Source organism: Wolffia australiana, chromosome 13, assembly GCF_029677425.1.
Source record: "Wolffia australiana isolate 7733 chromosome 13, ASM2967742v1".
Lineage (NCBI taxonomy): Eukaryota > Viridiplantae > Streptophyta > Magnoliopsida > Alismatales > Araceae > Wolffia > Wolffia australiana.
Genome location: NC_135847.1, coordinates 6,667,132 through 6,739,220, shown reverse-complemented (window position 1 = coordinate 6,739,220; position 72,089 = coordinate 6,667,132). Strand labels below are relative to the sequence as shown.

The following is a 72,089-nucleotide window of genomic DNA, read 5'->3' as shown; positions in this document are numbered from 1 at the left end:
AATTTATTGTTTGTAAATTTAATTCAATATATAAAAACCCTAAATATAAAATTTCATCCATAAATTCGACCATCTTGAACTCCAATTTCAAAATCCCTTTCTTGATTACTAAATTCCCAATTTTAATTCATAAAAACTATCTTAAAATTTTATAATAATTGGGAAACTAATAATCCGAATCAATCTGATCTTATAATTGAAATGATTACATCTTGAGCTTTTTGATCAAAATATTTAAAATAAAAATAATATTTTACTTGATTTTGATTAATTAAAAAAATTATTAAGCGTAATTAAGGTTTATTAATTATAAAATTATTCATCCTTGAATTAATTCATTAGAAATTGGATAAAATTCTTGCTTGCTACCTCCCTGTGGTTCGACCCCTAGCTTGCTCTATATTCTATATTTAGTGATTAAGGGTATTTATAAATTTTATTATATAAGTCTAAACGTCAAATCAACGACATATTTACACGCATTTTTAGGCTTATCACATACCTAGCCATAAGTACACTCCCTTTTCATCTTCCTAGGCATACAAACCAAGGAGAGGGAAATCCCACGTTGCTGAAAAGGTCAATGCTCACATTGTCACATCCCAAGGGGTATGTTTGTTTTTTCTTATTTTTTCTTATTTATTTATTTTCTTATTTCTTATTTCAGGCTGAGGACGAACCCATAATATTCATTTAAAGATTTTCCAGCCAATGAGAGATCGACACCCAATTGCATGTTTCGAAATTGGTAAAATTAAATAAATAAAAATTTATCCAATAGCTTAGATTGGTCAATTTTTTTTATTAATAACTTTTGATCCTGAAGTCAGATTGAGGTGATTTTTTTTGGATTTTCTCATCTCAACCTCCTCTTTCTACCTGTAAGGTTGGATAATTCAGATAAATCCGAGAGTTCTGACTAAAAACTAATTACTAATTGGGGGTAAAATGGTAATTTTACCATTTAACCTAAGTATAAAAGCCGAATTTTGAGTTGAGGAGCTCATTCTTGAGAGGGATATTTTAGAACTGCAAGATAAAGAGGAGAACCAGCCTGGATCAAGCCTATTTGGTACTTTGTATGTTATATATTTGAATTTTTAGTGTAATTTGGATGATTTGTTAGTGAATCTCTTCATCGTTCTTCTTGATCTTGGTCTGAATTTCAAAATTGCTAGGCTTGAGCGGAATGTACAAGTCCTTACTAGGATCAAGAGGAGTTAGCATTGAGCTGATCTAACTAGTCCAATTGCAAAATAAGAACAACAAAAAGTATAAATAAATTTTAAATTCTAGGAAGATTAGGGTGTGTTTATGAGATAGTAGTTAGATAATTTGGTTTCGAAATACCTCAAAAAATCAACACCAAATCTCCTCCTTAACCCCTCTATTTGACTCCCTTGATCCTTTTTATTGGAACAAAGAAGTAAATTTAAAGATCTCTAATTCTTCTAATCCTCCCATATCTTCTACCCTCCTTTCTCAATTTTTAATCTAACTAGGGTAATTTGATCTTCATTTAAAATTAAATTACCTCTAACTAGGGTGAAAATATTCAAGTAGATCACTGATAAGCCAAAAATAGGGGTAAATTTTATGCAATTTTAAACCCTTGTCGTTGTCAATTTTACCTTATACAATAAAATTTATAAAAACTCTACTTAAGATGTGTAGTGATAAGTACGAGTGTCGTCCAAGGGAAGCTAGTAAGGAATCTAATTGATGTTCTTCTTGAATAATTTGAACCTAATTGGGGTTAATTTAATCTTCAATAGAGATTAAATCACCCTAATTAGACGAGAAATTTGGAAAGGGGGGTAGAAGAGATGAGAGGAGTAGATGAAATAAGGGGCTCTAAGTTGAATTAATTGATCCAATTGAAAGGATCAAAGAATTCAATTAGAGAGATTAAGAAGAAAATTTAGAAGTGTTTTGGTTGGTTCTTTAGGTGTGACAATTCAGTAATAACTACTCTATTAGACAATGAAATGGAAATTTTAATATCCTAGAATGTTAACCCTTTTATAAGTTTTTTATAGTTTTCTTTTAGATGCACTTGGAATAGCTAAGAAATCTCTCAATTTCTCCTCTAAATCTTTGTCAGGGTTTGTACATTCCGCTCAAGCGAGCGATTTAGAAGTTCAGACAGGGATCAAGAAGAAAGATTATGAAATTCAACAAACAACATCCAAAATACACCAAAAGTTCAAATACAAAGAAGGAAAAAATACCAAATAGGTTGATCCAAGCTGGAACTCCTCTCTGTCTTACACCTGTGAAAGAGTACCATCAAGAATAACCCCCTCCTCTAGGTAAAATGGAAACAATTACCATTTTACCCCTAATGAGTAATTAAATTTTATCTATCAATGCAGGCTTGATCTCAATAATCCAACCATAAAAATAAAAGGAGGGAATCAAGATGAGCAAATCCATAAAAAAATCATCTCAATCGGACTTTTGGATTGAAAGTTATGAATAAATGAATTTAAACCAATATTAGCCATTGGATTAAATCATTTATTTAATTTTTTTCTTCTTCTAACCGCTCGCTGAGGTGTCATTTTTTCATTGGTGGCGACATTTCAACTTCTTCAGGCGGGTGTCTTCTCGTTGCACCACGTACCCCCTGGCGAAAAATAAATATAGACAAAAAAAGGTAAAACAAATTAGGCGTATAAATAGAACATGCACGTGGCGCAAGCCTTTCTCGCCGCACGAGCGAATCCGCAAGCGCCACGTCACCGCCAGTGCGTGCGCGTTGTAGGCGTTGCGCGGGCGATGAACTTACCTCCTGGCACCGACCCCTCCTCAAGCGCCGTCAGATTCTCATCCGACGGCCACGATGACGCCATGTCGACACGCAAGAGACTCTTTGGCCTTTTTGCGGCAAAGCCCATTATAAAATGCGAAATTACGGATGGACGCCGCCCAGAAATATTTGTGTATATGCCCTTTCCGCATTCTCTCTCCTCCTGTTTTTTTCCTAAAATATTAAAACAAATATTAAATCATTCGCAATAAAACCCTAGAAAATTTTAAATCACATCTTTACGCTTGCAACCACGACCGAGAGCTGTTTTGAGGGTATCATTGCAACAAAATTTTACAAAAAACCCTTCAAAGTTTGAAAATTATCTAAATACTCATTTGTTTCCTTATAAATATATCTTTTTTCTTAGAAAAAATGCATTTCCTCTTCAAATAAATCTCAGAAAAATCCTAAAAAATCCTAAAAAATCCTAGAAAATTCACTGATTCATCCCCGTACTGATAAATCTCGAAATTAAATATTAAACTTGCCATTTTCATTCAAAAATAGCTATTTCAAGCTCAAATAAATCCCTTAAAATTCATAGAATTAACAGAAAATTAGGGAAAAATCAGAAATCACTTGAAAACAGTATTTTCATGTAAATAGATGATAATAACCCCATTTTAAGCTCTTTAAATGCATAAAATTGTGCTAATAGCATGAAATAAAGACCGAATTTTGGGTGTTATCAATCACTAATTGAATTCCTTACTAGCTTCCCTTGGACGATACCTATACTTATCATTATACATCGTAAGTTAAGGTTTTATAATTTTGTTGTATAAGCTAAAATCAATGACAAGGAATTTTAATTGGTTAATTCACCCCAATATTTGGCTTACTTGTGTTCTTCATCCAAAGATGGCCTAGAAATGACATAAAGTCACCTTCAATCATCTAGGAGGGTCCCTTATAGGATGTTGATGGTGTGGGCCACGTCAAGGTCATCCTCAAAAGATTTTATCATCAACAAGAAGCCTTCCCATTACAAAAGTTTTCTACTTTGTTAGTAGGAACAATGGCCCGGGTGGGCAAGTGTGTTTATACCCTTGGTTGTTGGATCGTTCTTATGGGAGGAAATTTCAGCCTCTTACTCTCGCTTAATCAGTTCTCATGAATCTTTCTCAAGGGTCATTGTTCTTATCTAGACACAGCTAAATCATTTACATCAAATGCATGGGCCCCATTATCCTCATTAGCTGCCACTAATCCATAACGATATCAAAGGAATAAAAGAAAAGTGTATGTAAAGTGACAAAGGCAAATTGTGTGTTAAATTTTAATGTGTTGTTGTAAATGAATTTGCCTACAATCAAATAAATTTGATAAAATATAGAAACTTACTTAGGTGTATAGTATGAGTAAGGTCGTCTCTGCAGGGACTGGCCTTTAGGTATATACTCAATAAATGAGTTGTTAGTTAATAAAATATAGTAATAATACTAAAGATTATAAGAATAAGAAGAGATGAGTAATTAATAAGTAGAGGGGATATTAGATAGGATGGCTAGATATCACCTTCCGATCTTCTTTAAGAAGATCGCACGGACAAGATCATATCCGTCTTTTCAAATAAGCCCAAAAAAATGCGGTCTTCAGGCCGGGTTGGCTCAAAGCCCGATCGTACTTCTTATTTTCTTTAGATTGCGGCCCAACATATTCTGGTTTTGTGGCCCAGCCCTCTACGGTTTAAAAGTAAAGTGAGATCTAAATCCCATATGGAAGATTTTAACGAAACGAATCGCTATGTAAATTTTGGTACATGTTTTCTACTGAATTGAAATGCCTTACCTCATATGCGCGCGATTGGACTTCTCAATGGGCCTCTTCTGTGGGCCTGTTCTCCTTGAGGCCGGCTGGGTGTGCTACCGGGCGCAGGCTTTGTCAGCTTGTGGGCTGGCTTGAGCCCTGAGCTTGCTGGCCTGCGGCTGGCTTGGGCTCCATGCGCCTGGTCAGCTCCTTAGCCGGCCCAATAACCCCACTTTTTATTTTTATTTACTTTCTTATCATTCTTCTTTCTTTCTCCCTTCAATAATTATTTCTTTTTCTTCGACTTCTTCTCTACCGAAAACATAAAATGAAATACTAGATAGAGCATTAAAAATTAAAATGTCTTAAATATATTTTTGCTGAGAAATTCTTGAGTGTGTTAACCATGCATAAAAAATGACATTGAAATGGAATTTTTTATCGTTTGCTCTATTTAGTGCATGAAATGCAATATCTCATCGGCAGCTATGATGATGATATCAATGGGCAAATTGTCATCATCATAACTCAAACTCAAGCAGCATAAGATGCTCATGGCGGGTTTTGGATGACAGACACTGATGACGGAGTAGTGGATTATTCAGCATTCAAGAAAATTATAACATCATCCTTTATTGGTAGCCAGGGATGATATCAACGACCCAATTGTCATCATCATCAATCAAACTCAATCAGTTGACAACGCCGATGACGGGTTATGGATGACGACACCAATGACGGGTTTTGGATGACGACGCCAATGACGGGTTTTGGATGACTACACCGATGATAGGTTTTGGATGACAACGCTGATGACGGGGTTTGGATGACTACGCCGAGGACAGGTTTTGGATGATGACACCAATGACTGGTTTTGGATAATGATGCAGATGACAGGTTTTGGATGACAACACCAATGATAGGTTTTGGATGACAGCGCCGTTTACGGGTTTTTGGATGACTACGCCGAGGACAGGTTTTGGATGACGACGCCGACAGGTTTTGGATGACGATGCCGATGACGGGTTTTGGATTCTTCAGCATTCAAGAATGACCATGATTCTGGGCCCCACTGAAATGAAGAGTTGGCCAAATGGGTATGCCTCCCAAGACAATACATGTCTGATTCCCTGAATCCATCCCATCTTGAATTGTTGAGCTTGTGATCCCATCAGTAGGGAAGGTAGACTAGGCAGACCACGGATGAATTGAAACGAAAAGATGAAGAAGCATTGATTGATTGATTGATTGGATGGGCCGTAGATTTCCTCTTTGCCCAGAAGAGGAAACCGACGAATTCGACCGAAATTTGCATCGAAATTGCATGATTCAATGATTCTATCCAGGTGGGGTAGCCGCTTTGGGGGTTGGCAGAGGAGACAGGGCACTGCCCGGGTGGCATGGAGAGGGCAGCGATGATGTCGAGCTCCTTCTCCAAGGATTTTTTCGCCAAAAGGGTCTTCTTGCGCAGGCGAAGATCTTGGGTTCAGCCAGTTGGGGACGCCTCCCTTTCAATTCCTTCCCATTTCGGAGGCGCCCTTCGACCCTTCTTCCGTCTCCTCGGATCCCCTATTAATATCGCCTCCCCTTGCTTGTCCTCTGTTTCCAGCAAGCCTTCTGCTCTGATGGCCGACAAGGAAGCGTTTTCTTCGGATGTCGTCGCCATGGACGCTGTCCAGAGGCGTCTCATGTTCGAGGACGAGTGGGTTTTCGTTGCTCCCCTCGCTCGACCCATCTTCTTTGATTTTAGTTGTTCTTCTGTGGGTTCAGCCGTTGTTTGGATGCCCAGTCGTTCTGGTTCAAATCTTTGGTGATCTCCCTCTGTCAAGTGGTTTTTGCTTTTTTTTTTGTTGTTCAGACATTGGGGAAGGAGAATGTGAGGGGCTGAATCAACCCCAAGAGAAATAATTTCTAGTGATTGCCTTCTTCAGATGTCTGCGTTTTATGTTTATTGCATAAACTGGAGGAAACGTCGGTTTCCGAGGCTTCCGTTAAATTTTTTCCTTTGATGATCCTTTTGGGATAAGGTTTTTCATTTCGTGATCCAACTGGGTAAAGTTTCTCTTTCGTATCTCAGCAAGAACTTTCAAAACAATTGAAGTTTTGGGTTCGGCGTTTTTACCTGATTCATCCTCACTTCTGATCGAATGCCACATTGTCTCAATTATTCGGATGTTTTCTTTTCTCCACTTTTTATAATAGTTTGGATGTCTCATACGGGACATGATGATAGCCAGATCTTTTATATCCTCGAACAATCAAGTTTTTTTCTGTTTATGGAAAGAACACACATAAACTAATCTTTCTTTCTGATGAACGACGTTACCCCAGATTATTATATTTGATAGTAACTATAACACATAGTGCAGGTGTATCCTGGTGGATGAAAACGATAATGTTGTTGGACATAATACGAAATACAACTGTAAGGATAGTTTTGGTTTTTAAATCTATTTGTTTCCATCCGAAAAAATCAAATTACGTTCTCTAGCATACCTCTTCAAAAATATTATTCTCTCACTGTTCTACAGGTCATTTGATGGAGACCATCAATGCTGGAAATGCGCTTCACAGGGCCTTCAGCGTTTTCTTGTTCAACTCAAAATACGAGCTCCTTCTCCAGGTGATTTCAAATGAAGAAAATTTCATCATTTTGAGAATTTATTTTTTATCCTGTTCAGATATTGGTTTAAAATTTGTAGAATATCTATCTTAAATATATATATATATATATTGGAGAAAATTATATGCAGACTTGGTTTTTTAAAATTAAGAGAAGTGTATATGAGCTAACACCAAGACTTTTTTATTGGAGAAAAGTTATCGCTGACTATAATAAACACTATAATTTCTTTAAAAAACACATTAACGTGGTATTTTTCAGGACTGATATATGTATATTGGCTAACATTATGACTTTCTGAGAATAATATTACGCAACGTTTATCGGAGAAAGTTTATGTTGGATGTAATAAACTCAATAAACTTATTTTTTTCAAGATAAAGAAAAGCGTAGCTGAGCTAACACCATGACTTTTATCTTTACAACGCAGCAAAGATCTGAAACCAAGGTGACGTTTCCCCTGGTGTGGACTAACACCTGCTGTAGCCACCCTCTTTACCGTGAATCTGAGCTTATTGAGGAGGACTTTCTGGGTACTTACTTTCAGTCCCCCTAGATTTTTTTTTTTGCGTGCATCAAGTAATCTTTAAAAGTTTTGAATTAAATACAGAATAAAACAAATAAAATTCATTTGGGTTTGTCACTGATTTTGGGTGATCTTCCTCCCTCTTTTCATTAAAAAAAGCCAAATAAAATATGAGGAAATTTTGGACCAATATCTTTATCCTTGGCTAAAAAATCCTCATTGATGATCTCAATCAGGGGTCAGAAATGCTGCTCAGAGGAAGCTGCTGGACGAACTGGGTATTCCAGCTGAACAAGTCCCGATTGACCAGTTTACTCCAGTTGGGCGCATGCTGTACAAGGCACCCTCTGATGGAAAATGGGGGGAACACGAGCGTAAGTTCTTACAATTGATCTTATCTTTTTTTTATCTTCAAGTTTTTTAAATAATTCGATCCTTCATTTAGGCTATTGGCTCAAGTTTATCTATAAATCACAACCTTAACTCTGCAATTTACGCATGCTCTTGAGGCAATGGCATGTTCAGTAAATTATATTCCTTAGTTTTACCATTATTTTAATTAGTCCTTCATTTGGGTTGTTGACTGGGATTGAACTCTAACAACCTATGACTCTGCAATTTGCACATATTCTGAGGTCATGGTGTGTGACAGTGGAATAGCTGATCTTAATGTGTTAGTTAGCACATCTATTCCATAGTTGTACCCATTTTTTAATCATAAAGTTCTTCATTTGCTTTTTTGATTTGTGTCTAACTGTATCAACCTCAAGTCAGCAGTTAACAAATATTTTTGAGTTTGTTTGTGCCTTGTGCAGTGGATTATCTGCTCTTCATGGTGCGCGACGTGGAGGTCAACGCCAACCCGGATGAGGTAGCTGATGTCATGTATGTTGACCGAGAGAAACTGAAGGATCTGCTGCAGAAGGCTGACTCCGGAGAAGGGGGGATTAAGCTTTCCCCTTGGTTCAGGCTGGTGGTTGACCACTTCCTGTTTAAGTGGTGGGACCACGTAGAGAAAGGCACCCTTAGAGAGATGGTTGACATGGGGACCATCCACAAGCTGACATCCTAAACTCAAAGTGATGGTTTGCCAGAGTTTGGGACCCATATCATCTTATTCTGAAACTTATCTTGACCCACCTTCCCTTTTTGTTAGTGCTTCCTCAAATAATATGGGCCCTTTTTTCTCATCTCTCTGTTAATTTTCTGAGTGTTTGAATGAGAGTGGTAGAGGATTCATGACTGTGGAGAGTAAAAAGCTCAGATATATGAGACTATATTTTTTGACTGAGAAAAAAAACTTAGCCATCACAGATGATCAATCTCATTTACTTTGTCTTTTTCTAAGAACCCCCGCCGAACAACATTTCCTCTCTGCTTCGTCATGATTGAGCTTGCTCTTTTCTGGACTATATCTTGACTTTGGGATGTTTGAATGAGATTTTAACAGGAGAAGAATAACTATGGTTCTGGGAAGGAAGAAAACACTTTTAGGCTCCAAGACACATAATTGAAAGCTGGGGAGCCAGCGATACTGGGGTAGCTTTCCAGTTTGTCGTTTCTTCTTTATTTTTCTTAATTGGTTTTGTTCTTGTTAGGTACTTAGACATCCATATATCCTGAGACTGAGAGCTTTTACTGTATCAACGCATCCATAGAGGGCCATTATAGTTGAAAGCAATGCACTAGGAGTACACCATAGAGGGCAGCACCACCAATTTGATAGAGCAAAAATAGGTGTATTAACGGCGCTGTTATTACTTTCACTTCTATCAAATAATATTTATGAATTTGTAATCATACTCAAAGGTGTATAGCACGAGTAAGGTCGTCTCCTCAAGGATTGGCTGTCAGTGTAGTTAGCTAATGAGTTAGAGAGTAGGGGTAAGAGTTTCTAAGATATCAATACTAATAGGAAATGCTATTATTATTGTTATGTGAAATCCAGATAGGAAAATGTGAAGATACCTCAAAAATTCTTTAAGGAAATATTAAGAGATAATTAAGGGGATGAGAATTAGCAAGAAACAAGGAAGATAGAGAGTGTACTTGAAGAAGATCAAGAGCACCCTAGGTGTTTGTAGAAATGATTGTTAGAAAAAGCAATCTTATATATGTTTTTCTAAGTAGAATTTCCCTTGTAGATTTTATCAGAAGATGAAATTTTTTATTGTGATAGTTTATGTATATTAAAGAATTAAGGTAATTTTTATAGAATTTTCAGAAGTCAATCTCTGGTATAAAATTCGGAGTAAATTTTCGTAGAAGAATGTAAGTATGACATATTCGATGAAATGCCTGAAAGAAGAAAGTAGTTTTATGATGCTTTTATGAGAAACGTGAAAAACTCCTTTTGTATTTTATATCTAAAAATTCAATACAATGAGATTAGTAATTTTTTAGAGTTTATAGGTATTTTAAAAGATTTTTGAATTGGATGTTAAATATCGAGAAACATTGATTAAATTTGCATATGAATCAATGCATATCAGCTGTTGGAGGAAATACTTACAAAAAAATTTTACTGAAATCAAACAAACTTTGGGTTGTTGTGTTTTGTATTAAGCTCCTAAATCAATTTAAAATCATAAAGAGATTCAAGTATTTCTATCTTAAGTTCAATGACTTCCTAGAATGATCGCCCGTTTGGGATCGCCGATGGCTTCACATCCTCTTCCGGCCGAATCTTCTTTCAATTAAATCACTCTCTCACAGAACTCTCTTCGTATCACAGCCCTGTCACCACCGTTGACCGAGAGAATCGAGAGAAAATGAAAGGAGAAAGGAGGATCTTCCCTCGTTTTATATTTCAACATTCAAATTCTAATTCTCTGAGAAAGATTTTTTTTTTTTGAAAATATATGTGGTGGTCACCCGAACTAATAGGTAACCACCCAACAAGTACATGACTTAAGCTCTAAGGCTCTTACTCGGTGAGAAAGATGACGCTTGGGACCGGAAAATTTGGGTTTAGTAGGATGGGAATGCTCCAAAGATCTTCCTCGTTGATATGGGACTATTCCCTGGAGTTTTCTGGCGGCGACTGGGGCAGAGATTCACCTGCTCTTTGTCAGAATCAGGTTGCCGGTGACAGAGATGGCGACCAGAGGTAAAAGAAGACACCCTTGCCCCTGAGCTGTTAGATGCATGTTTGGAGGGTTCAATGGCTATAATTAAATTGTATATGTGGGCCCTCTTATGTTCCGGGGGTCCACACCCCAGTCAGCCAAGTCCAGTTAGCTTTTATTGACATCTGGCCCTTCTTCACTCGTCCCCATCAGCACTCGCGACTGAGTCATCACCTAAAATATAGCGAAAGAGATATATAAATAAAAAAAAGGCATTTAACTTGACCGTTCGATCTTCTCACTAAAAATGGACAGTCAAGATTAAATCCAATTTTTTATAAACTCGCTTGGCAATGGGCTTCAGGGTCGTTCGGCCACAAGCCGGCTCTCCTCTTATGCTTCTTTGTTTGTTATTGATATGGCCCACGGGTAGTATTCCATTGGCCCTAGGCCCGTAATATACTGCTCTGAAAAGGCAAGTGAAGTTATCCCATATGGAAGAAAATATAACGATTTGATTGTATAAAAACTTAAAAATTCTATATCATTCAAATTTAAAGAAAGAGAAATAGGACTTCTGGTGCATGCCCTCGTGAGGACTGACACTTGTTACCTCTCTTACTTCATGCTTGTCATGTTAATGTGTGGTTGTGGCTGCAGCCCTTGGCATTAGGGTTGTCGGTGTGACTTGGGCTGCAGCTGTGGCTTTTTGCAATCAATCCTTGTATGCGGATGCGGCTTTTCAAGACCAACATAATTTTTTTTATTTCTTATTTATTTAATAAAAAATTGTACTTATCATATCATATTCATTCTCATAATAATGTTGAATTCATAAGAAGTATAAAAGTTTATTTGATATATGAATTGATGCATAAAATGGAATTTATTCATCATATATCATGGAATGGTATACTGGTTTAATCATATAGACATCATATACCCTTCAAACTGTTAAATTGCATGTATAAAATTGAATATGTCAGGCAGCTATAGTTGAAAGCAATGCACTAGGAGTACACCATATTTCCTGTTTTGAATCTTCTGCAGAATATACCTGTTGATGTTATGATCTCTGGGGAAGAATAATTTCAAGGGACACACTTTTGTATAATGGGAAGAAAGAGTTGAGATGATCTGATGCAAACCTTGGTTTAGGCCCTGAGTAGATCAATGATATCTCTTGGAGGCAGGTATATCTCTTGGAGTAACTACCTCAAGAAGTGAAGTGGAGATGATAGGGGGGATGGGGAACATAGAGAGGGAGACAAGACTTAGACATTCATTAGAGGAGAGACAGGGACTTCCACTTCTTGATAAATATCTGCGCCCCACCTGGAGAAGGGGATTCCCTCTTTTAGGGAAATACATGAAGGCAAAATGACAAATGCACCTTATTCAGATAACATGATGAAACTATCCTAGATATGATGGGGATTATATCATGATCCACTAGATTGAAGGGAAGAATTGTTGTCAAAAGGCTAGTGATTAAGGATATTATACCCAAAGAGACGTCAAATCCCTAACCAAAGTATTTATTTTGGATACCAAAAACACATTCATCTGTGGCAATTTTCTTTGCTTACTTAGAGTCCTAGAGATTTGGGAGAATTGATATACTCAAAATATGGATGTTTTTACTGGTTAGTCGTGTGAGAATTTGAGCTATGCAACAATATTTTTTAGCCTCACAGCCTTAGGGCGAGTAAGGTGTCGATCCACAGGGAGTAGGTAAATCAATATTAATTCTTTTCCAAGTCAGTTTAGCTTATAAGATAACTGTATCAATCAAAGCAATTGAAGAAAACTACCCAAACACGTGGCGGGCGCGCGTGCAAGCGTTTCTGCCCGCGGCCTCAGCAATGTGCAGACGCGCCTGCAGGAGCGCCTGCGTGCTGCAAGAGCGCACGCAGCTACGCTGCGCGTGGCCTGGTTGCGCGTAGTTGAGGCTGCGCGCTGCTAGGCAGCACGCCGCGGTTGCTGTGTGCTGCTCGGCCGCGCGCAGGCGCTTCTACGCGCAGCAGTCGCTACGCGCTGCTCGGCTACGCGCGGGCGCTGCTGCTGCGCAGCCGGTGCTGCGCGTAGCTGCAGCTGCACGCCACTTGCGCTGTTGGCAGCCTTGGCCGCTCGCGGTTTAGGCTGCTGGCGGCCTGGGCTGCTGGCGACCGAGGCTGTGGCCTTGGTCGATGGTGGCCCTGGCTACTAGCGGCTTATGCTGCTAACGGCCTTGGCTGCAACCTTGGCTGCAGGTTGCTTTACTGCCTGCGGCTGTGGTTGCGCTTGGCTTGGGCGTGTTCACAACCTAGGTGATTCTGATGATGTAATTGTGAACAAGTTGCAGTGGAAATCAGAGGATTTCAAGAGGGATGAGCAGAAAGAAACGATTCAAACGAACTTTAAACTCAAAATCAAACTAGCAGAAGAAACAATATCAGTTGGAATCGTTGGAAGAACACTGGAATGTTTCTTCCAACCCAACTTTGATTGTCTATAGGGAGAGGAGTACACAGTACTGAAACTTGAGAAATCGTTCCGTCCACGTGTCACGTCCTTGCGGCGAGGCGGAGGTCTTCAATCCCAAGCTAATCTTCAGCTCGTTCCTTCTCTCCAACTCCAAAGCTCATCAGCTCCTGGAGGGTGCAGAAATCCTTCTTCTCCAAGCCCTAGTTCCCTTAGAGAAAATTCTGAACAACCTAAAATCAACTCTCTAGAGAGTATTTATAGGTTTCTCTGAAGTCATGCCCAGGGGTATTTTCATAATTTTTGCTTCTTTGAATTTTTGCCCGCTCCTCTTGATCCTCGTCTCTTTCCTTGATCTTCTTAACCTGTCTCTGAATGTTTACTAACCATAAAACGTTAAATATGTTCCACTTGATTCAAAGGATCAAGTGGGGTTAGTGTTTTCATAAAATGATGCATATACATGATATTAGCATGAATTAACATTATAATTTTGATGAATGAAAACTAAAAAGTTTAATTATTTGATGACATATTTGAGAGTCATCAAGAATCCCTTATTATGTGATTGAAAAAAATGAAGATTGGCCATTTATTTAATTTTTATGTCAATGGATTAAATAAATAAAAACATTTTAGGATACACATCTGACTGGGAAAGCCTACATTCAGTTTTATGTCTATAGATCAGATATTTTTAGTTTGAAGTGGAGATCATAATAGGTCAATAAAAGGCCAACATTCAGATGACAGAGCCCATACATTAAAGGATCGAGCTAATAGATTCATCAGTGACCTAACTTATTATTATGCAACTCGAAATACTATGGTTGTAACCGGCAATGGTTTCTTCCTTTTGAGGAAGACTTGAATTTTGTTCATTATCCATATTTCCTTAGTCATTATCCATTATCTGTTAACAAATAATGATAATGGATGACACCATTTCTATTTGATATATGTTATTGTATCTATAATCTGTCAGCTTTCATAAAATATTGTGTTATTAAGGTTTCAATATCTGATATTATGGTGAACTCATGCCGGCAAGGCTCTTAGCCGTGAACTCGTGGTGGTGGTGTCCGACTTGCAGTGGCAACGGCGGAGGACTCAGGGTGGTGAGACTCTTAGATTGGAACTTGTGGCAGTAATGACAGCGAATACACAGTAGGGAATATACTACAGTAGTGGCAGTAATGGCACTATTAGTGTTATTAATATTAAATAACAATAATAACACTAATATTTTTTGAAATAACACTAATATTAAATAACACTAATAACACTAATATTAAATAACACATATTTTTTGAAATAAAACTAATAGCAGCACTAGCGACAGCGGCAAAGGGCAACTTGTGAGGGGAGAACAGGCAGCGAGCTAAGGCAGCCGTGACGTTGGTTGAGAAACATGAATTTTCAGCTACATTGTAATACAATGATGAATGATGAAGCATTTCCTGTCTAGTTCAATGCTGATGAATAATAAAATGATGTCATACGCGTTTAATATTAGTGTTATTTCAAACCAGTTTATATTGATTTGAAGACGAAAAGCCTTACTTTGTGTTCATTCAAACATTTTCTTTGAAAATGTATATTTTTTTTATATTAAAATTATCGTGATATCACCTTGTCTTTATAAATAGTTTTCAGCTATATCCATGTGTTATATCCCTACTTATTAACCACATAATATTTTTAGCATTCACTGTTCACTTGACTGTTCGTATGTCGACGACGCATTATGCCAAATGGTGGACGACTTAGAAGAGGAGTAAGTTGGAGGAGACACGGAAGGTGAGCTTTTGCAAGTCTAAAGGCGTTCGAAAAGGTCCCCAATACTTAAATATTTTTCACTGGTTGGGGATTATATTTATGAGTATGAAATTTGTCATGCCAAGAATGCAACAAAGATTGTCCAAGTGAAGCGTCCATTGGATGGTGACACTTCAGACTTGTCCACCCTAAAGATAATGATGTGCTGAAGGGCACTGCTAGCACACAAAATTGTTTCGAGGAGGTCTCTGATGATGAGACATCAGGACTCTTCGGGTAAGGTGACCCTTGGGGGGTTGATGAATTGAGGAAATAAAGGACGCCTTTAGTCACCTTGTTTCATGCACCAATTTGCCATGGTGTTGGGTGAACTCCAATTCTTATAAGGAGGACACCATTAGAGCACGCTACATCAAGCTGCGGATGCAGAAACCATTTCACAAGATGAAGGTGGAGATCAAGCGGATGTTATAAAATGTTGACTGGGCATCAATAAAAACTGATGGGTTGACGACAGAGAACAGTTATTGCCTATTTGGCATAACTGTTCATAAATAGATGCGTGTTGGTAGTGCATGGAGCATGTCCTTTCAATATGTCTCCTATGTCTATGGTTGTGAGCCTCCTAGAGGTATTGGAAAAATTCAACTTGAACACAAAGGTGAACACTAAATAGTGCCCTTATTTATCACGTAAAAGTTAGTGGATAAAACAATTATTATAATGTTTCACTACCAGAGCATCTGTTCCATGTGTCACACACATATTGAACCTCATCTTTCAGTCTGCACTTAAGAGTTTTGGTATCAATTTTCTGCGGCACCCGTAGTGGAGATGGAGAGTGGTGTGACAAGGATGACAGTTTTTTATAATAGTTATTCTAAGTTGCAGGATGGGCTAGACAATGAAGACTCATCATGTCGAAAAATTGATTCTTTGGTCAAGGCATGACAAAGGTCAGGATATTTTTTCCAGCCATTCTTTGAACTGCAACAAGAAAAATGTGTTATGCAAACCTTCGTAGGACACACAAATAGAAGCCAAAGTTACCTGTACTCTATTGCCTGATGCGGTGGAATAGCACTAAGATATGCTTGAGGAAGCTAGGGAAATGAGATGTATTCAATGCAGATGCTGCCTTCTTCACATCAGGAGGGAAGCAGACAAATATCTCTTGAGATGAGTGGGAGCTACTCAAGGAGTTTTGCCTTGTTATTTATTAGGTCTATTTTATTACACAACTGATCTTGTGAGCCAGTCAAGAAAGAAAGTTGGAAAATTCCGCCAACAATTCAACAAGAATATCACAGCATATAGATGAGGTCATGATGTAGGTTTCTCATGCCATATTATTCAATGGGAGGCGGTTAAGTCATGGTGGTTACATCGGAATGATTGTTCGCAGCAGGTTGTGTTATTCTCAATTATGAGTGATCCTATATAGAGATTGATGGAAATATACGTGGTCGGCAAGCCAATCACACATTCCACATCTCGTTCCGTGTTCATTAATAGAACATATTCATTATAGTGCACTTGAGATGGTTATAATGAAGTCCATGAATACATGATCGGTCTTAGTGAATTATGATCAGATCATAATACGGAGATCACTAGTCTTTAAGCATGTGTATAACATTCATATTCAACGAATACGCGAGAAGGACGTTGAAGTATCCGGATAAAATAACACTATCTAGCCTCACTCATATGATGAGTATGGCCGGTCCCATAGCCATTAGTGTGGCGACACTAAGAATAGATAGTGGGTGCTCTTTAGTGGAAAGAGTTCACCAAATTGATACGTACGAATCCCTGAATGGTATTATACTGAACTGTCATTCAGGTAGATTCACGTCACGGTTGTGTAAGTGGTCCTTAGACCTGAGACACCAAAGACGTCTTGTGGACGGACGGTTGTACTTTGGCTATGGCCAACAAGTCTCTAGTCGTGGGATTCTAAACGGTCTTAGTTCGGGTGCATCAAGAAGTACACGAAGGCGATTGAGTAGTCAAGATGGGATCGTCCACCCTCGGTATAAGAAGTGAAAGCTCAAGGAAGATGATGCAACGAAGTCCTTGGCGAAGGAAGTGAAATATCGGAGAAGAGTTCTCCGATGATTTCCAAATGCATCAGTACTAACTCGGATGACCGATTAGGGTTTGACAGTTGACCAAACCCTAAGTCGTCCAAGAAGCGTCAAGTGGGTGAGGGATTATACATACACGGTAACCGATGATGAACATGTTCCATGAGTGAGTCGATACACACTCCTTTGTATCTTCTAGGACACGAGGTGTAGCTTAGCACCCCACGTGTCGTAGTTTCGACCTATCGATTGGGTTAAATCGATCCGACATTAATTAATCTATATGATGATGTAGTTAATTAATTTGGAAGGCAAATAAAGGTTATTGGGCCGCTGGAGTTGTTAACTAGACTGATACATGGGCCTAGAGGGTCACACGCAAATGGTCTTTTGGATGTTGGAAGATATACTTAAGTTTTGGGAGTTTTTATGAAAAATACCCACTTAGTATAAATAGGGGAAGGCCCTGAACGAAATTCACCCAGGCCAGAATTGTTCAGGGGCCTTTCCCCTTCTTCTCCACTCTCCCCACACCCCCTCTCCATCCCTGATGTGATCAGGACGACGTAACGACGCCGACGAAGAAAGAACGGGGTTCGTCAACGAGAAGGAGGAGATCCGACGTGCCGAGGGCCGCGTGGATACGTCTAGAGGCTGCACGCTTGAGCAGCTCGAGTCGTCTCGCTCCGGGATCGAAGAAATCACGAATGAGATTCGTGCAAAGGTATATTGTTTCAATGTTTTTGTTGATGTCGTTCGATTCGCAAAAGATTTCCGCTGCGCATCATTTTGTTCTGTTCATCCAGATCTAGGCCTATAGAACCCAACAGTATCAAGGTGTTTTAGTGGATGACAACGCGCCAAGAAGAGGATAAGATTAGTTTTGTTCAAGCCAAAATATGTTATCCCATCTGTATTGGAGACTCACTAGAATATTGGATGTGCACGACGTTGGGATGTATCCTTTACTTTTAAAAATGTCAAACAACATATGTTGGCTTTTTGGTGCACATATTTTTTATTCAAACATCAAAAATGTATTCTTGTTGGAAAAATGGTGATGAACTCGCTCGATGGTGTTAAATACTTTTATTATAAATTGATTTCACACAATATAATTTATGTTACCTCAATTAGTATAGGGCTTAAGGATCGAACATCAAGGAGCATAGGTACAAGATTAGATTACTTTTAAATTTTGAAAGAGGGGTGTAACCTATAGATTTAAGCATGGGATTTACAATAGGATGAGAGAAAAGACAATCTGAAATGATGATATGGTCATTGGATTCATTTTTTAATATAAATATAGATATAAGCCAGAGAAATGGGATGACTAGTGGGTGATTTTAGTGGTGAGAATGAGCACCTAGAGAGAGCAAGTAGAGGGAAGAAATGAAATGTTCTGGGTGTCGAACACATCTAACTATCCTTGGAAGGTTTTAAAATAGGGAAAATTAATATCAAAACTTACACAGAAACTCCATAGTGATGCCCCTCCGAGACCGGGTGATGGGAAGCTTGCTCTAACGATGGTCCTCACCAGAAGACACTTCCACAAAGCTCCTGAGCATCAACCAATGCTGGAATGGGAATTGATCTTCTCGAGTTCATTCAGGTAACTTGCTGCTAAGAGGAGAAAAAAAAGCACAAAGAGAGAGAGAGAGAAAGTAATTTCCATTTATAAGGGTTTTAGGTTCATTCTTAGCCGGGTGCTCTCTGGGTTGTTTGACCAAGATGATTATGATTGGGAAGCTCAGAGAAGTGTCTTATTCATCCCTAAGTAGTGAAGAGAGAGAGAGAGAGGGAGACAGACCTCTGATTGAGATTGTTAGATTGCAATTGTAAGACTAAGATCAGGCAAGGTGATGTTGCATTTAGTAGTTACAATTCCATGTAGTGTCATCAAGTGGCCCTCTGTCTCCGCTCTCCAACAGCCACTTAGGCTTCCCCTGCCACGTGGCAAAACCTCTCTTTTTTATTAGAATCATCATATATATTTCACTTTAAATGCATGGAATTAGACCAATTTTTGACTCCCGTAATACATGGACCATCCTAATATTATCGTCTGATCATTAATTCATTGCAAACTTTATTTGGTTATGTGTCAGAGTTGATGAAATATCTTATCTTTGTCATTACGCTTGCATTAATATTACACACTCTTTCATGTTCCCTTCCATCCAAATACTCATGAAAAAGTTTGAGAAGTAACCCACATGACTTCATAAAAGTCAAGTGGGATTAGTCTCATGAAATATACACATAACTGCATAGAATGATGCATGAGAGGGTTATGATGTGAATTTCATATAAATTTAGTATATCATAAATTTAGTATCTCATCTTAGGATTAGCATAATTTCATGTTTTTGGATAACTTAATACCTAAATGTGGTATAACTATGCATGTATGCAACAAAAAATTCATGGTTGTCAAATGGCATACGTCGTAGACAGTCTTAACAGCTCACACCATGGCGATGAAGGCATAATGCAGTCTTTGGAGGAAACAATAGCCAAAGCCGATACATACCACATCAAAGCATAAGACTCATCCAACAGGGATTAGCAAAGTGATGTAACCCAAAAGCCCATTTTCTGAGGCCCATTAGCATCTAGTGGTCCAAGAAGGATGACCTGGGAAAAGATCCTCTAACAAATTCTGCTCTAACAGATACTTTTTCTGCCACAATCTGTAGAATATCTTTGCTCTGGCTTGTCAAAGCTATAGATCTTTTGTTTTGACTCATAAGGATCTTCGTGTGCCATACAAACATCTTATAACAAATTCTACAAGCCCTAGAATCTGCAGAATATCTCTGTTCAAGCCTATCTGGCTGCTTATCCTTTGTTCAGCTTGTTAGAATTTTTTAATCAATGTTTGAGTTGTCCTTTCATGGGTACTACCATTATGGATGATCTTGAACTTGGTGTGGCCTATATAAGGCCCCTATGTAGCGTTGAAGGATAATCATTGACGTGTATTATTGAAACTCCTGTTTCTCCCTTTGAGTGTTCTCTTTTCTAGAGAGTGCTTCAGTGCTTGTGGATACAAGGACAAATTCTTATAGACTCATGTTTTGGAGATGCCCATTCTGCGGATTCAGGAGTTAGCTGCTTCAAGTATAGAAAGGCTTGTAAATTCAAGTTGTGTTCCAACATGTACATGTACTAAGGCCACATCACAAAGAAACTCCAATACTCTAATCTAATCATGATTAGCTCAGATTATGAAAAAGACTGTGACAACAATGGCAATGTTGAAGTAATAAATGTTACACCAAGAGGGGGAAAAGTTTTATTTATATGAAATAAAACATAACCTTTTATTTTGATGAATCTTCAACTTCTTATCCATGCTCCTGCACATAAATTTGCATCTCGCTCTTCGCTCCAAAAGCCGCACCTTCTGATTAATTTTAGTTATCTTTCTAATAAATCAGAACCTTTTTTAATAGAACCTAAAAATCTCTTTGATGAAGACTCTATCTATGTCTAACGCCAAAGAGCTTTCTTCTAGCTAGGAGAGTCAGCAAGCTACCAGAAGCTTCTAACTTGATGAAGTCAGTTTGTTCACCATGTAACAGAAGGCACCTATTTAGGTGAGTACCAAGTGCCTCCTTGCACACCTCCTTCACCTGGCCTGGGCCCACATCCCAATTTGGGAATTAGGCTCGCTTCCCCGTGGAGTTGACTCATACTCTATCAAGTGGGTTGATAGCATATTTTGGAACCATTTCAATTTCTCGACAGTGATGGTTAACTTAGTCCAACGTCAAGTCAAACACATTGTCTAGCCAGGTATTGACCCACTCAACATAGCCCGCAGAAGTGTCAGCGGATGGCTCTTTGAATTCAATACATTCTGCCCATAGTCCCCACCTTCCTTGGTTTGTAGTTTCATTTAACTCTTTCTTTAAAATGCACTTCATCAGTTAGTTTTGAGAAACCTATCTTATTCTACTTCCATATTTCTTCTGGCCCAGCCCTATCATTGTATTTTAGTTCTTAAAATTTTTATATTTAGGCCCCAAAGTTTTGTTCAATTTCTTATCATAAATGTTTTATAAATCTACACTTTGATATTATCAAATTTAATATTTTATCATTACATTCTGCCGAATTTACTTCACAGTACCCCATAGCAGTTATCAAAACAAAGTTGTATTCAATATTAATACTGCTTAATGACATAGGTATCCATCCACTTACTGATATCCAACATCTTAATCCCGTTATCTAAATGAATAGATATCAGATACGGATAAAAGTAGTAGCACCTTCAATGTTTTTTTTTTTAAAAAAAAAATTATCGGCATAAAACATGGTGCCGGGTACGGCCAACCCCAAGGGTTGTGCCCGCAGACCGATCCATCCGTGCCCTGGATGCCACCCAGGGGATTTTTATTTATAAAGTGAAGTGTTTGTCAATGTTTATAGGCGTGGAGTGAGTATAAATATCCCAATTACACTCAGATCCCACTCGCCCACGCCCATATTTGAGGAAAGTAGCACCTTCAATGTAAATATGTGTTATACAGAAATGGGAAAATTAAAATTGAGGATGATAGAATATGGATATTAAAGGTGGGGCAGGTCAAGAAGGCTGCTAATCCGGGACACAATCCAAAGGGAAAGTCAGAGTGCTAGCAAAAGACATGGAGAAGGATCTCGAGACAAATCTTGAGAAGGGGCTTTCTAGTGTCAGGGAATATCATGAGTTACACAAACATTCACTCACAAGCCAATAGGCTCACGTGATGGCAAAGGTAGTGGGCTACAGACGATACAAAAGCAGGGAGGGAGAACTTTTCAGCAATGAAGTATGCCTCATGGAACATGCACAGAGCCCATGATGAAAGGAACCATAGAATGGGGGGAGATACCTAATTTCAGTAGGTTGTCATGGTAGTCTGCTTGCAAGAGACTATGATAGAAAGTTCTAAGGTGAATGATTTGAATTTGGTGGGGTGCAATTTCCTTGATAGGTTCCTAGCGGTGAATGGTTGATCTGGAAGTTTGGTGGTGGGATCGAAGTAATGATGTTGTCAAAAGAGGTATTACAGATGGGGAAGTTGACAGTAACACGGAAGTTGAAAAGTCGGAGAAGTGGATTTGAGTTGGTTATGGCTTTGGTTTAGAATCCAGTTAATGTTGCTCTAAGAGACACCTAATGGGAGGTGTTGAATCAAGTGGTCTCATCCTTCCATACACTCTCATTTCTGTTTCGGGGGGACTTTAACATAAAGGCCTAGATGGGGATAGACCTTATTAAGCTGGCAGGTGGCACAAGGTTGCCACTGCATTTTGGTTCTTCATATTGGGGGAAGGGTTGCAAGCAATGGGAACTATGAAATTTGTGTAAATTAGAGAAGCAGAAAGTGGCCCGTTGCATTTTCTCACGTGGACATGTCCATGTTCTAAGTGGAATTTTAGGGGAGCTTTCCAATGACAGAGGTGCAATCACTCCCTACACCACGTTTGTCTCACTTTAGCACATGAATGATGTATAATGGGAGAAGGACTCAATACGTAAGGAGGGGGATGTGTAAGTTTGAAATACAATTTTGGAGTAAAAGAGATAGAACCTAAGGAACAGTAGGGTCATTAGGAATTCAGTTAGGGAATTCTAAGCAAGAGGGAGCTCCTGAGTTGACCCAAGTACTCTCCTCAAGAGTTGGGTCAAGTTGAAATAAGGAAGAAGGATCATAGGGATGCCTAGATTCTGATCTTCTTTCAAAGATCAAGATCAAGGAATGGAAAGAGTTGTTTCTCCTCACCGGAAGAGAAAAATTCATGAAATCCAATGAATGGAAATCAATGATCATAAGCTAAGCTACATATATTTCAAGCATCATAAATGATTCTACCCATTTGGATCCACCTATCTACCTTTTAAGGAAATTTTGGTGCCTTTTTAGAAGAGTATGTGACGTAACATGATGGACTCCGGGATCAAACGGCTCCTGTTACACCACAGGGAGGGCGAGGGCAATCATGTCATGCAGCGGAGACAAATAATGTGTACGCAATGCATGTGATAATGTGGCGTTGAAATCACTAAGAAGTATATATCCGGCATCAACGGACAACAATGAACACTAAGCCACTGTAAGCAGGATTTGGGAATGATGTTAGGCTTCCAATGGTGCGGATGTCAGGGTTGAAAGCCAATGGTGCGAGCACGGCTACTGCCTTTAGTGCATTATCGACGCGCCAACCAAGGTCGTACCGATGGTAACCTATTCCACTATAATTTACTTCTATCTATCACTATCCTAACCCCGACGACAGAGACATGCTTGAGAAGAACTGAAGAAAATAACTTAAGGCAACAAGGGAAGAAACGCGTGTGTTCCTACTTCGTTGTGGGCCTAACATCTGTATCAACGATAATGGGCTGGCGAGAGGCCGGGCGGGAGGCCAGGCAATGATGACTAACAGTGGCGAGCTCTTACGAGCGGTGGCGACAAATGTTAACAAGTGGTGGTGGCCAATGCTGAAGAGCGGTGTCGCCGTGGCGGCACATGCGGCAGTGGCGAGCAAGGTGTTGGAGGGGGCAACGATGGGAGCGCATCGGGAGTTACGGTGGGAACGGTAACGCGCATTGCAGCAGGCACGAAGGCACCACAGGACACTAGTTCCAGGGAGCGACGGTAACGCAGAACCGGTAGGGTGAAGTAGTGAGGCGGCGCGGTGACGTGGCAACACGGTGGCGCGGAGGCGAGGCAGCACGGCGGTGGCAGCACGGCAGAACAACCATGGCGGCATGATGGCAGAAAGTCGCGGGTGGTGACGAGAGGGCCGTGGGGCAGCTGAGGGGGGCGGCCGCTCGAGACCTCGGGAACGGCGGGGCGACCGTGGGCAGTTGTGGGGGTAGGCGGTCATATTGTAAGCAGGACGTCGTCATGCGTCGACGGCCAGAGCTCCAGAGAAGGCAATGGGGGCGGTTTTTGGCAAAATTTAGAGTTTCTGACCCTTAAAGTTGTGGTGGCATTTTTATAATTTTCGGTAAAACAAAAAAACACTAAAAAAAAGAAAAAAATCCTTTACAAATCACATTTTTCAAAATTCTTCTCTCCCTCTTCCTATGGGCACCCCTCCCCCCCTTATAGGGGTAAATATGGGCCTCCTCATTAGAAATAAAGGGGAGAAGGCCCAACTAAATGGACATAGGGCCCTCTAATAGGAGAGATACCAACTAACACGCCCACACACAGGCTCACACATGCACAAACCTGTAGGTCTGTATAGCGGCCCAAACACATGCAAACAAACAAAAAACAAACATACATGCCTGACATACAAGGCCTACAACTAAACAAGGAAAATATAAGGAAGGATAATGTCAAACCTCTGTGACCCATTGACTATGCCAGGTACTCTAACGGCTCGGTCTCGCACGTGAGCCCTCACTCGAAGAACTGGTGCAACCGGGCCTTCAAAGCTGGATGGTCCCCCATCACTATGATATGTTCTTTAAATCACACCCCATTTAGCATGTACAGCTGCAAATGCTTAGCATTTTGGCAACAAACAAGGATATCAATACGAAAGGAGAAAAATCACATATTCAATCCAAGAAATTCCAGAAATATTGACCTTAAGATATTTTTTCATTAGATAACTAAATATTATTCAATGGCAATGCATCACATATTATGGAATTAAATGTTTTTTTAATTGGGGCAAATCATTGAATATTGGCATGCAGATAGCAAATAAAAAATGTAGCATTCTTTCTTCATAGGACCGCATCATCAACACAGCATACATTTATTACACAAAAAAAATTGCATATTATTTATTTGAGATCATCGATAGAGTTGTAATCACATTGAATATGATTCAAATGTGTGATTGTCCCATTGAAATATCTCCCTATATGCTTGAAACAAGATGGTTAGGCCTTGATTGGCATTCTTGAGTTAAAAAATGGCAAGGTCAAATGATGGGTAAAATCTATTGTTGGGTAAAAAATAGCACATTTTAATCACGACATGTGGCAGAGTGATATGAACCTAAAACAAACCCTAAAAAAACTAATCAATACATTTAATAAATTTTGAAAACATAATTTTTGGATTCAAATTTCAATTTCTCTTTGGCGTAAGTGCCTTAAGTAATTTAAAAAATGAAGCTTTCCACCACCAATCTTGATTTATGCCAGCAATTGACAATCCATGCACTGAAGTCCTAACACTCCTGTACATGGCCAGTGATGTTCTGGCAGTGCGGAGACAAACTCCTATGCAAACCCTAGTGATGCCAAGGTAGATAAAGCTCGACGTGGTCACAAGGACACTAGCAAGTGCAGGTGGCGACCAAGATGAGTTTCAGTTGGGGAGCTACGAAGAAGACACTCCCATAAGAAGGCAAACAGAGCTACTCGGAGCATCGCATCCTTCTCTTAAGGGATGGAGGAGAGGAGTGAGGTCGATGGCAAGCATCATGCCTCCAGATTCCATACTCCAAGACAGGAATGATATTGTGAGAACAACAAGGCCGAGACAAAGGTGATGTTGAAGACTACAAGAGAAGGAGGCCAGAAGGCAAGTGAGAAGATGTCGCCCATACAAGAATTGTTAGGAGTTAGCTTTGACATTTAGGACCGGGGACCAGTCGGACCGGACCAAGCCGGGACCGAACAAGACCGGATCGGAACTGGACCAAACTTCAGGTAATGTTTAGGTCCATGCCAAAAAGCCGGACTGGACGGGACCCTGTCCCACGCACTATCCATCCCCCTGCCCATTGCCCTTCCCATCACCCACCCCAAGCGCTCATCGCCACTGCTCCGCGCGCACAACGCCTCCGCCACCCCCCCCCTTTCCGTCACCCGCCCTACCGGACCGGACCGGGACCGAACAAGAAGACCTGACCGGAACCAAACCAAACTTTAGGTACGACTTAGGTCCATGCCAGAAAACCGGACCGGACCGGACTGGGACCGTCAAACCCTAGTTAAGAGGATCAGAGAAGGTGATGTGAGGATGGGGGTTTTGGGGGGAGAGGACTGCAACAGGGCTAGGACGTACTTTATATCCACACCCGAAATTTGAGGAACCCACACGTCGAGACAAGACAGAACCCTTGACACGGACGGAAGAATGCCAAAATAGTGCAGGACGGCCTGGCCAATCATCTATGGTCGCTCATAGTGTCGGGGAAACGCGTGCACCAGAAGTAGAGGAAATACAAATGGGTCACAATTGGACCACAAAGGCAAAGAAATCTGCATCAAACCCCCTCGTAAAAAGGAAAGGAAAGGAAGAATGTCGCTACAAATGCTTGAGGGGTGGACACAAAGCGAGGGAGTGTCAGCAAAGCTTTGTATGCCCCAAATGCATGGGGGTGGGACATCGACAAGCAGAATGGCCTAGGAGGGCTAAAGAAGATGACAAGATGTTTACCACCACATCTGAAATTTTGGGATGACAAGATGACAAGAAGATGAAAAGACATCAATCAATAATTGATGCTCGTCTGCTGACCAAGGTGATGAATAGTCTACAAGGGGCCCACATGGGCTGCCTAGTCGAGGAGGTCACGTAGAGAGCACCAACAATGAGCGAAGTACAGAGGGGACTCTTGAAAAAATTTACAGCCATAGACAAGGCTGAAATTCGGCCCCTTGAGTGTGGGTATTCCTTTCTCCGGGGGGGCCAATGGCAACCTATATGATTGCAATTGGCTGGGGACAGGAAGGAGGCGTAGTTAAAATGGTGATGGGTTCCGCTAGGCGATGGATCAGCATGGGGGCCAGTTCATTACTAAAGCTCAAGGCCTCCCTCTAGGCCATAGGATGGGACAAGCACTAGAGGCACTAGAACATCCCTTGGGCATTCTGAGATGTATCATCTTCAATGGACTAGAGTCAGGAGACCCAAACAAGGTGATACCAGAGGTTGAAGGGACCCACACAGCCACCTCCTACCCTCAACTTTTGGGGCCCGAATGGCATATTCAAAAACAGAATTACTATAGTATTGCCACAACCGCCACAACCAACGGAGAGATAGTCAAGTGGGAATGCCACAGTGCATCTGAAGGCCTCTTTTTTAGAAGGGGAGCTGACTTCAGGCCTGAAGGATGCGGAGGTCATCTTGCTGCCTTCTCATGGAAGGAGAATAACACCATGGGAGTGAATCCATGAGTCAGAATGCCCACTCGACTATAGGCTAGAACCATAACGACTTCTGACAATGTAGGCTAGAACCACAGGGTGCAAAAAAGGCACAACCAAATGAAGCAAGGAATTAGGTGGATCCAAGAGCCCGGACACATTGACCCACCTGGAAGATGTAGTGGCGGGAAGCAAGGAAGGAGGTCTCGTTAGCCCATAAATGTTACCCCCTTGGAGATGGAGGGTGCAGGCAGCAATAGAACAGCAGACAGGTGTTTGAGGCTGAGAAGAAGGGAAAAAAGGTATGAAAAGACTTTTTTACAAGCGTAAGAAGCTTGCAATCCACCACAAAAGGAGAATCATCATGTGGGCCCAACTCGATTAAAGTAGGCGCCTGCTACTAGTGGTGAAGATTATGACAAAAAGCAACACCACAACAGAACGTGGAGTGAAAGGGGAAGATGAGCCACAAGGCAAAGACAAGGAGATCATGTGCTTGCCCAGCCATGGGGATACAGAGCCTATCGATGAACAGAAGGTCACCAAAGAGGATCCAATCAAGAATCCACATGCCAAAGTGAGCGGACTAACCGTGAGATTGAAGCTGACGAAAGGCAACGAAGGAAGTGTACAAGGCATACCATGAAGTGCATCTCATGGATTGTCTGAGGCCTTCTGGATGAAGGCAAACATCAGGTACTAGGAGGAATTTGTGGCATGCTAATAAGAAACCATGCTGGAAAGTTGTGAGGGAAAGGAGTGGAATCTAGTGGGCAAAGTTTTAAGGCAAAGGGTAAGGGTTCCTGCCGGTCAATGTAGTGGGATGGTACGAGGGAGTGGTAGTTGCATGGAATGAAGCCATGTTCTCAAAATTCGCAATGTGGATAGGGCAGTTTGCCGTAGCAGCCAAATTGAGGTGCTTGAGTGACAATCTTGAAATGTTCATAGCCTCAATATATGCCCCAGCAAATGTCCGACGGAGATGCGACCTATGGAGGGGGCTGGGCGAATAGCAAACACATTCGATGGGTGCCCCATTCTGTTGGGCAGAGACTTCAACGTGACATTAGAGGCACGGGACCAACCGAACAAAGCGGTCAGCAAGATATTGACTTGAAAGTATTTTGGGCTTTCATCGTAGAGACATCACTACAAGAAATGGGGCCCACTGATTGTATATACGCATGGAGAAGCACAACGGGACGTAATAGGATGATGCATCTAGATCGGTTTCCATCCTCAGTAGCGCTCATGGAGCAATTCCCCCTAGCGGACGTGAGATCACTTCCCCGTCCTATATCCGATCATACACCAATAGCATGGGATGGAAATGAGACAACCAAGAGACGCACTTATTTCAAAATAGACACATCATGGCTACAACAGGTGGGCTTCAGAGAAGAGTTTCAGGAAAATTGGTTATCACAACATTGACTACGACCAAAGATGGAAACATTAGCTGCTGAAATACACGAGTTAAGACATCATCTTATGGAGTTTCATAAGTGAGTACATGTGCATAGAAATAAGACCAGAAAGGAGGCTCTAAGCAGAATAAAACATTTCAACTATTTGGATGACACAAGGTTCTTGGAAGAAGAAGAAGCACATGAGCAAAGGAAGTGGAGGGGGGTGGTACCTGTGGAAGGCAAGAAACTTGAGATGGATTATAGAGAGCAGTCTAAACAGCTGTGGCTATAGGCATGCAACACGAACATGAGATTTTTCCACCTAGCCGCAAATGGGAGATGTCGAACCAATAGCATCGGGAAATTGACAGTGGGATGCCAAAAGCATGTCAGACCACAGCCGGTGGGCCATGTAGTTGCAGAACACTTCTAGGCATTTTATAAGAAAGGCTGATGCAACACATTGATGTGATGCGGGAAGGGGACTCGAACATTGGACCCCCCACACAAAGCAAAACTAACACCATTTCTCAAAGAAAGAGGCCAGGTGATGGGGGACCATCTCACTAGCCGAACCACAGGATGCCAACAACCTCACCATGCAGCCCAAGCCGACGCCCGACTTCAAGTACTCATGATCGTAAGCGTTGATTTATTTTCTTGTATTTTATTGTATTTTGATTTCTGAACGATCGGATGGGCCATTGTGTTTGGGCCTTGTCTGTTGTTTTTTGTTTCATTTGTTTTGATGTGCATTTAAGGGGAAATCACTCGTCACGAGATGGTTTCCCCTTGTCTGGCCCAATTGGGCATCCTCCCTCCCCTATATAAAGTGATGCCATGCCCAAGGAAGCCTTGGAGTTCATTTGAAATTGAGATAAAATTCTTCACCTGGGCTCCCGCCTCCTCCCATTGGGAGTTATCTTTACAGTTTTCTAGAGATTAGATCGTGGGAGTGCACATCACCACCAACAGCTTTGCCTTGTCGAGCCACGCCTCTGAGGAAGAACCACGTCGTCGCCGCTTACACGCACCACCTTACCACCAAGACCTCTTTCTTGGAGACTTATTGAAGCTGACATTCAAGAAGCTGGTACAAGAAGATTTTTCTTGGAGATCAATTCCAAGAGCATCCATTCTTGTTTTTTTTTGTTTAGGCCCACGTTGGCAATGCCGCTTTAACCTGAGTTCGCCATTGTTACTTTTTGAATGACATAACCACTCCTTGGAGCTTTCTTGGAGCTTCTTGGAGCCAAATCAATAAGTTGCCTCTCCAAGAATGCACGGCTTACAAGAAGCACAACGGCCTCATCACTGCTCGTCGTCATCCCAGTTCTAATCTGAACGATTGCCTCTCCACCCTGCCGCCAAGAACCCTTCGAGGGTTGACGACCTACAAGAAACCACTTCTTGGAGCTTCTTGAAGCAAATTCAAGAAGTTGCCTCTCCAAGAACTGACGGCCTACAAGAAGAACGGCGGCCTCCTGCTGCTCGTCATCATTCAGGCTCCATTCCAGACGATTGTCTCACCGCCTAGCTACCAAGAATCCTTCGTGGGTCGACAACTGATAACAAACAAATTCAGTGGTAAAATGATATAAATATGTGTTCTCTGGGGGTATTAAAGTGATTTAAATGCATATTCACATATGGAATTATCATTTATCTGCATAAGAACCACTTATTGAGGCACTAAATCAAAATGAAGTTAATTTGGTGAGTATATGATTTTTCTGATTTTCTTTGGGTATTCTTCCAACATTTTTGTTCATCAGAATATATTTTTATATTTGTCAAAAGGCTTATTTGGGTCTAAATATTTTAGATGATAGGTTTCAGCAAGAGATTGGATGATTTTGGAGGGAAAACTTCTGAGAAAGAAGAGCCAAAATGAGCACAGAACACGCAGAGGCAGAGGAGAGAGAAAATGATAAAATGGGGAGATAGCCCACTTCAAACCCTCATATCTCGCAACTCCACCGTTGGATCATGCTCAAATTCTGATTGTGGGTTGTTCACTTCATCTACTTTCAATCCAACGTTGGAAATTACCAGCAAATCTCTAGAACTCTTGTAATGAAGGGACGACCAAGGGCAAAAGGGGAAGTGACTTTACCCTTTCACGCAAGGTACTTAAACCCTTTATTATTTTCTCTGCGACCATTCTGGAGTCTTCCATCCACAGCTGAGCAGACAGAGGAGGAAGTTCTTGGATCAAACAATGTTCTGAGTTTATTTCATTGCATGTGTATTTTTCTAAATCGCCTTGGCTTGGGCAAAATGTTCTGGCCCTTTCTCGGAATCGAATCTGATTTTGCTTGAGATGACTATTGAGCCCTGTAAACAAAAATTAACTAAAAATTAGATAGATTTCATTTCCTTATAGTTTAAAAATCAGACAGCTCCTAAAAACTATTGAGAAAATTGAATCAGCTCCTATATAGATTATCATTCCCACGTACATTATCTTATTCCCTACTCTATTTCTGACTTCTTGATCTTGATTTCAAGATCAAGAAGCCTAAATAGAAATCAGACAAAAAAAATCCTCATTTCTTTTCTCCTATCTTGAGGCTCTTGATCTTTTTTATAAGATCAAGAAATCCAGATAGGAATCACTCATCCTATTATCTACTCTATATTCCTCTCCCAAATTCAGCTTAAATACACTAATCAGATTGAACATCTCATTTACCTACTAAGCCTCTATTGGACAATCCCTAATATTCACACTATATATATAAGTATTGGGGTAAATTTATAAATTGAATTGCATAATCTGAATTGTACAATGAAAGTAATTAAGGCATCTTAATCACCCAAAAATTCAGTTTATCAACAACCTTCCAAGAAACCACTTCTGGGAGTTTCTTGGATCAGATTCAAGAACAATCCACCGGGGTTTTCTTGATTTCTCTCACTGCCAAGAACACACCTCCCTAAGCATCTTCTCGGGTGAGTCCACGCTCAAAAGCTCTTGCTGTGCGCTTACGCATTGCCTGCCCGCCCACGACTTTTATCATTTTCTGTAAAACGACTCCTCGCCACGAACTACCGGGCTTCGACCCATCAGGTACAACTGTTTCCCCACTTTAAATTTGTGTCATTATTACTTCTTTCAGTGTCATCTTTCGCTACGTGCTCCTCTGCCTAGTATTGACATTGAAATATAGGACTAGCCACCTACTTGTCAAGGGGTAGGGATTTCTTGAGGTAGTGATTAAGTTTACTAGATACGGAGCTCATGGATGCCACTGGATATCTCGTGTCCCTCACCACTTAGTACATCTAGTTGGTCAGACCGGGTCATTGGGAGTCAGACCTGGACTGGTCCACTCTCGATCCTCTAATTGATTGTCATCTTAGTCAGCAGTCATTGCACATTTCTCATTAAATTTCATCGTACTATGCATTCATCTTGCTAGTTACATATTATCTTGCCGTCTCATTGTGTTGTAACACGAGCTGACCAATCCTGGGACACTTTGTGTTACATCACCAAGGAGGCAATTAAATGCCTCAATGGCGAAGGGGAGCCAGGTTCAGATGATTTGTAAATGCTTCTCACCAGGTTTAGACCTGGTCAGACCAAACGTGATGGCCACACTTGAAGATTACGCCAAGGGACTAGCCATATGGAGATATTAAAGCGGGCCTACTTGCTTCTATTGCCCAAGAAGCAAGGCAATAAAAGAATCCTGGATTTCAGACAAATCTCCTCACCCAAATCCACATACTTAATCATCGGAAAGGTGTTGGCAAACAGGTTTAGAGAAGTGATTGGGGACCTCGTAGGACCCACCCAATCAGCATTCATCTCAGGACATTTTTTGGTCAACAGTGGAGTCACAGCAAGTGAGATGTTAGCTACATGGAAATGACATTGAACCGAAGGCTTCATGTAGAAGGTCAATTTTGTCAAGGCATAAGACATAATGGACTGGGGATTCTTTGGGCATCAAAGAAAAGGAGGGGTTTCCTTAAAGAATTGATCATGTGGATGAAAAGGTGCATTACAACATATTCGTTCTCCGTTATGGTGAGTGAAAGGCTGGAAGGCAGGCATATACAACCGCAAAGGGAGGTGAGACAAGGATGTTCACTCACAGCCCTTCTTTTTGTGCTAGCGGTAGATGCTCTCGACACATGCACCAACCTAGCTATATATACAGTCTCTTCAAGGGCTACCAGACATTGAGTTACCTTGAGGGTATACCGCTACTGCAATATGTGAATGACACCACTTTTTTCAGAGAAGGCTCTATGGAGGAGGCAAAAAATCTGTGCATGTTACTCGACTTGTTCACAGACTTATCGGGATTATGTATCAATTGGGTCAAGTCAGCAATTGTGAGTCGTAGTCTTTCTTAGGAGGAGTCACAATGTGCATAGGTGTTGGGTACACCGCTCGACAACCTCCATATGAGATATTTGGGCTAGCCACTGACAAGAGGGCAGATGACTAAGGCAGATTTGAAGGATTTGAAATATTGTCCAGAGGTGGTCGACTGGTCCTCCTGAGGTCAGTACTAACAACTATTCCCATCTTCTACCTCTCAATGTTGAATCTGCTGGTTGGAATCGGTGAGAGACTCGAAGGCTTGATGACACGGTTCTTCTAGAAAGGCACTGGAAACAACCAAAGTCAAGGGCTTGCACTAGTAGCATGGGATAACGTTTGCATGCCTACCAAACAAGGAGGTCTAGATGAATTTCACATTTAAATCATGAATATGGCACTATTGGCGAAGTGGGTGACAAGGATCGTGCAACCATGTGAGGACCAAGTCATACAAATCTTGAGAGACAATTTTGGTCGTGGCGTCAGTTGGGATGAGAAAACAGCCCCAGCCTGGGGTGTGTCGCCATTCTGGAATGGCCTTAGACAAATTTTCCCCAAAGTCTGGGAGTTCTAATCAGCTTGAATAGGCGATGGCTCTCTTTTTCACTTTTGGACGACCACTGGTTGCCGCGCAGCTCTTTGTGCTTGCCCAATCCCTGAGTCCACAGTGGGAGAGTGTTGGGATAGCACATGGAACCCAAGAGTCAAGGGAGCCCTGTCAAACCAAAGATTAGCTGACTTCTTGGGCATGCAACAAGATGTGTACCAGATACGCCTTCAACCCAAAACAAAAGATGTCTGGGATCGGATTAGCTCTCTCTTCTCAGTCCAAAAAACATACACATGGATCTGCCAGGGAAATTCAGAACACCAAGCTACTACCCACACATGACGAGCCATCGAGTGTCTTCATGTCCTGATGAAGATGAATATATTTGGGTGGCTATTATACTGAAAGATATTGGTGACACACACATTCTTCAAGAGGATGTACCATGATGGATCGACAGTATGTGTGTTATGCACAGGAGGGGACAAGGACTGTAATCATCCAATTTACAGGTGCCCCTTTGTGCACATGATTTGGGCCACACGGGCATAATTGGCAGTGAACTCATCATCAGAGGATGTATTCTAGGAGTGCAAGCAGAATATCGGTCCTAGACGAAGAGAAGTGGGGGGGGAGCGTTGACAGTGGTTTGGGGAATATGGCTCCACAGAAATGAAGTGGTCTTTAAAGGGAGGAAGGCCTCAACGAACAGACTAGTCCATGAGGTTGCGGCCCTCATGGTGACATGGTTCACCAAAGATGGGGGCAGAGTGGGAAGAGGTTGAGCATACATGTAATAGAGTCTTAGTGATGGCACGCAGCAGCCAGAGTCCCCAAAGACGTCTTTGGAGACATCATCATCATCATCAGCGCCTCCGCCGGTTCACGTTCAACCTAACCGGCACGCCAAGGCGACCGTGGAGGCGCCTGGGTTCAAGTACCCTGGGTGAAAAGCACGCTCGTATTTGTTTGGATATCTCGATATCATTATGTCTTTCTTGTGTTCGCCCGTCATTTCTTCCATCACTGTGTGTGTCTTCAATTTTGTTTTGTAAGGGGGTGCTTAGTCATTTGGACCCCTCCCCCTACCCCTTTTCTTTGTGTTTCTTTTTTTCTTTCTTCTTTCCTAGTTGGTTGTAATAGGGTCCCCCTTGATAAGGGCCCCTTAATGGACCCAATTCCCTCTCCCCCCTAATGTAACTCATTAGGCTCATCTCTGTCTCCCTTTTAAGGGAAGGGGTGGCACCCTAATGAGACAGACTTGTGTTTTTTCAGCATATTGCATTTTGTTTTGAAGAGCGCAGGCCTCCCCCTCTAGAAGAAAGGAGGAGGGGAGGGGAGAGGGAGGAAACCAATCGCTGGGCAGAACCCTGGGATGTTCATTTGACTGAAGGGGCAAGGAGCTGCTCCCACGACCTTCTTGAATCGGAGCCCCCCTCACACTGGACGGGGTGCATTCGTTGCGCCACCGCCAACTGCTGAGGTACACCTCCACCGCGGTCAACGGGGAGGAGACGCATCGGGATTGGTCAGGTCAACTTGTGTGTGACCCAGACCTCCCCTATCACTGTCTTCCGGAGAGCGACGCTGGCCGCTGACTTACGGCCCACGTCCGGTGATCCGCAAGAAGGAAACGGCAGGACGGGCACTCGACGGGCACTCGACGGGCACCACTCCGGGTGGTAGCGGGTCATTAGATTCCTTCCCTCCTGTCCGCCAGGTGTTCGTCACGACGTCAACGCCCAACCTGGACTGAGGTGGTGAGTGTCTGATAAATAATTGGCACTACGTCATTAGCTGGATTCCCACCGGACTAAATAGTCACGCTGATTGCACTCGAACTACTGCTATCACTTGGTCCCGATCACTCTGGCCCGTCTCGGTCCCACACTCAACGACCCTGATTGTTGCTGGTGCTCGCGGTCGACGCTATTGCTTATTCCCCTTAGCCATCTCCTCCGGACTCTGCCAAAGCTGATCTATGCCACTCCATCTTTTCTCAGTAGCAATTCTGTGCCAACCTCTGCACTGTCGAGTAACGTGTTGGCGAGACGTATTCCAATGAGGTACGTAGTTCTCTCGCACGCCAGTTACATTACCTTTTGCAGTATACTTTCTGTTGTCTCTACCGCGCTCGGGCTAGAGATAGGTGAGAGAGGATTCAGTGTAAACTACGAGAATTAGTGTCTTACCGGTATGGACCAAGCCCCTACAGATTGACTCCGTTCAACGTCATAAACCCCATCATCCCTTCGACGAGGTTCAAGAGGCAACCGTCGTTGTCAACCGGCGACCCTTTCGGAGCTTGGAGTTCGGCACTCATCATCGAGTTGGGGCTTGCAAGTACGACCATGTAGGATGCATCTTTTCATCGTAGTTACATACCCGTAAGGGTTTATCTGTCAGATGACGTCGTTGACGACGTTCGACACCACTATATGGGTTACCTAGCACCGACTCGGTACCGAACGGACGACGTCCTATACGATATCCAGCATCACTTAGGGCTTCAGTCATGTACTTGTCAAGTGGTTACCGATCTACTGGGGTGACCGCCGTAAATATTTTCAAAAAAAATGATGAAGATAAATTTCTCTTTAATTTCTCTTTTGACAAAATGCCTTAACAAATTTATTGCAAAAAACTTCTATAAAAATATGAAAACCTAGAAAAGGGTATAAATGCCTGAAGTAAATAAAAAATTTATAAATTTGAAGTTAAATTTCTTAAGGAATCCAAAACACTAAAATATATAAGAAATACTAAAATATCACATAATCATTCTCAAGGTGAATTTAATCAAGTTTCCATGATGACATACAAATATGATCCTTTAGCTGCATAAATTCAAGTAATAGTCATGTTTTAATTAAGATAAATTGCATGTTATTAGATGCCATCAGCGGGTTAAATTGAGAAGGGACTCTAGGTGAAGATGACCTCGTTGTGTTATTCTTTTGTGGGTTTTGAGATATCATTTGGGCAACGGTTGTGGACACTTTAAAAGAGTTTCAGAGAGGCAACTATGTCCAAGAGCAAATCAATAAACTACACTCGCTCATTCAGGAGAAGTATCAAGGGTTTATTCAGTTGGATGTCTTTTGGTCTATGTATAACTCTATATATCTTAGCATTGCAAAGTTATTGGCAAAAAGGTTAAGGATATGATCGGAGATCTAGTAGGACCCTTTTAGTTAGCATTCATTCCCAGCACGCAGTTGGTGGGCCATGCAATAATGACAAGCAAAATCCAAGCAACATGGAAGAGGAAAGGGAACATGGGCTTCATATGGAAGCTCAACTTTAGAAATACATATAATCTCCTTAACTAGGACTTGTTGAGGAAGAGAGGCTTTCCCACCAAATGGGTGGCATGATTTCTGTAATGTGTTACATCACGTTACCTTTTAGTCTTAACAATTGGGCATCAAAGTGGGGTCGGATACAATTGGAACAGGCGGACAAATGCCTACATGTACCCCTAAATCATGTGAAAATGACCAGTTGATGGGTTCCAAATGAGAACTTGTCTAATGTTCATTATGTTACTTCAATAAGTAGAGAAAAACAAATAAAACTACATTCTTTTGGGAAGGCTTCATGAAGGAAACTAGGAACCTCTCCGCATTACAGTACATATTTGGAGATTTTAGGTTGTATAAGTAAATCTAGATTTGAGGGGTTTGGGCTAGCAGTAGAGGAGGCACAATGCTCTAGAGCTTTGGGGGCACTCATCCAGTCATTACCTATGCATTATTTTGATCAGCCACTGATGAGGAAACTGCTATTGACCCCAGAATGACAGCTGGTGATTGAGAAGGTGGAGAGTTGTAAAAACATATTGAGGTCAAAGGATGGTTTTTTTTGTGCTTCTGCGATGAGGCTTCTTGGTCTTTAAGCTTTGTATGGGTATAGCAAAGCATAAGGCTTGATGAGGAGGTAGTTTTGCAGAGGGATGTCATAGGTATTTTGGGACATGGTTTTCAGACCCATGGATTGTTAGATAAGGGGGTTCTACCTCTACAATCTATGAACTTGGAACTGTTGACAAGATGGCCCTGCAAAATTATGTGGTCAAAGGAGGATCTGATTTTGAACACCTCAAAGGACAATTATGACACTGGCCTGAATTAAGATAGGCATGCGGTTTCAGTCAGTGATAGTCTAGTTTTTGACATGTCATAAAACATATCTTCCCTAATATATCCAAATTTCTCAGCATGAAACTCAGGGATGTATCCTTATATCAACTGGGTGAACAACTGGTTGACTTTAGGAAGTCTATGGAAGGATTTTTTATGCCTTTTTGCCTTTGCGCTGAATCCTTGCACTACAACAAGGGACTATTGGGGTCGCACATGAATTTTAGAAGGTGCTCAGTCAGACCAGAGGATAGGAGATTTGTTAAGCATGCTACAGTTATTCCACCTCATATCTTTGAGTGGGACACAAGACGGTTGGGGGGTGGAGAGGCACATCTTTTTCGGTCAAAGATATCAACATAAATCTCATAGAGGGATTAATGCAGGAATTCACAACCATCAACACTAGTAGACTTTCATGATATCACCCTAGTCAAGAAGATAAAGGTGAGCATTAGCAATTGAATTCTCAACTAGGGTGCTACCTTTCAGATAATGTATATTGCACTTCACATTGGATACTGATAGCATGAAGGGTTTCTTTTCATTTTCATTTGTAATCTGGGATTCCATTTTCGATGTCTGGCATATGATACTGAATAGCAGTAAATGTTTATTTGTTATCCATAATCAGGTCCGCTATCCATCAGCCTTTTCCAATTTTACTGGATTTTATGTTTTAATATCTGGTACTAGAGAAGGGTTTTATATGATGACATGTTAATCAGTATCAGAGAGATAGCAGAAGAGAGAGAGCTGGAAAACAAGAGAGATAACAAGAGAGAGAGAGAGAGGAAGAGGAAGCGAGATAGAGGAAGGGAGAGTGAAAGAGGGAGCAGGTGAGTGAGAGAGAAAGACAGAGAGGGAGAGAGACATAGAGCAAGTGACAGAGAGGAAGGGAGAACCATAGATAAAGAGGGAGAGCAACCAAGCGAAAGAGAAGACAAGTCAGAGAAAGAGAGCGAGGGAGGGAGAGTGCTTGAGAAAGAGAGAGATGGAGAGCAAGCCACAGAGAGAGTGAGGTAGATTGAGACAGAGTGAGAGAGAGAGAGAGCTAGAGAGAGATAGTTTGAGAGAGAGAAAGGTTTAAAAAATTACAATTAACCTCTTATAATCTCTCAGCACTAGACTCATACACCGCTTCTGTCAACAGCAAAGAGAGGTTAACAGAAAATAAGTAGCCAAGAATGGTTTAATTTGAAGACAGGAGGAATTATTTCAATCATTTCAAACTATCTAATTCCAACTGCATTTAAATGAAATTTTATCTATGTACGATAATGTAGGACTCTCATGTTTATTATTTTGCAATTGCATCATATTTATCTATTTTTTATGGATCAAATTGCTGTAACTAATGAATGTAATCATCTAATTCCTTCATAATGATTTCATTCATGCGTAGCAAACATAATGATGCGTAACAAAAAAATGTTCCATATTATCTTGAGACAATTAAAAAATACATTTATCCATAAACAAAGTAAACATTATTCAGCATATTATTATTATATGACATTTTTTGAAGAAATATACTAATTGTTAGATCATCACGGCCCATTTAGGGCAGATTGGACTGACTTATGGGCCAAAGGCCATGTACATGTAATAGAATAACCCTAGGAAAATGAATAAAAAACCTAACTAAAATTAATCTAAATAAGGGCCCATTAAGAGCCCACTAAGGGCCCATTAAGGGCCCAATAGTGAGGGGCCCATTAGGGCCATATATTAGGTCCACTAAGGACCTAATATATACTGGGCCTGATTTACATCAGGCCCAGACTCCAACGGCTGGAAAACTAGTCGTTGGACATCCAGTTGCAAAAAAGGGCAGCTGGATGTGATAGGTCCCAACGGTCATATTTTTCAAAAATATGACCATTGGAGGGACTGTTTTTCTCTCTCTCCTCAGTGCATATTTGTATAAAAAGGGCAAAGGATTAGTAATGGAGATTCCAACCTTTTGTGCCCTATTTTCTGGTGTTCCTCTCCTCTTCTTCTCATCATTTCCTCATCTCTCTCAAGAATTTACATGGTATCAGAGCAGGCTCGACCAGTACCCATTTGAAGCATTGATTTTTTGGAGTTTTCTCCTCAGAAGATTCTGTATCTCTCTGAGTTGAATCCTCCTTCTGCAGCAGTGATTAGTTTCCTGTCTTCTGTCAAGAAGCAGGATATTTGAAGTCCTGAATTTGGGGGTTCTCCTCAAACTCTGTGAAGTCCTATTTGTCGGTGGCTACCTCAGCAGTTCTCTGCATCCCTGGGGTGTGTGCATCAGCTGCAGCAAAGCGTCAGTTTCTGGTAAGGATTTATTCCTTAAGATTATGGGTAAATCCAGAACCAGGATGGCTGCAAAGGCAGAAAAAGAATCTGAGGAATTGTCTTCTCTGGCTGCTGCAACACCAGTTGCTGCTCCAGCCACTCCAGCTGCCCAGCCACTGCCCTCGTCACTGCATCAGTCCAGACCAGGCCTGTCCTGCCTGACCTGGACATGAAGTACAACGGCCTCAACGGCCAGAAGTGGATCACCATGGCTCAAAGGACTCTCAAGGCGGCATACCTTGGGAGGCATCTAGCGAGGAAGCTCCGTCAGAAGACAGAGCTGGGATTAAAGTCTGGGAGTCTGAAGAAGCTCTCATCATGAACTGGATGATCAAGAACATGGAAGAAGAACAGAAGGATGACTACATTCTGATCGGCTGTGTTCGAGATCTGTGGCAAGAAATTAACAAGTCCTGTGCAGAAATGCACAGTGACTTCCGAGTTCTGATCTCCGAGAGCAAGAGCGAACGTTGAAGCAGGAAGTATGTCAATATCCTCTTTGCACGAATCAAAGCAATTTGGAGAGCTGGATCTCCTTTGGCCCACTGGTGACAAAAATTCTCCCTCTTACATTCGTGAGATCAAGTTCAGGACTCTTCAATTTTTGATGGGGCTCAACTCTGAGTATGAGACCCTCCGAAGCCAGCTGCTGCACAGGGAAAAATTTCCCACCTTAGCAGCGATTTCAGAACTTCAGGGGCAGAGAGCCGAAAGAAAATTGGCACCAAAGGAGGCGAAGCCTCCACTCCTACTGCAGCAGCTCACTTGGCCAAGAAGGAACCTCAGAGCTAACAGACCCCACCCGTGGCACCACCTTCAGTTCCTCGGCATTCCCCGGCCCCACCGAAAGAAGGCAGTACCTCAGAACTAATCTGTGGATATTGCAGGAAGCCGGACACATTAAAAGGGACTGTAGGAGATTGGCATGGAAAGAAGAACAAATCCGAAGGGGACCTGGAATCCAGGTCAGCGAAGAAGGCCTACGTGGCCAGTGAAGGGGAAAACCACCCGCCACCGAGAAGGACGATGCAGGAAGCGACATTCAGAAGATTATACAATCTGAGATGAACAAGATCCTTCAGAAAATCAACTCCACATCTTCCACAGTCAGGTAAGCACTTTGCATTTACCACCTTTAAGAATATTACACCGATTTTGGTATCTTGGGTCTTAGATTCAGGGGCGACAGACCATATGTTACCCCACAGATCATTGTTTCAAACCTATGAGCTTGAAACAAACAACCTCAGAGTTTTCACTGCTAATGGAGGGATCTTAAAAGTAGAAGGAAGAGGGACAATTATGATTAAAGGAAATATGTTGAAAGGGGTACTTCATGTACCTGAATTAAAGGCAAATCTTTTGTCCTTAATTCAGCTGGTAGATGAGACTGGGTGGCAATTTATCTTGGATTCTGACTCCTGCTTTCTCTGTATAAAGAACACCGGGCAGAAGATTTCGTCTGTTAGCAGGAGAGGGGGACTTCTCTTGCTGGATGTACTAAGGGAAGATGGGGAGCAGAAAGTGATCTACGCTGCCCAGAGTGAAGAAGCAGGTCACGCTTCTCCATAGGAGACTAGGACACCCTCATTTCATGTTTTGAAACAATTACACCCACAGTTATTTAAGGGGATTATTTTTGAACATCTTAATTGTGAAAGCTGCCAATTTGCTAAACATAAGAGGTCATCATATCCAAATCACGAATCATAGGGCCTCCTCGGCATTCGAATGTGTTCATAGTGATGTATGGGGCCCTGCTCCATATCTGGCTTGGCACATCAGAGATGGTTCATCTTATTCGTAGATGACTTCTCTAGATATACATGGGTGTATCTATTGAAATCAAAAGCAGAAATCCCATCTGTTATCATATTGTTCTGCGAAATGATCCATAACCAATTCAGTAGACGGATCAAACGCTTCAGATCTGATAATGCTAAAGAATATTTCTGTGGAGAAGTAAACAAGTATATGGAAGAAAAGGATAATCCATCAATCATCATGTGTCAATACCCCCAGCAAAATGGTCTTGCTGAGAGGAAAATTGGCCATATTATGTAAATCTGCCAGGGCACTCCTATTCCAAGGAAACTGCCCCAAGCATTATTGGACTGAAGCAGTGGCAACAGCCACACATCTCATTAATAGAACAGCATCGAAAACATTAGATCTTAAGGCCCCGATTGATCTTTTATCCTCTGAATTTCCACATATATCGTTAAGGACTAACCTGCCGGCCAAAGTATTTGGCTGTGTAGTATATGTTCATGTTCATAATGCAGGAAAATTGGACCATAGGGCAGTGAAGTGTGTGTTCCTAGGTTATTCCACCACGCAGAAGGGATACAGGTGTTATCATCCCGAATCAAGGAAGTTCTTTGTTGCTGCAGACGCGAAATTTGATGAAATCAGAATGTTCCATGACAAGACAGATCGATCAGATATCTATTTGGAGTCCAGTGAGGTGGAAGCCGATGGTGGAGAACTCAGCAGACCTTCTGAACTTAGAGACAGTGAACAGGAACCTGAGGTTAGTGCTGCTCCGAGTCCTGTTGAGGAGGAGGAGCCTCATGCACTAGAAGAAGTTCCAAATGAAGTACTACCAGCAGGAGAAAGTAATCCAAGTAACAATGGATGGTCAATTGCTATCAGTAAAGGAGCTCGAAAGTGTACGAAGACCAAGCTCTACCCAGTAAGTAATTACGTCTCATATACCCGGATATCTCCAGAATATAAACAAGTTGTCCAGGCTGTGATGACTGTATCTGTCCCAAAGAATGTCAGAGAAGCTATGTCATCTACTGAGTGGAAGAGAGCAATGGATGAAGAAATGGAAGCGCTAGAAAGAAATGGTACTTGGGAAGTGGGCCCACTCCCAGTTGGAAAGAAGGTAGTCGGCAGCAGATGGGTGTTCACCATCAAATACCATTCAGATGGATCAATCGCCAGACATAAAGCCAGATTGGTGGCCCAAGGATATACGCAGTCATATGGAATTGACTACAATGAGACATTTGCCCCAGTAGCGAAGCTGAATAGAGTCAGAATTCTGATTGCTCTTGCAGCGATATTTGAATGGAAGTTGTACCAATATGATGTGAAGAATGCTTTTCTACATGGAGAGCTAGAAGAGGAGGTATATATGGCTCCACCCCCTGGATATTGTTTGAGTAAAAATTTGGGTGATGTATGTCACCTCAGAAAGTCCTTGTATGGACTCAAACAGTCCCCCAGGGCCTGGTTCGGCAAGTTTTCTAAAGCAATGTTGGCAGCCGGATACTTTCAAAGTGAGGGTGATCATACCCTTTTTATAAAGCATGGTAAGGAAGGTAAGGTGGCAATCCTAATAGTATACGTAGATGACATCATCATCACTGGAAACGACAATGAAGAAATTCAGAATCTTGAAAGACATCTTTCTTCATCATTTGATATCAAAGCTCTTGGTCTTCTAACCTACTTTCTAGGGATTGAAGTTGCATATTCAAGATCTGGAATTGTACTTTCTCAGCATAAGTACATTCTCGATTTATTGAAGGAAACCGGGAAACTGGACTGCCGTCCAGCCGCTACTCCAGTAGACACAAATGTGAAATTGAAGGCAGAACAACACGAAAAGGATGCCCAGTGGACAAGACCTCATTTCAGAGACTCATAGGCAAGCTCCTCTATCTCAACCATACAAGACCAGACATAGCGTTTGCTGTGAACTCTCTAAGCCAATTCATGAACGACCCACGAGAGTCTCATCAAGGAGCAGCTGATCGAGTTCTTGCATATCTGAAGGGTTCCATCGGACAAGGGCTGTTTTTCAGGACAGGAGGTGAGCCTAGTGTAATTCTTTATACTGACTCTGATTATGCAGGTTCCTTTGAGGACAGTCGATCGGCGTCTGATACTGTAGCTTCCTTGGCGGTAATCTCGTCACTTGGCGCAGTAAGAAGCGAAGAAGTCTCCCTCTCAAGTGCTGAAGCTGAGCTCCGTGCCTTGAAGAAGGGAGTCTGTGAAGGCATGTGGCTTAAAGGTATTTTAAAGGATCTTCATCTATATAACGGCAAAGGGATGATCTTGCATTCAGACAGCAAGTCGGCCATTGCAATGGCCAAGAATCCAGTTCAACATGAGCATTACAAAGCATGCACGGGTGGCGAGACATTACATCAAGCAGAGCATCGATGAAGGATTCATCATTCCGCAATACGTCCCCACTTTGGAGCAAGCTGCGGACATCTTCACGAAGGGCATCCCAGGCCCACAGTTTCAGGCATTGGTGTCCAAGTTGGGCATGATCAACATCTATACCCAACTTGAGGAGGGGTGTTAGATCATCACGGCCCATTTAGGGCAGATTGGACTGACTTATGGGCCAAAGGCCATGTACATGTAATAGAATAACCCTAGGAAAATGAATAAAAAACCTAACTAAAATTAATCTAAATAAGGGCCCATTAAGAGCCCACTAAGGGCCCATTAAGGGCCCAATAGTGAGGGGCCCATTAGGGCCATATATTAGGTCCACTAAGGACCTAATATATACTGGGCCTGATTTACATCAGGCCCAGACTCCAACGGCTGGAAAACTAGTCGTTGGACATCCAGTTGCAAAAAAGGGCAGCTGGATGTGATAGGTCCCAACGGTCATATTTTTCAAAAATATGACCATTGGAGGGACTGTTTTTCTCTCTCTCCTCAGTGCATATTTGTATAAAAAGGGCAAAGGATTAGTAATGGAGATTCCAACCTTTTTGTGCCCTATTTTCTGGTGTTCCTCTCCTCTTCTTCTCATCATTTCCTCATCTCTCTCAAGAATTTACACTAATACATGATTTAGTATTGATAATTTGAGAAATTTAAAAAATAAAGGAAGCCGAGATTATTAATAATTGGTGGATTCTTCCTAAGGAATCCCCAAGCAACTCAGAGTTTGTCAAGGAAAATAAAATTTATGCAAAGAACAACATTTTGGTCAGGAGAGAATAGAGCACGAACTAGTGATTGCCCATCCGATATCTGATACCAAACAACCGATATCCAGTAGAAACTGGGGTGGGTTCTGATATTGGATAATAAATATCCATACGACACTGGATATCGGGACGGATATTGCAGACCTCCAGACTTGGTGGATGCCGGTACGGGATATTGAATCCGATATCCAATACCAAAATCCGATATCAGGATATGGATATCAAAATCCGTACCAAAAGAGTATCCGGATAACGATATCTGATACCAAGATATCAGTTTAGAAATAGAGGACACAGTGCTCCATATGGAGAAAATATGAAGTTACAGTAGTATAAATAACTGTAGTCATGTAATGTTCATGCTGCTATTAATTCAGTCTACCAAATGCCAATATTATTTGTTAGATGGGCTAATATTGTGCTTCTGTGGTGAGAGAAATATGATCCATTTGGTACTGGGCCAGACTAAGTGCGATGTTATAAGTGAAATATAAATTGAAACCATTAAGAAAATTATAAAATGCCCAAAGAAACAGTATATATGACTCACAATAGCTTAGTTACATATCTTAAATTATTTTTAAAATATTTCAAATTCATATATCTGACGTCAATATCCGATATCGTCATCCAACCTTTGAGATGTGGTCGGATGCTGATATCGGGTTGGATAATGTAACGGATATTGGTACAGTAGCAACCGAGATCCGATAATGTCATCCGGCATCAGGATATTGGTATGGACGGATATGGGATTAGCCCATTTTTTAGATCTAGTTCAGCATCCGTCCCGATATCATCATCTCATATCAGGGTTGGGATGGGCGAACAGTAGCATGAACATTGCATGAATAATCACGCCATCATAATTTCCAGCCAAATATGCAAAAGAGAGAATATTTCCAAATTCATAGTGAACGAATACTGCATGATAAATAATCACACCATCATAAATTCCAACCAAAAAATAGAAAACGAGAATATTTCCAGATTCCTAGTGCATGCACCTTACATGACAAATAATAACACATGCAAAAAACAAAGAATATTTCCGAATTTCCGGTGCATGAATATTACATGATAAATAATCACACCGTCATAATTTTCTGTCAAAATATACAAGAAAGAGAATATTTCCGAATTCCTAGCGCATGATGAATAATCACACCGTCATAATTTCCAGACAAAAATACTAGAGAAACAGAGGGGAAGCCCAGCTAGATAATATTACCGGCTTCCGAAACAAAAAAAAAAAGGGTGAAAAAAAATTTACCAGAGATGAAGCGAGCTCGTCTTCATCAAAAGAACTCCTTATCAGCGATACCCGTAGAGTATTCTTGGAAGGGTCAGCAAAGTGTTAACTCTGGAGACTCCCTCAAGCGCTGACCAGTCTTCCCCTTCGTCCTTTCCGTCTGGTGAATCCTTCCAAGAAGATCTTACGGCTACGGCGTCGCCACCTGGCACTGAATCGAGGAAGAGGCACACGGCAGCGCAGTCATCCATCTTCGAGGTCGCAAACTTAGACCGCCATGCCCGCGCCGCCGCCTCCACCAGAGTTTTGGCTGACGACGATCGCGAGGGGGCAGCGGCTACCACGCTAATCACCTCCTCATTGGATAGCACATCCCAAACCTGATTTGATTGAATAAATTGGCATTTGAAAATAAAAAATATTGCACCAAATAAGAGTTGATAATAAAAATAAATGGACAAGATACAAGATTCTGCATCAATTCATATTTGAATGAAAATTTACGCCTCCGAGGTTGAATAGAGGGGAAAATGGGCCATTTTTATCTTTCGCACGTGACTGGACGACAAGTTTTGCTGATGTCAGCGTGCAATTCAACTTTTGATTTTAAAAAAATATAAATACTCACTTAAGTTGGACATAAATACACGATACCCTCTCAATTCATCATGAATGACCGTTGGACAGGTTTTTGAACATTTGCTAGGCTTAGTGGGAGATCTTTTAAAAGGAAACTTTGAGTTATATGAGGTCAGTAGAGGAAAGAAAAAACCCATGGGTATGTGAACTCAAATATATCAGAAAAAGTTAATTATTTGGCGGAAGAAATTTAGTAGTTGATTGAAATCCAGAAACATGAGGAATAGTCCTGGGACTATCATCAAAGATTTGCATCCAATTTCTGTGTGGACTTTTATATTGATAATCACTAATGGTAACCAAAATAAACCGTCGTGGAAGATAGGACTCTGAGAATTTTCTCAAGAAAAAGGCATAGAGCATATTTTCAAGAGTTACATGTCGACAAACCATAATAAATTATGGCCTTCAGTTTTTTTTTAATGGAGCTATCTAATTAGTCATTAAAATCCAAAAAAGGACGAATATGCAGTCCAGCCTCAGAAAACTAGACCGTTATGTTTTAAACTTAAGAAATCAATAAAACATGAAGAGGATCAACTCTCATAAGATCCATAAGGGTTCATTATCTGGTATTTATAGTGAAGAAGAGAGAAAAAACCAAAATGGGCAAAAGTTAATGGGCCATTACTATGAGATATAAGAGATAAAGGAAGAAGCCCATTCAAGAAAAATTGGGATATGGAAAGATAATTATTTGATTGTGTTCAAAAAACCCAAAGATAAGATCGATGGAGATCAAAAAATGGTGAATATCTGAATTACCCCATCCGTGGCCAGGACGATGAACTCGTCCTGGTCCGTGAGCCGGCGGAAGGAAATGTCAGGCACAGCGATAAGACCAAAGTCCTTAAGGCAAAAGTCACCGAAAGCCCGAGCCATGGCTAGGCCAGGAGAGTTGATATTAGGCAGCCAAACCCTGGACACCTCTGGTTCATCACGGAGAGCAAAGACCCGGCCCCTGCACCGTCGGATCCTCTCTGCCTCTCCTATAAACATCAGGAAAATAAATTCAGATCAAATACTTGTAAATTAGATCATCCATATGATCAACAACCCAAATGCAGAATAAAAATTACTGATACTAACTTGGGTGTTCTTATTTAGAGAAGAGGGGTAATCTGGGAGTAAGGGAGAGAAGGGAAGGGACATTGCCAACAGTCAATACCAGGATGTTGAGGATAGGTAGGGAAACCTTGACTCGAGTTTCCCGTAGCTTATTCTTAGATACCTTAGTCATCCATTATGTTTCAAACTTAAGAAATCAAGAAACTAGACCATTGTACTGGTAGATTGATACCAACCGGTTCTTCGCCAACAAATATCAAAGAAGCGAAAGCTGAATACCTAAAAGGCACACGTGAGAAAGAAACCCGTATGTGCGAAAGGCCTGTAAATGAAGCGGGAGACAAGGAGTACTGGCAGGTTGTTTTTGGTCGACACGGCAGTTGCTGCAGCAACTGAGGGCTGTAAGCGGAGCAGGCCGCATCCAGAGGAGGGAAGCTCTAGGTGAGCCGCCCTTCCACTTCTATCCTTTTCCTTTTCTAACTACCATCTTCCTCTCCACCTCGAACCCTAACTCTCGTTGTTCTCTGGTTATATTGGTGGGGGTTTTCCCTCGGACTTCCTAGTGTGGAGTAAGAACGGGTATCATTTTCCTTCTGGAGGTACTCTCCGGGTCACGGGGGTATCATAGATCCTCTCGTTTAAAACGAGAATCTGGTTCAATTCTTCCGTCAGGATTGGTTTGCGGCACTACTTGTCTTGGAGCTTCAAGATCCACCTCTCCGTTGACCTGATTCGCAGATAGTGGCCTTGTTTTTCATGTTTACTGATAATGCCGCCACTTCTTGCATCAGATGATCTAAGACGTTTGTCATCCGCTTTTGATCAGCTGCTACCCGATTTGCCAGATCTTCCATTCTAGACTCAAGATCAGACATGTTAATCCGAGGATGAATAAGCTCTGATACCAAAATGTTAGATGCTTCTACCCCCCGATTGCAATACTCGTGACTGAACGCAATAACCAAAATATACTGTCCAATATGACTGATTAATGTAACCAAAGTGTACGAGAAGTCCAAATCTGGTCAATCAAAACGATGGAAGAAATGGTTACACTGGGCAGAGTTTAATTATAACACATCGTACCATACGTCAATCAAAACTACACCTTTCAGAGCAGCCTATGGCAGAGATCCTCCATCACTCATTCGATATGGATCAACTCCATCTCCCTTTGATTCCATAGATAAACTATTGATCGAAAGGGATCAGGCCCTCATCCTATTAAAGCAACACCTAGCTAAAGCCCAGTCAAGAATGAAGATTCAAGCAGATAAACATAGAAGAGACTAAGAGTTCCAGGAGAGTGACATGGTCTACTTAAAATTAAGACCATATAGAATGAAATCCTCGGCACAAAAATCATGTGAAAAGCTCAGTCCGAAATTCTATGGGCCATTTAAAATCCTCAAAAAGATTGGGACTGTCGCTTATAAATTGGATTTGCCCCCTCAGACCACATTACACCCTGTTTTTCATGCCTCTTTGTTAAAAAAGTCTCTGGGATCTCATCAACAAGCTACAAAAGCACTGCACCTGCATCTAACTGCTGATTATGAATGGCAGGTGTATCCAGAGGACATCCTTAAAGTTCGTAGTATGGCCTATGGGAAGGAGATTCTGGTTAAGTGGACTAACCTTCCAGCGTCTGAAGCTTCTTGGGAACAGATTCATCGATTCCACAAGGCCTTTCCTGACTTCCAGCTTGAGGACAAGCTGAAACTCCAAGGGGAAGGTATTGATAGACGCTATCATAACAAGTACCAGAGAAAAGGATCCAGATATGGTCAACGGGCTGTTGTCCAAACCGACTGACTAAAGAAAGGGAAGAGGGGGTCGCCAGGGACCCAATATATAAGAAGCCACCCACTCAGGTAAGGGCACTTGATCTCTTCTTGACAAGAATCTTGGCAGTTACGCCGGGGTCCGAGAGCTGTGGAGAGGGAGCTCGCCTTCTGCGGGAGGGAAGAGTCCGATCTGGAGGGAAGACTGCCCTGGTGATCGAGAAGGAGCTTCTGCCTGGAGGGAGGAGCCGTCGCGATCTGAGCATTATTTCAACGATACTCCATCTACATTTCTATTTCGGGATATTCTTGAACTACAATTCAATCATCTTTTGCCATTTTGCGTCGCACGTGCTTCTCCTGAGGCATGTGTAAGGTGCTCTGCCTGTCAATGCCTCTTTGTCCTCTGATAAGTCCTGGTGGGGCTTCTATCACCGTCCTCTCCAACATGACAATGATGATGATGAAATCATAATCATCGTCATAGTCTCTTATCCACAGGTGAATGTTACAATCCCATAGAGATCTAATGAAAATTGAGAAAAATATGAGGAAGATAGGAGGAAGGAAGAGAGAAGAAGAAGAAGAATAAGAAGAGTCGCTAGAATGGCCTGGGCCTCAAGAACTTCCGAATTGGGAGTTCTTGCTCTCACACCAGCTAGATACAAGTACTAGTGCCAAGAAACCACAAACTGATCATTCATTCAAAGCATCTCTAATGACCTTATTAGGAGGTCTCTATAATGCTAACATTTTCAAGAATCAGTTATTTTCTCACCTAAGGCTCAGCCGTTGACTGAGCGTTGATGACCAGGTCTTCTATGATGAGTCCTTGTCAGAACTCTAACAAGTAGTTCCCCCATCGGCGACAGCTTGACCTCAAGCTGTAAAAGATGACCCCTGTGGATTATAGGGTTGGCCAGCTACTGGGCCAAGGGCTGGGCCAGGTTGAGCCCAGGATTCAGTTGTGCTGCACCATGGTCTGGGCCACAGCTGGAACCCTGATTGGGCTGTAAGGAAGACTGATGACAGTAATATCAACTGAGAGTTGGCGACAGGATGAGGGCAGTTGGTCTTACGACGTTGAAAGTATCTGGTGATAGGATCCTTGATAGGATCCTCAACCTATTTAGGAGTAGTTTCGTCATGTTAGCCCATAAGGGCATTTCAGTCATTTGGCAATTATGTTTTTTCTTTAAGTAGGGATGCTCTCCCTTTCGGAGGACAGACAAGAAGAAGAAGAAGAAAAAAGTACTCTTGTCTCCCCTCTCCACGTCTAGGTCTGTCCTCCCTCTCTCCCTCTACAATCCCCGTCCTTGTGATCGTCTCTACCTCACCGCATCTTCAGGCGGCTCATCATCGGCTGATCCCTACCCCCCTCGGCTCAGCCTCCTCTCCGATCCTTCTTGTTTCACCTCTCTACCCCGGGAATTTCTACCTCGCCTCGTCCTCTACCCTCCTTTCGATACGAGCCTAGATCCAGGATCGTATCATCTGGCGATAAGGAAGCACCTAACAGGATGATGGCAATGGCGTTGGGCGGCAAGGTGGTGCTTGGCATCACGACGCCAGCAGAGCAGCAACATCTCATCAATCCCCCTTGATAGGGTTCCAATATGGATCTATCATAGAGTCAAATTGAGAAGATGCCAGTCGTCTAACATGTTGGTACCACCACGTGTGTCAGAATTGGCACGTGTCTTCAAGATAGCTCAAGGGGAGAAACTAACTTCCTACAAACAAACAAGAAGGACATCTTGAAGGGGATTCATATTTTTACCAAGAAAGTGAGCAAGACTGTCGGGATCTATGGTTAGAAGAGGAGAGTAAAAAATTCTCTCTCTCGTACACTTGTTATCTTCTTCTATTTCTTCTCTTGCTGTTTTCAGTGTGAACTATGGTTTCTTACTTTGTTTGTTGCGCAGAATTCTGTCCTTGATCTGTGGGAAAAAACGGGAATTCGGAGTTCTTTGAGGCAGTTTTTCTCTCAAGATCCAAGACCCTATCATCCCTCTGTTAACCTCCCTCAGATGACAAGAGACAAAGACAATTTTGTCATCCGTCTGCGGCCAGGACAATGATGACGAGGAAAAAACTGTCATCGTTAAGCAGAGATGATAACGATGACTAAGGAAGAAATGGGTTTCAGATGATGATGACGACTATTGTAGGTATTGTCTACAAACACTAGCTGCCCTTCAAAAGAGAGAACTACCACTATTTAAAGGTAAAATTTCAAATAATGCAATTTCAACTTAAGATGATGGAAATCCCCGTAAAGGGATTGGAAATAGCTCAAGGAATCCAACTAAGTTTCTGTGGCGCACATACGAATAAATTATACCCGTATAAGAAAGCCAAATAATGCCCTAAATCCAATACAGAAGGATAAGATTACTTGGAAGATCTGGCTTGAGGTCAACGGTCAATTGGACAGCTACCAAGATGTTATCTTCATCTCTTGTGGCTAGAATGGCCCTTGAGTCACCAACATTGCCAATAATAAGATCCCGCCCCTAAGAACGCACAGTAAATTTTCAATTCAACTTTGAGATGGAAAAATATTGATGAGAAAAATAAAAAATGAGACATAGATGTTAATTTATCGAAAAAAATGTGACCTGCTTAACCAAAGTGACAGCGGTTGTTCCACTGCAGAAGCAGTCAATGCCGGGGTGAACTCGCAATTCTTTGTCCATAAATTTAAAGGCCTTCAGGAAGGATTCCTTCATCATTGAAAGAGGATCAGGCGGCTCCTCCTTTCCATCAGAATCCAGCTGGGTTTTGAACTCATCATCACCACTGACTGTAGCTGAGTTTTCTGAAGCAGTAATCTTTGTGAAGTTACAGTCTCTCTCTTTTTCGTCGTTGAAACCAACATTCACCTCCCACTGAGCGCACAGCTTCAAAGGAAGCATGTCTCTAACTCTTCTGGCAACAACATGCCCGAATGGTCCATGGCCATCAAAAACACCACAAAATACTGTATTTGACCTCGATCCAAAGTTCTACAGGGAAAAGAATAAATTGTTAGCGGATGAGAAAGTAAACATGACATAAAATAATGTAATTTCAACTTCTCATAGTGTAGCACATATGGTACCAATTGTTTTAAAGATGGTAAGAAGGAATTCACATTCAGTGCCTCGTTATCATGATACTGGTAGGAACCTTGATAGAGGTTACCATAGATGAAAGACTTTCCTGAGAGGCAGAAGAAGTGGGTATAATCGGAGGTAGAGATGATGATCTGAAGAGGTACACATGATCAAAAAGTTGGGTAATCTTTGAGAGAGAGTAGGAGAGACCAAGACTAGGAAAGACAGAAAAAGAGAGCCGCGAGACAAAGAGGAACTAACATTTCTCCCTCTTAATGCCACCCAAAGGAAGAGATACAACTAGATGACGGAAATGACCCAAATGCCCTTGAAGATCTAAAGTGCAGACAATACCCCAGTGGATATTGGATTTTCAATTTATTCCACAGAGACCAAGATATTGATTCCAAGATTCATGTGGACATTATTTAAATTCGGATGGATATCAGTAAGAAAACCAGTAAAAACTATTTTTTAAAGAAAAAGAGGAATACCACCTGAGAACGGTGATTAACCCTCATTAAAATCTATTTTTCCATAGTAATCCTTCCATCCAATGGCCTAATGTGAAGAGTTTATCCCAAATTATCTAGGTTTACGATGAAAAATGATAATCCATTGCAAGCTCGGCGTTCAGTTAATTTAAAATCGAAAAAGAGGTTCAAAACTTGTGGTTCAAAGCAGTATCAGCAGGCGGCAATCTACTTATCAAATAAGTACAGCCGCGGAGAAAAGGACTGAATGTCGATGAAACACATCATTCGGCTTACTCTCCATCCACGAACTATAAACATTCATGACCACCTGGATTATTCACAGTAAATTAGTTCAACTATCATTAAAAATATCGGAACCACCTTTTGTCCGTGGGAAAAGACTTGTTTCATCGTGGGAAAAGATTTTACTTATTACTTATTTTGCTGATTCGAGGTCAAGCTGTGCATTGGTGGTATCCAATACTATCCGAAAATCCAAGATATAAAATTTGTTTAAAAGAAGTGGGTCGACAACCGATTCTTTGAAAAAATGAAGAGTGCGACAGAATGCCAAGGAACTGAAATTGGGCAAAGAGATTAGACAGAATCTGACCTCCCAGACAATCATGGCGTCCTGATTCACACCCTTCTTACCCTGTTGCGTAAAAAGGGACGCGAAACTGCTGGCTCCATTGAAGAACATTCTTCCAGGAATTTGACTCAGAAGTTCATCCGTTTTAAGGTCGAGCGAGCTCCTTGACCCTTGTCTTCTTCCACCTCTCTGTTTCCGCCCAGCTCCAGCGGCGACGCCACTGTTAGGCGAAGAGGCTGTGCCCTGGCCATCTGAAGATAGGCAGGAGCCCATCCCCAGGGCCCGGACAATGTCTAGAAAGCACTCCAGAACAGCAGCGCACTGTGGAACCTCGTTTCTCGTTGAAGGATCCGTGATCGCCGCCGCGTGTTCCGATCTCGAAATTACTGCATTATTCTTCTCAAAAATTAACCAAATCAGTTGGATTGATGTCTTCAAGCAAAGATCAATGCACAGTTTCCAGCAGGAGTTGTGATCATAGAAAGAGGAATCAACCTGTCGTAGAATATCCTTCTCAAAAGAAGATTTGAATCAGTAAGACCGATGTTTATGAGCAAAGATCAATGCACAGTTTCCAGCAGGAGCTGTGATCATAGAAAGAGGAATCAATCTGTCGTAGAATATCCTTCTCAAAAGAAGATTTGAATCAGTAAGATCGATGTTTCCAAGCAAAGATCAATGCACAGTTTCCAGGGAGATGTGATAAAAGAAAGAGGAATCAATCTGCCGTAGGATTTCCATCCCAAAATAAGATCAGAATCAGTTTGATCGATGATTTCAAAGTTCAATATAGAGTTTCCAGTACCAGATAGGATCACAGAAAAAGGAACAAATCCGCCGCAGGATTTCTCTCTCAAAAAAAGTTTTGAATCAGTTTGATCGATGATTCCAAGGAAAGATCAATACATAGTTTCCAGCACCAGATAAAAATCACAGAAATAGGAATCAATCAGCCGCAGGATTTGCCTCCGAAAAAAAATTTGAATCAGTTTTTGATCGATGTTTCCGAGGAAAGATCAATACTTAGTTTCCAGCACCAGATATAATCGCATAAAAAATGAATTAATCTGCCGGTGGATAGAGATCGTTCCACAGAGGTCTCAACTCCCGCGTTAGATATCGTTCCAAAACAAAAAAAAAGTAAAATATTTTTTAAAGATACAAACAAAGGAGAAGAAATCTAGAAAAGAACAAACGCGCTTACACGATTGCGATTACGAGGACGAACAATCGGAACCGATTTCTTGCGAAATCGGCGATCAAGCGATCTTCCACCTGCCACCGATCTCTCTATCTCTCTCTCTTGTTTCTGGCTTCCAGAATATGCAACTTCTCTCTCTATCTCTGGATTTATAGTAGAATATCCAATGATCGTTCTATCCTGTACCGGTCATCCGGCGAGCTTTTCTCCTCGAGAAGATACTTTTCGCGACATTCCACAACGTCCCCTGGTGAATTCCGATGGTCCAACCCACTCTCTCTCTCTACCTTTCTCTCTCTTCTACGTCTCCTTCTCTCTCTTCCTCCCTCCTATATCCTCTCTTCGACCTATCTTTCTCTCTCTAACTTTCCCTTGCTCTCTCTTCTACCTCTATTTCTCTCTCTATCTTTCCCTTCGTTTTCTTCTACCTTTCTCTCTCTAACTTTCCCTTGCTCTCTTCTGCCTATCTTTCCCTTCGTTTTCTTCTACCTTTCTCTCTCTTCTTTTCTCTTCAACGTGTTTTCTCTCTCTTCCTATCTCTATCTTTCAATTCTTCTCTCTCCTTACCTATCTCTCTCTTCATCTCTCTTTTTCTCTCTATCTTTCCGTTCATCTCTCTCCTCCTATATTTCTCTCTTCTTTTCTCTTCAACCTGTTCTTTATCTTCCTCTCCCTATCATTCAATTCGTCTCTCCTACTCATCTCTCTCCCTCTCTACCTTTCAATTTCTCTCTCTATCTCTTCCTCCAATCCGTATCTCTCCTCCTTATCTCTTCCTCTCTCTCTACCTTTCAATTCGTTTCTTTCCTATCGACCTCTAAATCTATCTCTTTCTCTCTCTATCTCATCCTCTCCCAATCTTCCAATTCCTCTTCTCTCCGATCCATCTCTCTCTATCTCTTTCTCTCTCTTGCTTTTTGGTTTATCTCTCCTCTCTCTTCCCCCTTTCGCGCCGCGCCAAGTCAATTCCGCCTTTTGGGCGGCCGCCTTCTTTATTCCCATTTAAATGAATTTGGGCTACGAATTTATTCCTAATTTCCACGTGGCGAAAGATGGTGGCTCGGATGGCGGATAAATCAGCTTCTCTCGTTTCGCGGCATTATCACGACCAACAAACTCTCCACGACGCGTTTCAGCCGCCCGATAAAGATCGTACGGCGCAGCTTATCTGCCCTCCTCTTGCGGCAACCGCGGTGACGTGGTCCGATTCTGACCCTCCATTAAAAAGAAGCTTTTCAAACTAAATAATATTAAATTATAAAATAAAGGCGCCTCCCTTGAAGAATGAGGAAACAGGAGACCATCATCATCATCATTATCATCTGCATCATCATCATGCATGGCATGATGCAGATATGATATGGCACATCATGCTGCATGGTATCAATCCACGTGACATGTGTCAATGGCAAAAGAGCTTGATGACGGAGTCGGCGCCGGCGGTGAACAGCCATGGTTGCCGAGGATGGAACTTGCAGTCCAGTACACCTGGCATGTTATCCGTTACATCACATAACCATCCCACAACAAAACATACATACATACATACATACATAAATACATACATACATACATACATACATACATACAGCCATAATTGTGATACAACCATGTGCTTAAGTAACTACATACATCTACAAGAACATTAGCGGAAATGCATGGCATGCTTTAAACTAGATATGAATATCCATGCATGCATGCATCCATATACATATAGATAACAAAAATCCATGCATGAGTGCATGATGGGATGAAAAGAGAAGGGTTGGGCTCACCTCGGAACGAGGCGCTGACGTGGCCGCGGAGGATCTCGAGAGGGACGATTAACGGGTTCTGGTTGAGATCCGAATAGACCATACCATGGAAAACATACGCGGTGCAGTCTTCTGATGATGATGCAAAAAGAGGGTATGATCCATGGAAAGCCACGCTTGTTATGTCCTTGGGGTGGGCCCTACAAATATTCCAAAATAAAAATAAATTTCCATCAATTAAAAAAAATTATGAATCATACAAAGTGAATTTAGAGTAAATTCACAGTATACTTATCCCATACAGAAAACAATTTTTCTGACAAAATTTGATAGAAGACAAAATAAAGACTCTTGAGTGATTCGTGTAAATCCATATTCCTTGTGTTCCTGGAATTGATCCCACCAATATCGCATTGGAAGACAAATTTATAGACAGAAAAGAATCCACGATAAATGGAGAATTCGAGTGATTCATGTAAAGCTATCCACTAAACCATCCCACTAAAAAACTAATTTAGCAAAGAAAAACTCATACAGAGAAATTTGACCACAATAAAATAGAGAAAATGGCCCATGTAAACCATCTTCTTTATATGGTCCTACCATATCTCCAGATAAATAACAAATTTAGAGACAAATAAAAATTCATAGAACTGAGAGATGGGTCCTACAAAATATCCCAATTAAAAATTGGTTAGCGTTAAATAAGAAATTGATAAAGGGGAAAAATGCACGATGAATATGAATTAGAAAAAGGATTTTGAGAAAAGTACTTCAGAGTCTTGTACGGTTTGGAGGACAAATCCATGTCAAACCAGCACAATTTCCCTTCCTTACTCCCAACAATTACATTATCACCTGTCCACAAAATTTCAGAAAAACGATATAAACAAAAGGACCATTCGAAAATTCAGAAAATAAATAAATCAAATAAATTTTAGAACCTCCTGGATGGACACCGATGGACGATATCTCGCGCACACCAGACTCCAGTTTCTTCATGAGCTTGGGCTTCTCCGATGATAGGTCGTAAACACGCACGTTCTTCTTCGTGGCGATAAACAGAACGCGACGAGACGGGTGGAAGATGGAAGCGACAGGCAGGCCGTGTAATTTCTTCACGGGATTGAAAGTAACCTTCTTGGACAGCCGATGAATCAGGATTGCTCTTGATTCGCGTAAAACAACATTGGGTCAAGGGAAAAGCAAAATAATTTGGAAACCTCCCCTTTGTTTATCAAACAGGTTCAAATTATAGATTGTTCTTAAGGGATCATTCGCAAAAGGGTTCGGCATCAAGGATGATGACGACGAGTGGCCTATAGCGGAGACAAAGCTGCCTCGTTCACAAGACCCATTGATTTTTTCTCTCTTGTCATTTGTCCACGCAAAAACCTGGATGATGATGACGAAGATGACTTCGTGAACAATCCCGACCCTATGAACGAGCAATGACAAATTTCTCATCAACGGTTGGATAATGATGACAGATTTGTCATCAATGGGAACTATATGATTAAGATGCCTAAGTTATTGCAATCATCATTGTCATCCAACCCGTGAATTTGGCGCCATCGTCACTCGTCCACCTCACCCACGGGGTCGAGAGGCGATGACAACATTCAGGAAGACAGTGACAAAGTAAGGCTGATGATGACGAAATCGCCACTGCACCCAAAAATGAGAAAATGATAAAGAATCGGATTGCAAGGATATCAGTAGGAGAAACCGTTATGAAATAGTCGCCCTTAAAATGCCATTCCACCGAAATCACAGCCTACATTTAGAAATAAAATAAGATTAGAAAAAGATAGTTTAGAGTTTAGGGTTTCAGATGAAAATTACCTTGGGGTGTTCAAGTTTGATGGCATCAAGCTTGTCATGTCTCAACCATTTAACAAGGGTTTTGGGGTTTGAATCTGAAAAGATATACGAAGAAAGATGTCAAAAGATACAAAAGAGTGGATAAAAAAATATTAAACGGCACCAAGGACTGACCACTATGATCACTTTCTTGCTGAAGATTAAGCAAATCTTCGATTTTCGCCTGAGCCTCTGCATCGCCGAGTCCCGGGTCCATCAAAACCACATCATGGCCCCTAAGAGATGACAACGATGATGATGATGATGATGACAAAGCATGTTCATTTGAGGATGAACTTAGAATGACGATCAGAAAAAGCCTTACAGAGAAATAGCCAGGATGGGAAGATCAGGCAGAGGATTCCAGGCAATGTGCTCGATAGATTCACCAAGCTGCCACACTTTGAGACATCGACCAGTTTCAATTTCCCAGATCCGAACACTTCCATCGCTTGAACCTTCAAATATCATAATTTGGGGCTTAGCGCTTACATTCAATGTCAGAGATGGTCAACATGATCAGATTAAAGAAATCAGTGTAATCCTAAAAGCCAAAATATAGAAACTTTTCGGCACCGAAGGGAATGTGAAGACGAGTACCTGAAGCAAGCCATTGTCCTGTTTTATGAACAGATATTGATCTGACAGCTGCAGTATGACCCCTGTACTCGAGGTAACAGACTGAGGGATAAGGCTTCAAATCTTTCCGGCTAGGAAGCTTCGGCTTCAGCGACTCAGGATCTATATTAATCTGCCAAATAGAAGGAAATTACAAACAGTCAAAAAGAAATAACACAAAAAGTTAAAATAGAATTGATTATTTGAGTCGCTCTATCTCCCTCACCCGTTTCTTTCTTGTTCGCGGGCACAGATACAAGTCCAATGAGCGTTCGAATGCATCCCTGATGGCCTTCTCATAGGCAGGAACGGAACGGAGAGATTCAAACCTACAAGGAATCTTGTCTGTGAGCTTCGAACGAGAATTTTACATAGATTTCATAACATAACGAAGAAACTGGACATACTTTTTAGGAATGAACTTTGGACGATCCTCCTCATACATCAACTCATAGGAATTAATCTCCTCTTGCGTTGGAATATATTCCACAGATGGATTATATGACTCCTCATGGCCTGGCCAGCAAAACATGTCGATCAATTTGTTGAAGTCATTTCTTGCTCTCAAGACAAATTTTCAGTGGTTTAACTTCAAAATTGAGTAATTACGAAAAGAAACGGAACTTCAAAATGGCTGAAATTAAGTGACGTCAATTAATGTATCCAAAAGTGACGTGAATTCATAATAATAGGCCAAAACTGATATAAATGAATGTATCCTGAGAATGATACGGAAAAACAATAAATAGCTTTCCCCACTGAAAACAATAGAAGTGGGATCAGTTTTTTACATACTTTTGCCCCAAAAAGATAAATTTTCCTTATAGATCACCTGGTAACTTTAATTTTGGCGGCGGAATGTAGCTTAATCCATGACGTTTATTCTCAACAGCATCGGAATCATCTCCCCATAGCATATAGAATCGCGGTTTCTCCTTCTGCTTCTCGAATTTTATTAGTCCTTTGCGTATGGCTCTGACGTATTTCACAACCTAAAATATTGAGCCCAGTTAGTAAAGGCAGAAAATAACTTAATACAGATACCTGTTTCATCTTTTTTCATGGTTTATACTCATTAATCTAAGGGGGAAAGAACATGACTACCGCCTCTCTTTAGCTTTCAAGTATCAGTTTCATCTTTTTGATCTGGTCTATTTTTCTTCTTCGACGTTTAGTCTCTCTCTATTCTTGATGTTGCTTTTTTACTTTTTACCCCCACGGCTGAAAGTGTAAATACAGGTTTCTCTGTGATACGTTTTTTTACAAGAACGAGCAATTGAAAGCTAACGAGAAGGGTAAAATAACAAGAGGTACGTGCAGATAACATAGCACATGAGCATGATCTTTCAATAAGGAGGAAAACGGCAAAGCATTGAATAAGTTTCAAGAAGTTGTTATACGACTTGGCATCCGGGAGTGATTGAAGGCTGGTATGCGGGAAATCCACTTACTATCATCATTGAGGTTCCCTGCTACAGATCGCTACTTTTACCTAGTTATAGTTCACTCATTTGCGACGGAATCAGACAGTGATTGAACAATATTTCTCTGTTGTTAATAGTTCTACTAGGAGAGACTTACATTTGATTCTTATTGGAGTTGAGCATAACACTCTATCACAGATAATAAGAAGGCTATTTCTTTCTTTTATTTATCTGTTTCATGTCTCTCTCCTCTACTCTCCGGAGGTTTGAATTCTTTCTGCCACCATTTTCTACGAAGTCACCTTATTTTTTTGAAAAAACAAATTCACCAGGGGACTGAAATTATCAGACTCGTGGATAAAATCTTGAATAGAGAGACCAGAAACAGTGTTCTTGAAATCACAGGTTCTGCTACCGATTAAATGGAGAAACAGGCCATAGGTAAATAATATGATAAGAAAATAAAGGAAAGTTGTATAATTTACCTTTTTCTGCTCCCATTTGGAAGGAATAAATCGCCGCTTTGGCTCCGGGGCACCTGAAAGAGGCATACCCTTTTCCTCCCATTGGAACCAATCAACATATGGCTGCATGAAAATCAAATTATTTAAAATCAACTTGAGTCATATGTATTTCTAAGCAGATAAGTAGGGAAGTGAAAATGGTCTACAAACCGCATATGGATCCACGTCTGCATGAGGAGTTTTTCCCTTCAATATTCTACCAATTAATTTTCTTTCTTCTTTTGTCAACTCCACTTCTTCATCATTGTACTCGTCATAAATCTTTCTCCTAGATGATAAAAGCATGGGATAGATCAATGTTAAACAGCAGACGCCAAAAAATACATGCCTATCAATACATCATTCGCCAGCATAGACCTGAACTCAAGAGAAATAAAGAAAGAAATTAAGAACGCTTGAGGAACGCCAAGTTTTTTATGTCTCGAGGACATGTTTCAACTATGGATTTGGTGCCCAACCAACTCAGCTCATTGTGAAATATTATTTAAGAAATTCACATGGAATAATATTATTTAAGCCTATACCTTATCCAAGAAAATAAAATGATAAGTAACTTCCTCGTGTAATACTAAAGCTTGTTACTTGATGAGAGAAACATTTTATCAAAAATAATTCTTGCAGAGCTTCAGCTGATACAACGTCTTTACGGTCGAAACCCGGTTGAATTTGTTTCTCATCAGTGGAGATATTTCATGAAATTATTCATATTTTCATGTTAAAAACCTTCATTTTTTGGCAATGGGATCTTGAAAATTCTTACATGCTAAATCGAAACATCTAAGAAAAGTCTCAAGCCAGTATAGAACCCTTGAAATCTTAAACATTACTCTAGATACTTCAAAAGAATCCTTCCACATATACGCAATCATATGCGACAAGCGTAACATGCAAACGCCCAACGTTTCGACATGATCACAAAGGAAGGAAACTAAAATCAGATACACTTCCTAAAATCGTAACTGTACCAAATGAAAAGTGTTGGAGCTACAAAAACAAGCAACGGGTAGAAGTCAGATCGGTCTGCCTCGAGGGAAAAAGGTAAGAGCAAGAAAAATAGAGATAATAACCATGTAAAGGAGTGAAAACAAGATAGAATTGAAGTCAACACGGCGCACACTCCTTGAAAATTTGACCCAAAAAAACCCCAAGTGCGAATGAAGTTTAACAGAATAAAACAAAACATTGAGAGAATTGAAGAGGATAGCAGGCTACATGTTTTCTCTAATTATTCAATGTATGTCCCTATCATTCAACTTGAAGAAGTATAATCAAAGATCGAGCATGAACAGAACCAAAAAAAAGAGAGAAATAAAAACGAAAATATCATATTTCTTATCATAGAAAATAATAAAAATGCAAATTGAAATATGAATAAAAACAGCTACCTACCAGTTCTTAGAATCATCTACTCCCGCTAAGAACGAATCGATCTTGTCTCTCTTGGCCTGCTTCCTGATTTTCTTTCCCGCAACATCATACCCAATATGCTCCTCCTCATCGTACCAACGAAGAGGAACGTCGCCAACTGTGTTCCTATCAGGCACCTCGTCTTCAGACGAGTCACTCTCCTCGCCCCCATGTTCTTGAGCTCCTCTCTCCAATTCCTCCTGCAAGAGATATCGAATGAATACATGGAACTGGAGCAATACAATAAATTATCGATTGCCCAGTAAAAAAAACCTCATTTTCCGACGACCCAGATTGGTTTTGACGATCTCCGACTCGATCATCCTCTCCCGACCCCGACCCATCTTCATCTCTCCGAGCTTCTTCCTCGGAAATTTCCTGAATTGTGAAAATTCCGTTTAAATTACCATCAATTCATCACTCGGGCATTGAAGAGGCATGGACGGCAACAAAGAAAGCTTGCCTGAGGCGGCAATGGCAGCGGGGATAGCTTCTTCTTTGATGCTGCTTTCTTCTTCGCCATCTCCGCGAGAGTACGACTGTCGTCTCTGAATGAACTTCTGGGTTACCAGAAACCCTAACGAAGGGTTTCTCTCTGTGCAACTGGGAATCGGCACTGACCCGTTTGAATGCTTGGAATCGGTACTCTGACTCGGTCTTTCAGGACCTAGTGACATTATTAATCATTTATAATTTTATATGCTCTGTTTCATAAGTTTGTAAACGATATTAATGAGACTTTTATACATAAGTTTCGTAAGTTTGTATAGACTATTAATAATAAGTTTGTATACACTATTGACATTATTTTTCATAAGCTTGTATTCATTTGTATGCTGTGTTGATGAAGAGGAAGCTGTATGCACTAATGATGGTGGAATTGTGGTATTATATGATTTATTGGCATAGCAATAATGAGACTTGTGATCATATAACAAGATATGGGGGACTTTTCTCGTCTGACTTATGCGTTAACGAACCGACCTAATTGTGATCATTAACAGAATGGTACGAACAAATAAAAGGTTACGAAAGAAATGAGTTCTCCATTGAACCAACCGTTACGATGTAACCGAAGTCCATCATGGGTGTGTACCTCCTTCCACTCACTTATTTATGCAAGATTAATTAGCTTAGTGGGTGGAATACCATGGGTTATGTTGTATATTAAGCCCAATACGCACAAAACCATGAAGAGGATTAACTCAAAATGCAAGGTATAATGGCTACTATCATCTAAGGAGAATGCACCCTCGAGTATCTGCAAACAATAATCATGCATTCTTTGTCACTGTTGTGTTTAACTCCCTAGTTTAGCCGTACATTCCTTCTTTAGTGACTAAGTGGGGTATATTACCGGTTTCACTTGTTCTGAAAATAATTTTACAGACTAAAAAATGGCATTGTAATTTATAAAAACCTAAGTTTTAATGACACGAGTATCACTCGCAGTCTTTAGGTGATTGAGTATTGGATCTTGATGATAAACATTAAAAATTAAAATTGACGAGACAATGGGGTTGGGCATTGAGACATAGGTCGCCATTATTTATTCGAAACCCTTAAGATTTAGCATGTGAATCATGTAATACTTTCAAAACTAATACAGATGTTGCCGGTGTCTTTTTGCCGCTAGCTTTGCTTTCTGAGACATGATTGTGTAGCCTATAGGCTTGAAATTAGAGTTCAATAAATGTCATGATCCTTGATGTATTGGATAAAGAAGAAAAAATTGCACAAAATGAATAAAGTCATGAAGATGAAGCTTTAAGGGTATTTTAGTAAAATACTTTAATATGTATTTTGATGAATGTTCAAAGTAATGTGTGCCTCAATAGGGGTCATGATCACACACAATAGGCTTCAGTCAACTAGTTTACTTATTGTAAGTGAAGATCAAATGGCCATACATAGTTATATTGAAAGGCAACTTAGTTTGACAATATGGTGGGCAAGTTGAATCATTGATTTAAAGCTTGGATATTCTATGACACTAAGATAAATGTATTCTCTAACATTATTCAAATATTTGTCTAAATTTGACCTCATTTTATTGGTTTAATAACTTCGTCAAATTCCTACTTACTGCCTTTGAGTATTTGAGGCTGAAATTATTGATGATTTAATGAGGATTACTTACATGAATATATTTCTATCCAACAGTGATATATTGAGGAAATGATGTAGTCAAGATACCTGAAAATTTCAGATTTCTTTTAAAGCTGAAATTGTGGCATAATGGATAGTTTTTACTCTAAACACTTGAGATGTATTTTGAACTTATGGAAAAATAGTAAATATAAAAATTCAAAGTTAAAAGGATTACTGTTTCAGAATGTCCAATCATAATCAACACATATGATTATTGGATTTTTGAAAAATTAACAGCATGCCCTTTTTAAATTTCTAAGCTCACACATAGACAGTTTTGAGCACTAATTTCAAACTCCCCTTCTCCATGCTCTCTAAAAATTGTTGTCCAAAAGCTAGAGAGATCTTTCACTCCTTGAAGCAATTTTCAAGCAGTGTTTCAAACATTTCTTCAAGAGGATATTTTTTACTAACATCAATGCAAGTCCATAGAACTTGGAATGGTGGTTTTTGGTGCAGGATGATTCAAGATTCAAAAGAAAGAAGGCTGGCCTCCAAATTCTACGCATCCTCGACCATGTGATAGTTTTGACATCTTTAACATAATTTTTATAGTTTTTTGAGATTTTTTCTAATTATGAGTATTTGTAACATCCAAAAAAATCCATAGAAATTAGAATCGCATCTTTTCGTTGAGTTTTAAAATAGTTACAAGGGTTTGAACTTGGACGCGGAGGAATTCGATGGTTGACTGAGTATGTAGAAAGATTGAAATCTAGACATTTATTTGATTTGATTTTGAATATTTTATCTGATATTACAGTTGTGTGTAATCGTGTTACAAAACCATGCCAGGTAGAATTGATTCATTTGGTGCATGAATGAAGAAGATATTTATTTATAAGCACCAAAGAGGACTTGAGGAAAGAAACACCATAAACAAGGGGGTATTTTTGCAGGGAAATCACAACTACATTTTCCATTTTTTTCTCTCTGAAGTAATAAATTTCTGAACTAAAAATATTATAGCTGAAATACATGCAGTTATCCATTGTCTTAACTACTACTTAAGTGACTATATACTAAGCGTTGTTGAGGAAAAATGCATATTTTTCAAAAATGTATTGTTCTTTCTGGATCTTTGTGGTCAATCAGGTTAAGGATTTGGGGGCCATGAGAAGAAGGCTTTAGGGCCCAAGTTGAAGTAGTTCAAGCAACATTGTTCTGTGGAAAAATTTGGGGGTTGAGGACGACAAAGCTTCATCGACATTTTTCTTTTTTGGTATCCTTTTTCAGCCCTATTTCCAAGTGATTTGTGCAGGGAGCATTCACACAAACACAATTGGGGCACATCATCACCTCGGGACGAATACCCCCAAACATCATTAAGGATTGCCTATGTTTTCTAAAAAAATAATTGTCTCTCTTTTCCTCTACCTCATTTACCAGGTAGAAATATCATAGGTTAATTAAAAGATAAAAATAATATAGCCATAGAACCTAATTCCACCCCCCCCTAGGTTATTCCTTAGCCACTTAAAATAACAAGTCATAATGAACCTAGAGTGAAGTAGATTAAGACCATACATATTTGCTAAGGAGATAAATTCACATCACTGAAGTCAAGCTTATTTGACCATTCAGCAAAAGATACCCTCCAAATGCCCATGAAAATCAAGATAAAAATCCATAGAATCAAGAAAATTAAAGCGGTAAGCTGACAATGTTATTCAAGTCATGTAGATAAAGTTATGGACTTACCAAGGGAATAATAACATCTTTTGAAATTGAATTCTTCACCAACCCCTTGCTTTGGGTCACTAGTATGATATCTCGAACCCATTTCAGCTAGTATTACTTAGTTATTTATCAAGTAATCAAAATCAATATGATAAATAACATTAAAATGGTATCATTGAGTCCTTTTGACTCAGCCAACTGATATATCGGAACAATTCATATAATATGGAAATAGAGAAAAGATTTGAACAACTTTAGATGGGCATTCCTCAATATGCATTCAAGTTGACGATAATCAATACAATATCATTGAGCTCGCAAAGGTGAAGCAGATTCCAGATAATCTTCTATAATGCTAAAAAATCAGGTCTAGATTGAATGCCCTATATTAATCCAGGCACATCCATGCATAACCACTTTACATGCTGATGATCGTCAATAAATGGACAGGACAATGTCCATCTTGAGGAGTTTAATTGCAACAGAAATAGGACTGAGTGCCTCAAATTATGTGATATGAGCGGATGTTTTAAACAATTCCTTACCTGGGTGCTAGTTTCACCTTATCTAGATAGAATTATTTCATTGTTCCATCATGACGGTCATCATTGGGCTGCATGTTACATTATGTTGCCATCATCATACTCCACATATTGAATTGCCAAGGAGTCAACTTTTGAGTGGTCCATACGACACCATCTCCATGGAGGACAACTCTTAAGATCCTCTTTTTTTATTCTTCTCTCTCTCAATGCTCGTATCACCTTTATTGTAATTTAAATCAGCTCTTTTTTCTATTGGTCCACATCACTCCTGAGAATGAAAATAAAGAGATATTCAGATAGATCATGATTGGCATCACGATTTGTGATGCCCTAATTGCACCTTTTTGCAATTATTAGTGTGTTAATAATTGCGGATGGTCGTGATTGGATGCCATTCGATTCATCAAATAGCGACACGTGTTGGGTGCTGGACACGACACTTCTTCATGAATATATTAAAATAAATCAATAAATCATTGTAAAATAAATAATATGTCATAAAAATATAATATAAATATATATTGAATTAGAAAATTCTTATCTCTCTGAATATAAGTCCGAACAGACATTAAAATATATTCTGAATTTGAAAATTAGGTTCTTTAAGAATTCAATGTTAAAAAATGTATTTAAAATCTGATTAAATCTAAAAAAATCATATTATCGATCTAAAAATAGGTTTAATCATTTATATATTGATAACACATATTTATATGTATTTTAATTCATGAAGAAGTGTAACTTTCTGATGATTAACCCCATAATTTATGTGTTATCAGGACCAAAATGAGATTTTAAATGAGAAAATCACTTCCCTAATAGCAACTGTGAACACAAATCAAAGGGTGCCTTTCTTAGAACCATGAGACTCTATATATAGGTAATGAATGAACAGAGAAGGTAAATATGTGATTACCATGAAATTTCAGCTCAAAATTTTGTATGGATCATTAGATACTGTCATTTTAACTTAGGGCAATATGAACAGTCCAGTTTTCTCTCCCCTCGTTGTTTTATGCGGTGGATTGCCAGAATGACACAAATTTTAGGAGGACCCAAAAAGTCAAAAAATCCTTAAAAATATTTAAATAAATTTAAAATTATTATTTATGACTTATGAAATTATTTTCTTTATGAATTTAATGTCACAAAAGTCCATAAAAGACCATAAAATGGGGGGAATCATAATTTCATTATAAAAGTATAATATAGCTCTAAATAAAATTATATAAATCAAAAAATATATTTTCTGATAAAATTTTAGGAAATAATTTTATGCAGTTGTGATCATTTAATCTAAAATAATGACATTACTTAAAAAATTATCATTTTCTAGTGACTATCAGATACATAATTGAATTACCGTCCCTGGCCATAGCTCTCGTGCCACTGGGTGCCAGATTTTAGCCATGGTGAAAGTGATCCAACAGTGCTGAGAAGTGCACCAAGAAGTCATCCATGTCCTCCATGGCCAATAGAGGCAAGAAAGAAATGGCAAAATACCCTTTAAGAGGATTGGGGCAGGTATTCCAAAGTTACAACAGCTTGTGGCGGCTTGGCTAGCTAAAGGTGGAAGAAAAAGAGCTCCAACAAGACCAGGAGTGGCACTTGCACAAAGGACAGAGTTCATAAAGGCAAACCGATGTTAGGGGTGGCTTTCCTCAACCCTTTCATTAAAAAAATGTGAAATCAGGGAAATTATGGTATTCTTTTTTCTTCTTGATGATGATTGCTATTTATTTATTGTTAATAACTATTTAAATTGGACAGTTAGTTTGGATCGAAGTTCTTAAGATAGCCTCATTGAGGCATTTCATCAAATACCTTGTGTTAATTTGGAATTCCAAGAATTCTATATTGTTTCTCTTCTATACTGTCTTATAAATAATGCAAAGAAATACCTAAATCTATAAATAAAATGCATTCAGTCTCTCTTCAATTAATCTACCCCCCAATCTTCGATTGAGACACAAAATTCTATATTAATCCCCTGGTATTGTTCCTCTCATCCCTAACCCGATTCCACTCTATTTGTTTTCTCTTATATATTATTAAAGAATCAAAATACAATTTTATTATCATTATCGATTTATTTTACTCTTATAATATCACTATTAGTTATTCTATTCAACTTACCCACTACCGTTCATCTCTTCAAAAATATTAAACTAGTATTTGTCTCCTAAAATTATTATCCTCATTATTCTGTCTTCCCTATTTAATCTACATGTTTCAATAAAGCATTACAACCCCTACCTTGACCCAATGCCTCTTAATATAACTCTGATGTAGGACAACTAATGAAAGGGCGACTGAGGGGGTGGATACGACAACGACGGATGTGGGGTAAAATAGACCACGAAAATCCACACGGACGAATTCAGAGTTTAAAATTAATGAAATACTGGTGGTGCAGCTCCGATCCTCGTCGAGGACGGGAGTACTGTCTTCACCCACCACGACAATGCCGAAGCACCAAAATCAATACCCAAAATCACGTCACGATAGAAACACTCGAAGAGAATTTAAGGAAAATCTAAATCAAAACAAATCTGACGGCGGTGGAGACTTCTCGAGGAATACTAGACGGAGAACACTTCGATACCTAAGAGTTCAGGCATACCTCGGCACAATAGTGCGTGAAGAGGATGCAGGAAATTATGATCGTGACGAGGCTGGGCAAATCCGAGCGTTGCGAGGCCCAATGGACGATGGGATCTGGACGTTGCGGGCGTTGAACGGCCCTGGTGGTGGGGAGACGGACGAGTGCAGACACGGCGAGCCATGGTAGGAGGCCTGACCGGGTGGTTGGGCGGCCTTAGGGTGACCCTAGGCGAGCAGCCAGGGGTGGCCCTTAAGCGGCCCTGGGCAGGAGGCCTGTGGGTGGCCTGGGGCACCCTTGGCAACCCTGGTTGGGGTGACCTGGGTGGCCCTTGGGCGGCCCCAAGCGGGAAGCCTGAGGGCGGCCTTGGGCGGCCTTGGCAAGGGCTGCCTGGGCGGCCCTTGGGCGGTCCTGGTAGGGGCTGCCTAGGGCGGTCCTTTGGGTGGCCCTGGGCGGAGAGCCTGGGTGGCCTAGGGATGGCCTTGGGCGGCCCTTGATGGGGCGGCCTCGGTGGTCCTTGGGCGGGCCCAAGCGAGCAGCCTGAGGACGGCCCTTGGGCGGCCTTGCGCGGTCTTGGTAGGGGTCGCCTGGGGCGGTCCTTTGGGCGGCCTGGGGAATGCTTTGGGTGGCCCTTGATGGGGCGGCCTTGGGCGGCCCTGCGTGGGCAGCCTGGGGCGGCCCTGGGTGGCCTGGGACGTCCTTGGTGGCCCAAGGTGGCCGGCCTGGGGCATCCTTGGTGGCCCAAGGTGGGCGGCCTGAACGACGACCTAGGACTGCCAAGAGCGAGGGACAAGAAGGGGAGAGAAAGAGAGAGAAGAGGGAAAGGAAGGAAGGGGAGGAATGGAGAGGAGGAGAAGGACGACGACCAACGATGCCAGGTGGTGGCGGCGGCGACGACGGCGGAGGCGGCGGAGGTAGGGTTGAGGAAGGGATAGGGAGGCTTGGGCAGTCCTCCAAGAAGAGTTCAACAAAAACTCGATTCTTGAATTATGACTGCCTAACTGTTTCTTGAAACAATGGCATATAGGCCTTGGAGGAAAGAGAAAACACAACTTAATGATGAGAAATTAAAGACGAGGGACGTGCTTCGTGTCACGCCAAGGGGCAGTTGTTGATCTGCCATTGGCGACGCGTCATGATGCGCGAAGGAGCGTGCGTGCGTGGAGACGTGCGTAGCGGAGACAGTTGCGACATGTCTGTGGCGAAGGTTTTGACTGTGGCGGTGTGTCCATGGTGGAGACGTTGACTTCGGTTGATGGCGGCGGCGCGTCCGGTGTCGATGCGATGGCGTCCACGCCACCAAACTCTAATCATATCGTTTATACTTTCATTATTATTATCTTGCTCGGTGTACAATATTTTAACTATCTTTAAGAGCAAGTCCCTGTGGAGATGACTTTACTCGCCCACAGACATCCCCAGTGACTTAAATAAATAGAAATTTTATATATTTAAAGTAAACTAAAATCACAACAGCATAAAAATTACATAACTTAATTTACTTTATGAGATGTCGCGCAGATTTCACCACATTGTTAATACGCTCCCCTTTATTTTAGTTTCACATATGATGCACAATCTAAGATGAGATTTGAATATAAAAACAAAAGACAAGTTCATTCAAACCTTTAAAATAATAACACTTTTATGATCAAAAAACCTTTCATGGAGTTGAATAGACTACCTTCTGGTTCCTCAAATAAGTACTTATGTCGTACAAGTGGTAGACATGTAAATGTATTCATGCAGTCCTTGACACATAAGATTTATTTTTATTATTCTCTATAAATAAAAGTAATTAAAATATACGATCTTCTCACCATTCCAGTTGCACTAAGAGGTAAGCATGATCAGGAAGAAGGAAGAAGAATGGGGGGAATCTATTGAGAAACTTACATAGGTTTGTCTTGCATAAGATTTTGGTTATTTTAATGGATAATTATTTTTTTAAATACAAGTATTTACTCTTTAAATATATATTCTTGTTCTAATCAACCTTATATATGTGACCTTCGAAGCTTAGTACCCATCTAGTTAATGACTTTGTAACCCCAATAACTGTCATTGGTAAACCTAATTCGTTATCTGATCATGGACTGATTTCAACCAGTCTAAAGCTCCAGTTGCCAACACGTAAGGTGCCAAATCACACTGCATGTTCCATAAGATACAATGTGTTTCATCAGCCCTTTCAGAGAACAAGTTTGCCACTGGTTATCATGTATGTATAATCCCTGTATGCATGACAATCAAATTACTTAAGTTATGATCAATTGTCAAAGCGTAATCATCATCCTAGTTAGGGCTAACATGGATATACTATTAGAAAACTCATTTGTGATATTTTATATTGACTTGACAAAGGGCTTTGTTGCGACATATTTATAGAGTATTTTATGCTCTCATTCTTATTAGGTATTGTGCTGTG

The 72,089-nt window shown here is 40.9% G+C and overlaps 3 protein-coding genes across 8 annotated transcripts; 1 reads left to right on the top strand and 2 right to left on the bottom strand.

The window, feature by feature from the left end:
- Positions 1-5,775: 5,775 nt before the first annotated feature.
- Positions 5,776-8,903, top strand: LOC144711043 (isopentenyl-diphosphate Delta-isomerase I-like). 2 transcript variants are annotated; one of them, XM_078584957.1, is made up of 7 exons: positions 5,776-6,035; positions 6,174-6,266; positions 6,934-6,989; positions 7,096-7,187; positions 7,618-7,720; positions 7,950-8,087; positions 8,529-8,903. In XM_078584957.1, exons 1-7 carry the CDS (start codon positions 5,965-5,967, stop codon positions 8,783-8,785), a joined length of 810 nt encoding a protein of 269 aa, XP_078441083.1. In that variant the 5' UTR covers positions 5,776-5,964; the 3' UTR covers positions 8,786-8,903. The 2 variants fall into 2 exon arrangements, with proteins under 2 accessions (XP_078441083.1, XP_078441082.1); XM_078584956.1 differs by having other exon boundaries at positions 5,779-6,266.
- Positions 8,904-46,013: 37,110 nt separating this feature from the next.
- Positions 46,014-55,703, bottom strand: LOC144711338 (putative protein phosphatase 2C 33). Of its 5 annotated transcripts, none has more exons than XM_078585295.1 (7): positions 55,097-55,703; positions 54,388-54,476; positions 53,914-54,278; positions 52,348-52,734; positions 52,125-52,242; positions 47,640-47,863; positions 46,014-46,615 (listed from the first exon to the last, which is right to left on the bottom strand). In XM_078585295.1, the coding sequence occupies exons 3-7, from the start codon at positions 54,163-54,165 to the stop codon at positions 46,298-46,300; spliced, it is 1,299 nt and encodes a 432-aa protein (XP_078441421.1). In that variant the 5' UTR covers positions 54,166-54,278; positions 54,388-54,476; positions 55,097-55,703; the 3' UTR covers positions 46,014-46,297. The 5 variants fall into 5 exon arrangements, with proteins under 5 accessions (XP_078441421.1, XP_078441419.1, XP_078441424.1 ...); XM_078585293.1 differs by having other exon boundaries at positions 53,914-54,288; positions 55,097-55,702; XM_078585298.1 differs by lacking the exon at positions 54,388-54,476.
- Positions 55,704-56,325: 622 nt separating this feature from the next.
- On the bottom strand, positions 56,326-63,304 carry LOC144711337 (Transducin/WD40 repeat-like superfamily protein). The gene is made up of 17 exons (XM_078585292.1): positions 63,147-63,304; positions 62,957-63,061; positions 62,666-62,883; positions 61,427-61,544; positions 61,238-61,339; positions 60,161-60,320; positions 59,736-59,844; positions 59,555-59,657; positions 59,311-59,461; positions 59,036-59,168; positions 58,846-58,946; positions 58,693-58,766; positions 58,564-58,624; positions 57,792-58,025; positions 57,621-57,705; positions 56,869-57,047; positions 56,326-56,581 (listed from the first exon to the last, which is right to left on the bottom strand). The coding sequence occupies exons 1-17, from the start codon at positions 63,204-63,206 to the stop codon at positions 56,496-56,498; spliced, it is 2,079 nt and encodes a 692-aa protein (XP_078441418.1). The 5' UTR covers positions 63,207-63,304; the 3' UTR covers positions 56,326-56,495.
- Positions 63,305-72,089: the final 8,785 nt, after the last annotated feature.

Bases quoted from the DNA above. Each gene is read 5' to 3' on its own strand.
- LOC144711043 (XM_078584956.1), top strand. From the start codon at position 5,965: ATGGAGAGGGCAGCGATGATGTCGAGCTCCTTCTCCAAGGATTTTTTC. The intron at 6,267-6,933 runs GTGGGTTTTCGT...CACATAGTGCAG, and splicing joins CGTCTCATGTTCGAGGACGA to GTGTATCCTGGTGGATGAAA. The intron at 7,721-7,949 runs GTACTTACTTTC...GATCTCAATCAG, and splicing joins TATTGAGGAGGACTTTCTGG to GGGTCAGAAATGCTGCTCAG.
- LOC144711338 (XM_078585295.1), bottom strand. From the start codon at position 54,165: ATGGGCTCCTGCCTATCTTCAGATGGCCAGGGCACAGCCTCTTCGCCT. The intron at 52,243-52,347 runs GTCACATTTTTT...GTGCGTTCTTAG, and splicing joins CTGTCACTTTGGTTAAGCAG to GGGCGGGATCTTATTATTGG. The intron at 46,616-47,639 runs GTAATTCAGATA...CAATCAAATCAG, and splicing joins TCGTCCTGGCCACGGATGGG to GTTTGGGATGTGCTATCCAA.
- LOC144711337 (XM_078585292.1), bottom strand. From the start codon at position 63,206: ATGGCGAAGAAGAAAGCAGCATCAAAGAAGAAGCTATCCCCGCTGCCA. The intron at 59,169-59,310 runs GTACTCGTCTTC...TGATATTTGAAG, and splicing joins AGGACAATGGCTTGCTTCAG to GTTCAAGCGATGGAAGTGTT. The intron at 58,767-58,845 runs GTCAGTCCTTGG...ATATCTTTTCAG, and splicing joins GCAAGAAAGTGATCATAGTG to ATTCAAACCCCAAAACCCTT.